We start from the raw sequence: 57,924 nt of genomic DNA on the forward strand, positions 1-57,924 counted from the left end.
GTATGTTAATGGAGAGGTTAATTCATTTATTGAATGGCTCAACTTAGTATTCCAACAGCATCAAAATGAGGACATTATTTCTATTGTTTTGGTCTGATGGATGGTATGGAAGAGTAAAAATGATTTAATCTGGAATCAAAGAAGCTTAGATCCTTCCGAGGTGGTGAAATCAGCATATTCGGTCCTTAATCAGTGAAAAAGTGTTCAAGACAAAACCTTTGATCGTTTTATGGGTTACATGACCCATGATGACGGTGATGAACACTGGCACCCTCCCATTTTTAATAGTATTAAGGTTAATGTTGATGCGGCCATTTTTGAGGAGTCTGATCAGTATAGCTATGCAACTGTGATTAAAAATCATGCTGGCGAATTGATCGAGGCAAGGTCTAGGTGTCTAAGAGGTCATCCTAATCCAGACATAGCCGAAGCAATAGGCATCAGAGAGGCATTGAGTTGGGTCAAGGAAGCAAACCATTGTGGGTGTTTGGCGGATACGCTTACGGGCTTAAAAGCAGTGGAAGCCAACTTGTGCTTTTATGCTGTCTGTTTGGCTAATTTTTGGAAGCGCTTAATTGGACCTTCAGAAGCCCGGAAAAAAAGCTATAGAAGCTAGCCTTTTGTGTTTTCAAACTTATTACAAACACATATCGAAATCAAGTTGATGTAGTTTGACTGTATAATTATCACACTCACCTACAAGTTGCATCCTTTTTATTCATAACTATATTTCCTGCATTTTTATTGATTTATTCATAATTAATATTAAATAAATGATATATCTTTTTACTTGTATTATCTGGTTTTATTAATTTTTTCCTCTAGTTTTAATTTGTACAATATTTCATGTATTAATAATAAAAGATCTTGTATTATATTAATTTATATTACAAAATTACAAAACTATACTAACTTATAAGTTAAGTTATCCAAACACTTAAATAACTTATAAATCACGGTATCCAAACACTTATAACAGCTTATAAGTCCAAAGCAACTTTTCACTTTTAATCCACTTCTTTACTTTAAGCAATAAGTCACTTCTTTTAATCCCAGCCAAACGGCCCCATTACAATGCCATTGTAGAATCTGATTGTTTGCACGTAGTTCAAACTATCCGCAGCTCCTTTGTTTGCTTTTCCTACCTGGGGCAAGTGATAAAGAAATGTTGTAATCTGCTTGCAAACTTAAGACATAAAAACGTGGTGTTTAGATTTGTTAAGCGGTCCGCGAATAGAGTAGCTCACTATTTAGCGAGATACAGCTATTCCCTTGCCGATCGCACGTGGAAAATTGGAGATACTCATCCCGATTTTATACTATAATGTTGGATGATTTGAGATTTTAATGAAATTCAATTTTCTTGTGGCAAAAAAATAATAAAAAAATATATGAAATAAAAAATAAATTAAGTACTAGTTATTTCACCCTTAATTAACATTATTCAGAAGGTTTGACTAACCGAAAAGACACACAACCACAAACATGGCAAGAAATAAAATATTTAAACACCATATTAGCTTGAATAGAAATTTTAATCACAAACATGCAAAAAGGTTAAACTTCAAGTACTGCGACCGTAATATAACTTTAGCACATAAAAGGAAATACATGGATTTTATAGTATACAAGCTACACATGTGTATATGTGGAGCCAACAGCACCAAGTTGTGGTATTCATTTCTCTTTGGATCTAAACTCTGTATAAGCTCTTCTTCCTCTTTCTCTCTCTAATCATCTATTTACTGTTTCATAAATACACACATCTATACATACATACATATATACATATTGTACATATCGTCAATCATCATCGTCATCATCTTCGTATCTCCGCTAATTTTCATTTCTTCGAAATTCCAAGCTTCCTTAATTATTTTATAAATAAATCATTTAACAATCCTTATTTCGTAATTTCAAGCTTTACTTGTGAAATTATATATTATATTGATTCTAGATTTGAAAATCTGGCAGTTTGGATTGTGAAATTAGGGTTTGATTGTGAAAAGATTTGGGGAATTAGGGTTTGAATGGGAAGAAGGTGGAAGAACAAGTGAAAGAATGCTATATTTGAAGCAACCTAGCTTCGTGTTTTGTTGAATGCCGTTCTAGTCATTCCCGGGCTCGGGGCTCGGGATCTCCAATCCAAATTGTATAAGTAGAAGAAGCTCTACTTTGTTTTTTCTGTAAAGACTTCAGGATCAATCGGAAATGGCGTCCCAAAATGGAGATGAGTCACACTCGCAATCTCAAGACATTCCTTCTTCTCATGTTGCTGCTTCCCGTTCCATCGTTATGCACAAGTTTCGCCTTTATCAAACTTATTCGGTACATAATTTTCACTTGCTCATCATTCTTCTTTACGCATTTATTAGTAACTTGTGACTATGCTTATCTTAGCTCATGTTTTAAGATCACACTGTTTAATGTAATTTTTTCGATAAGTTATTGTTGTATGATTTTTAGCATCAGAATATTGAACATAAGTTAGACAGCCTGTTTGAACTTTTGTATGTGTGGTAGAGTTTGACTTGGCATTGTTCATTTGAAATTAGCCAAAGACCTCTGCGTATTGGTTACTTGTAACGGTTGTTTAGAATGTGGCGGAAGCAGATTATCATAGTGCCGTAAACATGATTATATAGTTGACGGATGCTACACTTTATGTTTGGAGTTATTTGCTTTATTATAAATGAACAGGCTTCACTTTAAAGGAAAAATGGGTGACCTTTACAGTTGACTTATTTGTAAGTCTAAATGTAAAGACAACCCTATATGTTACATAGGGATGATAACTCAACAATAGAACAGGACAAGTAAATAACACTACGCCTGCACCGGAATCGGAAGATACGAAGACAAAGGTTGAAGAAGCCATCTACAGTCTTGAAGGAATAAGTTCACTGGAAGAAGTTCATTAATATGTTCATGCCTCAGTGAAAAATAAAGATTGAAGTATTCAAGATTGTGGAAGCAATGAAGATGTTGTCTAAGTACTCGAAAGATTTCAGTGCAACCCCTGAAGCAAGATATTTCTATATATCTTGGTTGGTTATTTATAATCAACAAATCGAAGCAACATCTAACCCGGAATGACTGATCAAGTACATTATCAAGCAAAGGATTCAAAGGATTATTTCAGTTCGAGTCGTTCGTGAACCAGACCAGTGCACAGGACGTCAGGACGTACGAAAGTATTCAGTGAATTCGATCAACGAATTAATTGATCAAGTCAATCGAGCTGCTCCAGAATATATTGTCAAAGAATTCATTGTTATATATATATATATATATAAATATATATTAATTGTGAATTACATGAATTCAAGTAATTCAAGTAATTAAATAAACACAATTAATATTATAAATATGTATATATATATATATAATGGTGCAATGGGAGTACAAGGGAAAACAACTAAGTACACATACAATGAAGAGAACGCGACTGAAGCGCAAACTTTGACTTGGTCAAAGTTTGCGCCTCATCACCTAAGGTGTACTTAGATTTTTCTAAGTCATATTACAGTGCACAAGGGACTTGGAGCGCAACATTTGACCCGGTCAAATGTTGCGCCTCCTCTTTATCATCCATGGCACAAGTTGTCTCCAAAATTGGCTAAGTCAGGATAGTACACTGAGATGGAGCGCAACCTTTGACCAAGTCAAAGGTTGCGACCCCAACTGTGATCAAGCAACATCTCCTGGAATTTGTCTAAGGCAACAACTGTGGTACAGTGTGCTCCGTTGAGGCGCAACCTTTGACTCTGGTCAAAGTTTGCGCCACAACTCTCCAACCATGTCCAAAGGCGCAAGTTCAGTAAAAATCTTCTAAGGCATCACAGTGGAGTACCATAGGGCGCAAGTTTTGACTGGCGCCATGTTTGACCTTCTCATTCAAACATATATATACATATGTGTATCCAAGCGCAAGTTTGTGATATATATATATGTATATATATAACTGGCGCCACTTCAATCATTCTGGGGAGTTAGTTTTATTTTTATAAAACGAACTCGTCCAGGACGAACTCAAGTCGTCCAGGACGAACTCGTTAACCATGGTTAGATTTTGTAAAGCCTATAAATAGAGCTTTGTATTTTCATTTGAAGATAACTACACACTTTGTAAAGTGCACACACTACACACATACGAGAGCTTAGATAGAAGATCTGTTTTGATAGGCGTTTGTGTGTAGAGTGTATTGTAGTCTCTGTAGCCAACCTTCGGGTTTGGATTTATAGCACCTTCGAGGTATTTATCAATATACAGATATACCTTGGAAAATATTGTGTGTTGGTTTAATATTTTCATATCCTCAGAAACCGACCCAATAAATATCCGGAACACGAAACACATTACAGGACTGCAATTTATTTATCCGCAAGATTCGAAAGAATTTTAAATTGTAGTGAGTATCGTATTCAACCCCCCCCTTCTACGATACTTTGGACCTAACAATTGGCATCAGAGCCAGGCTGATTGATATACAAATCAAGATCCTAATCGTACGGAAAATCAAGAACCTAGCTTTCGATATTTGATTAGGGGAAATGTTCTTCCGGTTTGTGTTGCTGAATTTGTCCGTAGGCCTAAGCAAGGATTATCTGTTGGATACTGAACTTTGGACCAGGACTTATAAATTTATATTTTAAATTTTAATAAGTTTATTTTATAAATTTGATTTAATTTATTTTAAACTTATTAATTGAGTTTATTATGAATTAATTAAATTTATTTTATGAACTTAATTAAATTTATTTTATAAACCTTATGAAATTCATTTAATAAATTTGTTCAGATTTATTTTAGACTTGTAAAGTTTACTCTTAGACTTTATTAAGTTTATCATAAATTTTATAAATTTATTATTTAAATTTTTATAGTTTATGATTTAAATTTAAGTTAAAATATAAAATATAAATTTAAGAGGATTTAACTGATTATGGATATAAGTTCAAATTCAAGAGTTCAATTTAATTTGTTCTGGAAGCTATGATTTAATTGGAGACGAGACACTTGAATATTTTCAAAAATTAAATTTATTTAATAAATTTTAATATATTTACTAAATAAATTTGAAATAAATTTATTCTAAACTTATTCAGTTTATTATGAATTTATTTGAATTTATTTTTTAAATATAATTAAATTTACTTTATAGATTTAACTAAGTTTATTTTATACTTTATTTTCTTTCATCTTTTAAAACTTATTTTTAAATTTATTGTCTTTATAATTTAAACTTAGTTTAAATAATCAAGTGTCCCGTAACCTTTTTAATTATTCTACTCCAAGACAAATCAGATTGACATTTAGTTGAGACAGATCAGGCTGACAGATTACAAGACAAACATCGGACTTTCAAAATACCAGATTCTCAGAACCGGTAATGGAAGTACATTGATGACCCAATCCAATTGATTACTCAAAGGATTATTAGAAGCAGTTTTTCTATGTTCGACAAAGATGATTGTGATTCGAAGAAGATTCCATTGAAGACTAATTTGGTACTACTAAAAGTGGATTTTGAAGAAGGTACTTCAGGCCTTGATCTGAGTAATTACTCCGACTTGATTATCAGATCACCAGATCAGGATGGGAATTTGCTACATCTACAATGAAGCATCTTTCCAGGGCTCGGAATGTCAACTTTGAATGGCACCACTAGTAGTAGGAAAAGAGAAGTTTTTACGGACGAATCTTCAAGGGATTTCAATCTAACTCAGTGATTCGGGGATATACAATTACACAGTGAATTGTAGCAATGCTAAATCCATCCAGAATCAACTGAATCAAAGACAAAGAACTGTGGAGGTTTAAGGATATAATTATCGAGTTACTACCGTACCAAATCAGTTTCGTGCATTAATGTCAGAACCTTGGGATTGAACAGGAGAGTTTGTAACTACTGAATTTGAGGAAGCTCAAGTCGACGAAAGTTAACACTTTTGAAGAATGTGAGGACAGAACTTCAAGGATTAGCATAACACTGTCTGAGATTTTTAGTCATGTCAGATTCAGATGGAATCCATTGGTTTCAAGTGGTGACTCTTCAGGGTTCAGTTCAAGGAGGTTGTTTCAAAACTGAGTTGGTCAGTACACATAATATTGATTGGTATCTTTAGCAAAGAAGGGTTGCTATATATATTGAAGCCTCGACAAACAAGGATGATAGGGCTTGTCTGAAATTCAAGTGGATGTTTTGAAAGAAACATCACAACAAGTTCTTATGCTATTTTAGGAAAGGTGTGAGCTGGATCAGTTGCTGATGAGAAGGATGATTATGGTTATCTGGCTATCCTAGCATTCTCTGAAGATGACTCAACTCGCACATCTCAGGTACGAATTCTTTCTAACTATGCAATACTTATTTCTTTATATTTAAAGCATGTTATAAATCTTCGAGTAGAATTGTTTAACACACAAGCACAAGCATGATATCATCACAATAGATAATGTTGAACTAGTATGCTAGATCACTGTTCTGGTAACTAGGATTGATGATAATCTTGTGCATGTGTCTTTAGCAGATTCTTAACATGTGTATGAATATATAGGATTTGATTATTTGCAATGGTGAGATTAGAAGCTTTCCTTTGGAACACGACTCTTAGTTTTAGGGGTTATGATCCTAGCATATATAACTTTGTTAAAACACTTACTTTCAGATTCCCTAGTACAACTAGATTTGCTTATTTATCTGAATTGTTTGTTAAGGATTTTATTTTGTTCTATGATGGACTGTCTACCTTGTGTCAGTAGAACTTTTCGAACTTCATGTTAGATCTAAAACTGACTTAGGTAATAGAGATAGTATAATGCCATATAACAATAGAGTGAGATTAGTATGAATTGATAATGTGATTATTAATTTGTCTATGATCATTATGCTTTTAGGAGATTATTGAATATCTGTAATTCTGCTTTATACCTGTTACACTTGTGTTAATTGGTTTAAGTAGAGAGTACTGAATCTTCTGAATTGCATAACTGCCTATCTTGCTCTTGTCTTATCTTTGATTATTTGTCATGTGTATTCAACATCATGTCTGCTTATTTTCATATCATGAATGCATGTCTTTGTACTTGCATTGATTTTAGAAAAGCATGTTTGAGAATCACATTAGGGCAATGTCTAGATAAGAATTAGCATGTTAAGGTTGCTTCTGTTGTTACCACTGTTAAAGAAAAATCTCTAATCCATCCGGACCCAGTTATGATTGGGGACCATAGAACTCTTTCCATTTGTGATTGCAGGTTACATATGTTCCATATGATTTTTGGTTCACTCTGTTTGCTGAGTAGCTGAAATCATATATTTACCAAAAGTACCCTGTTAGCAAATGTGATCGTGTGAGCAGTTCCGTCAATAATCTTTGAAAGATGACAACAAAGATTCTCTTGCGGGACATGCATGTTTTCCTGGAATGTCATCATGGAAACATATCTTTCTTGAAAGAGTCAAAGCACACAAATTCCTAGTATCAGACTGTTCTCTAACAAAGGACATTATGTCAGTTAATGGAATTGTGTTTTATCTCAAATCAGGAAGGATGTGAATTTGCTCGTAGCTAATATGTTACTTTAACTAAAGATGGAGTAAGCTGTTTCGATAGTAAAGCTTCATCAGATAAGTATTAGCTATGGCACTTGAAGCTCTCACACTTGTATGTCAAAACAAGGAGCTCTTTCTATTCGTAAGAAGAGAATTGGTGAGAGGACTACCTCATCTGGAATTCAATATGGATGAAGATTATGAGGTATGTCAATAGGGAAGTCGAAGGAGCATCACAAAGAAGCAAAGATATGATCAACATTACTGAGCCGCTTCAGATGATACATATGGATTTCTACGGATCAGTTAATGGTATGTCTGCAAACAAATGCAGATTTCTTTTTGCGATGATCATTGACTACTCTAGATTCTTTCGTGTTGTTCGTATGTGTTCAAAAGATAATACGTCACAGATGAAGGTTGATCAAGATGAACCCTGATCATTGATAAATCCAGAAAGACACCATTCTTGTCAGTGGCCAATCAGAAGCAAACACTAACTCTTGGTATGTGTTTGGAGGAAAATGCCTCTTTGCAAATCTTGCATTTGAAGCTCAAAGAATATTTTCCTCGGCTACTCAATGGAGTCTACAGTCTACAGGGTGATTATGATTAATCAACAGAAGGTGATTGTAAGTCTGGATAGGACATTGAACGACACTTTGCTCCAAGCTGTTAAAGGTGATATCGTTGGTATTATAATTATTCAGATCCAAGCAGAATCTCTTTGCAAGGATAAGGATTATTAAGGAGATCCCAGCAACAGCTTAGGGGGAGCATTTGGTGGATCCACTAGTCAAACTCAACACCACATTGAAGATGAACAGGACATATCAAGAACGTATCTGCTTAGACAAAGGGTTTGGAGTCAATATCATTCCCGGGTTCTAGTTCTTAAGTGTTCCGAATGGTGAAGTGAAGACTAGGAGAGCTATTGTAAAAAGATGTTGTTTCTTTGGGTTTCAATCTGAAGTGAAACTAGAGGAAGATTCAGAAGCTCTTAAAGGGATCCAGATTGAGTGATTGCACAACAATATGATCTCAATCAAGTTGTAAAGCAGATTGTGCGGATTCTGATACCCTGACCTAAAGACAATTCAGTACCTAGTACTTGTCGGGTATTCAGATTCCAACTGGATGTTTTTGGCTCTGTTACGAGGGACAAGCCAATTTGGTTGCTTAGGGTTATTACAAAGGAGAAGGTTATGAAGATGATGGAAACAGAATCTTCAAGTTCAGGACTCTACATCTTAGGGGACTCAACGACCTTCATGATTGAACTAAAGCACCATTGACGAGACTCGGGTTCAGGATAATGCAGTGAGCTAGAAGATGAAGCTTCATGCAACATTTCAAGGACTTTGCAGTTGCAGATCCAACGGAATTTGTATTCTCTTTCTTCACCAGCTCTCTATGAGTTGCTGTCCAACACCTGATGATCGTCACGGACGTGGTATGACTTCTGACTAGCATATTATTTTAATATCTGTTTGCTAGAGTCATATTTGGTATCCAAATTATTACCTCTCATGATACAAGACACACACAATACAAATATAAGTGCTGTGATACCATGATTATATTATATGTGGACTAACGTCACTTGTGCAAGATAAATGCTAAGTGAATGCAGATTAGTGATATGATGAGTTTGTTGGAAAGTTGCAATTCTTTATGGCCTACTAGTTAGCCTAAAGAATGATGGCAATAAAAGGAAGTCAAGGATCTTTTGAATATGCGCATTTTGGAAGATTCTAGACCTGCCAAGACTTATGCCAACAACCACTTGACTTGATCAGTACAAGAAAGGTACATCAACTGAAATGTCAAGTCTCAGAGGTATTCAACTTATCACTTTACTTAACTGCAAATTGATCACATGTTATATTTTCTTTATGTCAATGTTCATGGTTCTGAGTGGATTTTAGAGAGCCTTTCCATCTAGTTGTTAAGAGGTTTATAGTTATTTTTGGGGATTGCCTAATCTATTGGAATGGTACCCTAAAGATACTGTGCTTAACCTGTACAACTATATAGATATTGTTTTACAGATTGTAAGAAAGACAGGGGATTTATTCTCTCATGAAGCTGTCATTTGTGGAAGGAGGTTGATTTCTTGTTATAATAAGAAGATGTCAAGAACAAGGAAATAACTCTATTTCCAGCAACTCTGTGAAGCACTCTCTACTCCCTGGAACCTAAGGATCTTGCTATTAGAACCTAAGGACCTACTGCTCGATCTAGTGCTCGTTGACATAAGGTATTACTTCTTTCATGAGCATGTCTATCGTATTTCTTGAATGAATTCATGAGTATTAAATTGTCTATACATAGGACTTGTGAATTTATTTAAAATCCAGTACCTCGTGCTTTTTGCTATTCTATGTGATTGCCATGTTTATTGCTTTGCATGCTTAGATGGTGATTATATGTTTTAGCATGAGCGTTTGTTATTTCAATTATTTAAATTATGTTGCATGACAATTAAGTGACTTATTTGTTCATGATTTAAATGATTAGAGATGACATGAAGCATGACTTAATTATGTTATTTTTCTTGATCTATACCTCTTTAACAATTGGTATCTAGTAGAGAAACTTTGTCATAATCTAGTCGTGATATATCTGTATTTGTGAACATACTTAGGATTATTTTCTAGGTTGAATTCATTTTTATAGGTATAAAATCTGAAGCATGACTTATTTGTTTCTAGACTTGTGACTTGTATCAGTAATTGGTATGTGGTTAGAATCTAGTTAGAATTTAGTCATGATATACTAGTATTTGTGGAGTTACTTAGATTCTCACTAGGCTGAATCCATTTATATTAGTGTATATACTTGAAGCATAACTTTTTGTGTTGGATATTTGATGAAATATTAATTGGTATTTTATTTCATGTCCAACTACATATAGTTGTGATACTTTTAGTGTTAGTGATATTTTTGCATGCTTATATGTAGATCACTAATATTAATTGTTAATATTTTTCTGCGAGGAGTTGTGTGAGTTCACTTATGTTTAATGATTATCTATATAAGACTCGTGAACTTTTCCTCAACATTCCCTCGGGCTTGCGAATATCTTTGTATGATTGTCATGATTTTAGTTGTTATATGCTCATCTGATAATCATATGATATTGCGTAAGTAATTATTATTTTATCTTAGTTAAATTGTGATCCATGACAATTATATGCCTATTTGTTTCATGATTGACTTTGATAGAATAATAGAAGCATGATTAATTCATTTTTGAAATATTTAATTGGTATCTATTTTTGATGCTTTATTGATGTTTTATTTGTGAATTGATTGTGATGTATTGGCACTGGTGAAATATTGTTGCATATTTCTTAAAACCACTGGTGCTAATATATTTTAGGTGTTTAATATTCTGAGTACAAGGGAGACAACATAATCTTTATTCTGTCTCATATTTATGTTCTGGAGTGGTGAGTTTCTTCAAAGAAATTTTCTTATCATTTGATTTCAACAATTGGTATCCTCTACTCTATTTCATAAATATTTCTTAGAATACTTTGCATCTATACATGTAGCGTCATAGGACGAGACATTGATTATCTTGTATTTGTGTACTTGGTGATCTTTGTCACTTGCAGCGTCTATTTTGACGATGTGCTAGTATGAGGCCTTTTCACTAATTAGTGTGGCGAGTGCTTTATACACTGTAGCGCATAAATTTTTCTTTTTCCCTTTTTAAAATTGTAGTGAGAAACAGGAGTCTGTGTCTTCTTCAAAGACAAGTTCATTTAAACTTTTTATGCATAGATTCAGACTCTCGTACTCAAACCAGTTTTTAAAGGAAATCTTTAATTCTTTCATCGGTTGTGATTGTCATTCTTTATGAAAATCATTTTACACTCACAACTGGTTCATTTTTTCTCAAAAGATAAAATGCAATGCTTTCATTCAAAATCATAGACTTTCCAAAGTGCATTTATATATCTTTCTGTTCTTCGGAACTTAATCAGCTTCTTGGCTTTCCTAGATAGTCATAAGGTTGAAAACCAACAATCTTTATCCCAGACTATAAAACCAAATTCAGAACACATCCCGACTTTTCCCCTGGAGTAATAAGGAACTTATTAGACTAGAGGTCAATGAGGGAGAAACTGTACTCGTTACAGCAAATAAGGATGTGAGGGATAGTGTACCCACAGCTCTACCTCTCAAGGAGAAAAGGTGTTTTCAAACTTGAGGTAACTGTTGCTCATCTGTATTCTCCCAAAAGAATATAGAGCTGAAAAGGCAATTAAACAGTCTCTGGAATCATTCTCTCAAAAGGATGAGTCCATTGAAATTCGCTCGTCAGCCAGAGCATCTTGTATTGAGTCAAGCACATCATCAGTAATCACTCTGATGAAGAGCCTAAACAAAAAATCTTATGGACACAATACAAGAGAGTGCACAGTGAGGTTAAAGGTTTTGTTCCAGAAGCAACTTCTTCATTTACCATTTTACGGTAGATAAGATGGTTGATGCCTTTACAGGTGTAAGGAGGAAACGAGGATCTCAATTGCCAAACTCTTCAGGATTCTCGTCTCCCTCCCCAGATAAGAACAGATCTGGATCCAATCGGAATGGATTTCCTATTTATAGGAGATCGGCAACTATCTGACTATGAGTCAATTTATTGATGAGTCAGTTGAGGATCGGGGATTTACGAAACCCCATTGCACCGCCAGTGACCTCTCTTGAAGGGGCTATGGTGATTTTCTCATGCAGGTACAGAAGACCATACTTTGAGTGCTGAGAGAAACACTGTGAGCCAAACACTGAGAGTTAAACACTTGGTGAGATTCTGAGAAGAACCAGTGAGATATCAGAATGAGAAATATGTGAGCATGAGTGAGTGCAAACACATAGGATTTTGAGAAGAGTGAAACACTTGTGAGGTACATATAATAATAATTGGTATTGAAAGCTCACAAGTTGTTGAAAGAATTGACGGAAGCAACTACGGTTCATTCCATTTCACGGTGTGAACTTATGGTTGATGATTCTCTTGAATCAAGTGTCTTCACAGACATTGAGGAGGACTTAGGCCTTTGCCATAATTAAGCCTTTTTCTAACCTCCCAGAGCAAACAACTCTGGATCCTTAATTGGATAAGCCACTTAGTGGTTGGCAACTTGTGGACCATGATTCGGATTTATCTGATGAGTCTGCAAGGACTGGGAATTACGAACTCCCATTGCACCACCGGTGACCCCCCCTTAAGGGTGGCTAAGGTGATTTTCTTGCAGGTACTCAGCATTTTGGAAGCTCAGTATTTGTGTGGAGGGATACACTTACAGAACTCGTGAGTGACACCCTTACCCAAAAACCGAGAGAAATTTGAGTGTTGAGTGATACACCTGCAGAACATTTTTGTGAGACACCCACTGAATACCAAATTCATACCTAAACGCAAAGTGGATACTTTCACTGGAATGTTCGACTGACTGCCGTTGGAGCCATGTTAAAGATGTTATCGAAACCTTATCAGGGATCTAACAATTGGTATTGCAACCTAAAAATATCGGGAAGCTTTATCATTTGGTAACAACAAAGGGACACGGTTGTCAGATTTTACTCATTAATTTTCCGTTTGGAACCTATTCTTTCAGCATAGGGACCAACCCAAACAAAGTAAACCCTTCTTCTGAACTCTTTCTTCGACCCCAGCTTTAGCGTTGTTTAGTTCTCTATGGGGAGATTATCTTTTGGTACAGGAAGTATTGTACACGTTCCTTGACCTATTTGATACCACATATCCTCGGAGGATTCCACAACTAAGGGGGAGAATATATTTAGGGGGAGAATATATGAAAGGGGGAAGAAAAAGTAAGTTAGCTTTCTTCTGCTGTCTACAACTAAGGGGGATTAAACTACTCTTTAGCTGTGTACTACTGAGGGGGAGATTCTTCTTTCAACTAAGGAGGAGGATTGACCTTTCATCTAAGGGGAGATAGCTACTTATCACCAAGGGGTACTTGATCAAGGTAATGGGAGGAGAAGTAATAACAACTCATGTACATCTCACCACTGTGTTGTATCTTTATTCAGGTGGTACGTGGTATGATTCCTAAGAAACAGTGGTATTGGTTCACCACTATCTCTGACAGAGGGAGAAGCATAAGCAAAGACTTGTTCTTTACTTGTGAGGAATCATGGTGATACATCTATTCTTCAGTAAGTGGTAGATAGGAACTTATTCATTACCACTGGAGAATTCAATGAAGCTGCTGATTGTTCTTTGCATAATGGAATGTTTTGAATTCTCTTCAAGACAGACTATGAGGATTATCTGGCAGGTAAGCAAGAACCAGAGAAATAAAGGTGATATGCACATTTGTTATTTCTATTCATGAAATCTGGAAATGTATTATATGATCCAGAAACTTTGTAGCATTATTTACTAGTCCAGGACTTTACTTTTTCTAGTGTTAGTTGAGTTATCCTCCAGAGGATTTGCTTGTTATGTTTAACAAACAAATAGGGGGAGATTGTAAGTCTAAATGTAAAGACAACCCTATATGTTACATAGGGATGATAACTCAACAATAGAACAGGACAAGTAAATAACACTACGCCTGCACCGGAATCGGAAGATACGAAGACAAAGGTTGAAGAAGCCATCTACAGTCTTGAAGGAATAAGTTCACTGGAAGAAGTTCATTAATATGTTCATGCCTCAGTGAAAAATAAAGATTGAAGTATTCAAGATTGTGGAAGCAATGAAGATGTTGTCTAAGTACTCGAAAGATTTCAGTGCAACCCCTGAAGCAAGATATTTCTATATATCTTGGTTGGTTATTTATAATCAACAAATCGAAGCAACATCTAACCCGGAATGACTGATCAAGTACATTATCAAGCAAAGGATTCAAAGGATTATTTCAGTTCGAGTCGTTCGTGAACCAGACCAGTGCACAGGACGTCAGGACGTACGAAAGTATTCAGTGAATTCGATCAACGAATTAATTGATCAAGTCAATCGAGCTGCTCCAGAATATATTGTCAAAGAATTCATTGTTATATATATATATATATATAAATATATATTAATTGTGAATTACATGAATTCAAGTAATTCAAGTAATTAAATAAACACAATTAATATTATAAATATGTATATATATATATATAATGGTGCAATGGGAGTACAAGGGAAAACAACTAAGTACACATACAATGAAGAGAACGCGACTGAAGCGCAAACTTTGACTTGGTCAAAGTTTGCGCCTCATCACCTAAGGTGTACTTAGATTTTTCTAAGTCATATTACAGTGCACAAGGGACTTGGAGCGCAACATTTGACCCGGTCAAATGTTGCGCCTCCTCTTTATCATCCATGGCACAAGTTGTCTCCAAAATTGGCTAAGTCAGGATAGTACACTGAGATGGAGCGCAACCTTTGACCAAGTCAAAGGTTGCGACCCCAACTGTGATCAAGCAACATCTCCTGGAATTTGTCTAAGGCAACAACTGTGGTACAGTGTGCTCCGTTGAGGCGCAACCTTTGACTCTGGTCAAAGTTTGCGCCACAACTCTCCAACCATGTCCAAAGGCGCAAGTTCAGTAAAAATCTTCTAAGGCATCACAGTGGAGTACCATAGGGCGCAAGTTTTGACTGGCGCCATGTTTGACCTTCTCATTCAAACATATATATACATATGTGTATCCAAGCGCAAGTTTGTGATATATATATATGTATATATATAACTGGCGCCACTTCAATCATTCTGGGGAGTTAGTTTTATTTTTATAAAACGAACTCGTCCAGGACGAACTCAAGTCGTCCAGGACGAACTCGTTAACCATGGTTAGATTTTGTAAAGCCTATAAATAGAGCTTTGTATTTTCATTTGAAGATAACTACACACTTTGTAAAGTGCACACACTACACACATACGAGAGCTTAGATAGAAGATCTGTTTTGATAGGCGTTTGTGTGTAGAGTGTATTGTAGTCTCTGTAGCCAACCTTCGGGTTTGGATTTATAGCACCTTCGAGGTATTTATCAATATACAGATATACCTTGGAAAATATTGTGTGTTGGTTTAATATTTTCATATCCTCAGAAACCGACCCAATAAATATCCGGAACACGAAACACATTACAGGACTGCAATTTATTTATCCGCAAGATTCGAAAGAATTTTAAATTGTAGTGAGTATCGTATTCAACCCCCCCCTTCTACGATACTTTGGACCTAACATTATTATTTTTATGTCATGTTCTGCAGCATATATTTGAGTTAAAGAATTTTACTTAAGAAGGCAAAGGATCGTCTATGCCCCTGGAAATTCTGAAAATGCTTCCTCAAACTTTATTTTCTTGTCAACACAACGTAACCTAATAAGACATTATTAGGTACATATAGAGCAACTCTATTAGTTGTTTACTTGTCGCCTTCTTGTAACAAGATAAGGCTGATCCGTCTAAACAACCTCCACAACTTTTAAGTCTGGGTTGGCGCATTGATCTATTACGTCACCCCTTCAACAAATCTTGCTGATGGATACAAATACAATAAGTACTGTTTGAAATATAAAATTTTAATTGTTTGCTCATGAATATTATGGAATGTTTAATATGAAAATAATGTTTAAAGTGGTTGTGGCAACTCTTTAAAACTCAAGAATAGTATTAATCTTGATTTGGTTATATTATGAAGTATGAACCAATCCATAATGTTGCACACCTATCTATCAATGTAAGTTTGGAGCCCAATGCAATTTCTAAAAGATAAAATAATCATAGATGTTAGCCATGTCGGACAAAGGGGACGCTCTAAAAGCCAACAGTGTTGCGCCTATTGTTTTATGTTTTTTCCATCATCCTATACTCTTATGTACTCTCTTTTTTTTTTTTTTTTTTTTAAATATGAGATTGGTTTGACTTTCACAAGCAGAGTAAGAATAAAATGATTTCTTTTCTTCAATTTACAAAATTTTAGATGTTCTATATCGATGCATTTAATTCTGTACCCCTCCTGTTATGTATTGTTACCATAAGTTGTAGTATGACATGTCTAAATCACTTTATTTGTCAAATATTTCAATGCAGAACTTTTATATGGTAGGAAGGAATAAGAGTAGAACATACTGGAGAGTGTTAAAGATAGACAGGTTGGAGCCTTTTGAGCTCAACATTCTTGAAGATTCTACTGTATATACACAACGAGAATGCGCTGACCTGTTGAGGCGTATAAATGAGGGAAACAAATCCACAGGAGGGCTCAAGTTTGTTACAAATTGCTATGGTATTGTTGGTATGTAGGTTGTCAACTGCGTTTTCTTTTCATTATAGTAGGTAATTATGACCCAGTACATGGAGCAAAAGCTACCTGTGAGATAAAAACTATTTATATGATGGATTTCTTTGCTGCTTTCTAGGTTTCATCAAGTTTCTGGGACCATACTACATGTTGCTTATAACAAAGCGGAAGCCAATTGGTGCTATTTGTGGTCACACTATTTATGCAATTTCCAAGAGTGAGATACTTCCACTTCCAAACCCTGCAGTTCTAGCAGAAATGGTTATTTCCAAAAATGAAAACAGGTGATCTTCAATCTCCATGCAGAACGTAATATTTTTGCAAAAGGTCTTACTTTTTAAAGTCAGTTGTCACTGTGGTTTACTAGGGTTGCATGCACAGTTCATGTTATACTCTTGGGCTGTTGCTTGATAGTATATGCCCAAGTTTGAGGGCATGCAGTAAATAATGGAGGGTAGATTCTCCCATCCTATCACCTCTGCACTGTTGCAATATTACTGTCTAAATTTTTTAGATTCTTTTGTTTTCCATGAGTCATCACTTAATAAAAGACAGAAGGGGCCAATCTTGTTTAAATACGATTCACTCATTGTTACATCACATGCATGATTTTTCCCAGGTACATTGACATGTCTACCACGTACCAACTACTAGATACTTTTCTACAGAAAGTATGAAGACAGCGACTACATGTTTTGGAAATTGCATTACCAGATATATTGTCTTAACATCCATTTTGTTACTGCTTTTAACAAACTGAGTTTAGTTTACCAAGTTGACTTCACTATATCAGTTCATTACATCAATATACTTTGGCAAGGTTTTATGCATTGAGTTGGCATTAAGAGAACCTTACTTTTAGCCATCATAATTCATAAGAAAGGCTTTGTATGCTTTTCCTTTTCACCCTCACTGTTTATGTAATGTTTCTTGTAGTGCCAGCATTAATTTCTTAAAAATTATGATGATACAGATACAAGAAGCTCTTGTGCACTGTGGATCTTACGAAGGACTTCTTCTTTAGCTATTCATACAATGTCATGTGCAGTTTTCAAAAGAACATGTGCGATGATGTGGCAGAGACGGTCCTCTATGAAACTATGTTTGTTTGGAATGAGTTTTTAAGTCGTGGCATCCGGAATCTTGTGAAGAACACTCTTTGGACTGTAGCCTTGGTCTACGGTTTTTTTAAACAGGTGCTTGTTGGTTGTCATATATTTTTATTTATTTATGTGTATGTGTGTGTGTGTATTGTGTATGATTTCTGTTGTTTCCTTCATCAGAATACAATACTAGTAGCTTATGCTCTTTCAATCTCTTAAACAACTTTTTCTTTTATAAGAATGGAAGTCTACTTAATGGCGTTGTCTTCAAGGAAAATCTAGTTGTTTGAGCACTGGAATGATTTGTTTATGGAAGACCTAGTACATCCTATATCTTGTTGTCAAAAACAGTTTGTTGATTATTAAGTTTGCACTCTATAATTCCTCAATCAGTTTAGTGTATGCAGAAGTTGATAATTTGTTGATAGATGATAGATGTATGTTGTTGAATTCCAGACTACACACTCATTCTCTGGGAGGGACATCAAATTGACTCTTATTGCAAGACGTTCACGACATTATGCTGGGACAAGGTTAGCATGTACATCTTGTTAAGAACTTCTAAATTTGAGTTGTGTCACTTAATGGGGGGGCATAGTGAAAATTGCATTACAAAAGCATGTCCTGTAGTTCGATGGAATGTTAACTGTTAACCTTGGATCCAACCTAGTGATGTATAAATTCTATAAATATATTCTGCTTGTTGAATACTTTTCCCCCCAAAGACTCTGAAGTGACATACTTTAGTGGTTCATTGGCTTCTGAACATGAGCATCTCAATGCCTAAAGATGTTTAAGTTATAATTGTTAGGCATATATTAAGGACGAAACTCTGAAGGTGGACCAATTGATGCACGAAGTGTTTACTGAATTTTGTTCAGAATTCAGATTCTTGGTTGCTTGAACTGATACGATGAAGTTCTTCGCTGCAGGAATAGATGAACAATGTTCATGATGTATCTATTGGTTAGAAATTAAATATGGGGATATCATAATACTTTTTTCTCTGTTGTGTTAAAATCTGCTGATTTTGTAGTTAATGTCTAGTTACACAGTTTACTGTACTTCATAATATTCTATTTTCTGTTGACTCATTGGTTTTCTAGTGATGCCAGAGCTACATTTGAATGGATGTGTTTTGGTATTATTTTGGCCAAGCCTATAATGAATTCATAGTTTATGAATGCCATATCACATTCATCGACATGGCTAAGGTCTGACAACAAAATGCTTTGGGAAAAGAGATAATTATATCCTAAAATCTCTATATAGGTGGAATGAATTCAACCTTGTTTATGTCAGAACTCTAGATGCTTATAGTCCTTCTCTCATGTAATCTGTTACATGTGCTTTCTCCGTTTTGGAATATCTTTCACTCTTTCTTCTTATCTTGACTGGGGCCTTGATTTTTTAAGAAGACAGTTCTTGTACATCTTATCTGTTGGTTGTCTATTTTTCCCTTTTGAATCCAGGTATTTAAAGCGTGGTGTAAATGAGCACGGTAGAGTTGCTAATGATGTAGAGACGGAACAAATTGTGTTCGAGGATGCTTCTGAAGGGTTTTCTATTCAAATTAGTTCGGTTGTTCAAATTCGTGGGTCAATTCCACTTTTTTGGTCACAGGAAACATCACGCCTTAATATCAAGCCTGATATTATATGTATGTTAGTACATTTACATGGGTTCTCAGTAATTTAATCTGAAAGTCTTGGACTGATAGTGACTTTTTCCAGTGTCAAAGAGAGATCAAACTTATCAGGCCACCAGACTTCACTTCGAAAATCTTGTGGAGAGATATGGGAATCCTATTATAATCCTAAATTTAATCAAGGTAAGGAACTTAAAGTTTCAAGGAATCTGTTGCTAAATATTTCAATCCAGTATCCGGAGGTTTCTTTATTGTACTATGATTCAAAAATGCTAGACACTTAAAGTTGTTTGTGATTAATTTATGAGTGATACTTGCTAAAAAAAAATGTGTGCATCTTGGAACAGAGAAAAGTTAGTTTCCTGTTTTTAGCATTTTGCTGATAGTTATATGATTTTGATTCATAGACAAATGAAAAAAGGCCTCGAGAGTCTATTCTTCGAACAGAGTTTGCCAATGCTATTGAAATCATCAATAAAGACATGTCAGAGGAGAATAATCTTAAGTTCATTCACTGGGATTTGAACAAACATTCTCGGAGGTTTTCCTCTTCTCTATTCAGAATCCTAATGTATATGATTATCCTTTTGAATAATGATCTGATTTCGCTTATTTATCTTTGTCATCAAACCTTCTAATCTACAGGCAAGCTACAACTGTGTTGCTAAGTTTGGGCAAAGTGGCTGCTTATGCATTGACACTTACAGGCTTTTTCTATTGCCAAGTAGCACCAGACTCAATATCTGAGGGGCCAGTAAATTGGCCTGAATTCAAGTGCGTTTTCTCCATCCTGTTGACTTGTTCTGAAGTTATCTGTGAAATCTTTGGGTAAAATGACTCAGATGTGCATAAAATATTTATGTATACTTTCTATATTCATCCACTAACATAACTACATGAATTTTTTATTACTTTATTCTATTATATTCTGGATGTACTCTTAGGAAAGTTCTGCCACATGCCTTAATTTATTCTATCCTTTTGGGCTTACTTGGTAAACCTTTCTTTTTGTTGATGAGTTAATAGTCAACCAAATACTAGACTTGACATGCCACTATGTTTCTTGTGAACTTGTGCCATCCATTGAACCGAACATGTTCTGAAAACCCAAATGGATCTTATACATCTAATACTGCCCATCACATAGAAGGCCATAGAGGTAAAGAGCGGTTCACCAAAACAAATTTACTAAGGAGCAGCAATAAAGGTGTAAATTCTGAATCGTGAGATATTGGAGACTAAAACTCTTCTTAGCCTGAACCTGATACTATGTTTGATCCTAAGGGATCTTGTATTCAATATGCCATTCGTGTTGCTTGAGTTTGTAATAAATGTTTTAGTTCTTATGCAGTTGGATTATTGTACTGAAATAGTTATTCTCTCAGAAATATAAAGAATCTATTAGCTAGTAGGTTGATTATCTGATATCCGCTAAATTATGATGTTACGTATTACCCATATTAATTATCTTGTACGTGGTAACCTATTACCCATATTACTGCTAATGCCAAACCACACTAGTTTCAAACATATAATGGATATTAAATGCCCCATTAAATATTCTTAGATCTTTTACTTCGATTGTACTGGTGTGTAGTGACTGTTTCAATTTATGTATCACCACAGGAATGTTGTTTATGCCAACTTGTATCCACCAGCACGTCGTGATATCAGCAAGGAGAGTCACAATGACCCCGAAGATGCCAAAAATGTCGAGACAATATCAAATGGAGATAGTAATGTTGCTAATGAGGATTATTATGGCAAGTCACCCTTGTTCCAGAAGGGTGTTCTTAGGACTAATTGTATAGATTGTTTAGATCGCACAAATGTTGCTCAGTATGCATACGGATTGATTGCTTTGGGACGACAATTTCATGCATTAGGAGTCAAAGATTCCTCCAAGATAGACCTTGATGATCCTTTGGCAGACGACTTAATGAGGTTTTATGAGAGAATGGGCGACACTCTGGCACATCAGTATAGTGGTTCAGCTGCACATAACAAGGTATTCTTTTTTCCTGTAAAGATAAAGTTATGTGCCTTGATTGATTAGGCAAATTGATTTTACAAATTAATAGAAACAATGATTGAAAACAAAGAATTTTATATGTAAGTGCTAGTTATGCTGTAATTTATGGGCCAAGTATGTAAAAGTTGCTGAAATGATGTAATTTTAGTATCATATGTTAATACAAATAGTAAAAGACATGTTTTCCATTTTTCATTTTCATTCAACCATTTGGAACAAGAAGTGACCATTGCAGAGGTACTCGAATTTTTTCTGTTATATTTTTCTTTCTCACCGAAGCCCCTTACTCTTAAAACATATAACTAGAATATGATGCAAATGTCATAATGAACTGAAGAGTCCATCTTGAGAAGAGTTTTTCCAAGTTCATCCAGCAAATTGGAACCTCATATGATGTATGATGTTTTGCAGAGAAAGTCGAAAAAACAGAAAAGATATTTATATTAAAACAGAAGTTAAGGTATCCCATGTTAACAATTTCTATGTTTAATCTGCGTAGATATTTTGGTTTCCGGTGTGCTTTGAACTCTGTTGTAATTGGGTTCCTGATTGTCTCTCTTTTGCATCGTTGACTGTCTCTTCTGTTATATTAGCATTTTGTTATTTATTAGGTGGTTTGATCATAAAAGATTCGTAACACCCTGATTATTTTTTCTGCGTAGATTTTCTCTCAGAGAAGGGGGCAGTGGAAGGCCGCAACACAATCCCAAGAATTCTTTCGAACTCTCCAGCGTTACTACAGCAATGCCTACATGGACGCTGAAAAACAAAGTGCCATTAATTTGTAAGTTAGGTTTTACATCAGTCACATAATCATTTCTTTTTACTTGATTTTAATATTAGATGACTATATTTTGGCAGATTCCTGGGGTATTTTCAGCCACAACATGGGAAACCTGAAGTCTTGGAGCTAAACTACAACCAACACTATAATGTATACCGGAATGGCCAAGTTGATGAAAATGGAAAGTATGGACTAGCTATTCATTTATTGTCTATGTTTCTGTATCTATGGCTCTTGTCATTGCCGATTATGGACCAATGGGCTTATCCCAATGGTTAGTGCTAGGTATAGGCATAATTTTCCAAATAACAGCCAGATGAACCAATAAACACCATCTATTAGTTCATATTTGGTTTGCTTTGGTTTTGGTTCACAAATTGGAAAAAAGGAATTGCATTTGGGTTCAGTTTGAACTCCTGAACTGACTAATTTAAATAAATTTCCTCTTTATCCTTTCACCATTTTGTATGATTGTATCATATGACCCATGTATTCTAGACATGTTGCCTATCTATCTGCTTAGCATTATTTAAAGACCTGAGATGTAGTTAGCCTGTATATCTTTAACTATATAATATATTAGGTTTTTTTTAGTCTGTTGTCTTCCAAGTCCTGCTTCACTTCCACAATCCTTCTCTACTTTTCTCCTACTCCGCCATTTACTGACAGAATTTATAGGCGAGTATTCTTCAGTCTAGACGCTACTTTCAGCTGATCTAACTCCTTTGCTTCTAGTCTGGATACCCACATTCTCCTTATATCAATGGTCATCCTTTTCTTCATCAATGTTGATTTGTGATTTTTAATTTTTTTGTTTGCAAGGTGCAGCTGACTACTTTTACTGATTTGGATGTACGATTCTTGTGTATACGGACTTAAACTAGAACTGGGTAGACCAAGCCGTTCTGAACTGTGCGGTTAGGTTCTGTTTTATCCTTAAAACAGCCAGATGCTTACCTCCAGTTAGTGCCTCGGTAGTTATCCCTATAGTCTCGCTTCCCTCATCTCCGTGTATCTCGTGTTTTTTATTTGTAAGGTGTGGACTTTGGTTCTACAGTTCTTGTGTATACGGGTTTAAACCAAAACCAACCCAGACCAAATCGTTATGAACTGGGGCGGTTAGGTTCTGTTTTATCCTTAAAACAACCAGATGCTAATGCCCAGTTAACGCGGTAGTTATCCCTATAACCTCTTTACCTAGATGACATGGGTTTAAATCTGACTAGAGACTTTCTCTGATTATTAACTTTTTGACATATAAATGTGCTTTGCAAGCATGAAGCTCTATAAAGGCTGCTCCATTTAGTTTCAGTTTTTCACTGTTATAGGTCTTATTTAGCCGGGTACTTTTACATATTCCACTTTTTTGCTGACATTAAATGCTCTGCAATACCTGTAAAATCCTCCCGATCCCCCCAAACTGACTTATTTTGACTTTTCAGAGACAAATGTATCAAAGTTTGGCTACAAATTTAGAAAATGTGTTATAATTTACAAATTAAAAAGTAAAATCAAATATTAGCTCAACTCTATTTTGTTAAAAAATTTGTTTTGTAATTTATGTGTTGCAATATTTTTTTAATTGTTGGTCAGAGTTTGATTGATCTGACTTTGAATAGTTAAATAAGCAAGTTTGTGCTGGACTGAGGGAGTAACTGAGATGTAATGTAATATATTAATGTGATCACTACTTTTTATTTATTTGAAGGTCATATTTCAAGAGGTCCGTCTCAGATGGGAACATACTTCGTGAAAGCAGATCACCTGGGTTTGCCTCTAGTGATGACTTTTCTAAGGGTGAAGAGAGAAGCAAAGGGCATAGTGAGTCAACACCAGATGTATCAGCTTGTGATAGTGATGTGAAATTTTCAAGGTCGGATCGTTCTTCCTTGAATTATGTTCAGTAACTGATATCAGTATGGTATATCTTAATGCTTTTTTGTACGAGGAAGTCAGTTCTCATAATTGCTGAATGATATGTGCGTTTAATGTCGAATGAATGTGTCATATCTGTTTATATATTGCTGATCTTTAGGTATTTAAAGGTTATTTAGTGAAGGATCGTCATTGACTTGCAGAAAATAATACTGGATACTATTGTCTCAGTTCCGGGGAGTTGTAAACATTCTTCTTACGTTATTATGTGTAAATAAATTTTGCAAGTGTAATGATGTTCAGGATGTATATTATTTTTCTTCCACCACCGGTGGAACCAGAAATCCTAGGTGCTGTTGTACACATTGTTAGTGAATTTTGTCGTCCTAGAAACATCGAATTATTACTCATTTATACATGTAGGATATTCTATACCCTCCCTCATGACTAGCTGGCTTTGCCGAATCCTTACAAATTATTACTCATTTTTACGTGTAGGATATCTTATACTGTCCTTCATGACTAATCGGCCTCCCCAAGTCTATATCCTCAAATTAATTCGCGTATGTCAAACGGACCGTTTTCATATTAATAGCATGCAGTGTAGAATTCCGGAAGTTACTCCTAACATCTCTTTGGTTCAGCAGGAAGTTCCAACTCTTTTGGATTGGTCCTGGATTTTAAGTCGTCGGTAACTTGTAACTACTCGAACCTAAGTATTATTGACCTAACATTGTACAAGATACTTCTGCAACCGAGCACAGATTTTGGAGGATTGCTCTTTTTTGTAATTCGTATACATCGCAGAATATGAAACTTTAACATGTTTTTTTCCGTACAACCTGTGACGCTCACTGCAGACTTAAAATATTGGTTAGGAATGTCACCAATGTTTCAACATTATTCTTCAATATAGATGCTTAGGGGCACCTAAAGTGCTTAAGCATCTAATCAATAGGTATCGTAAAATCATCTATGTTACTTGCTTTGCACTTCATTACAAGTACTTTTCTTCCCCTATCAGGGAACTTTTTTTTTTTAGTCACTTCTGTCCTTAGATTGGCTTGATTACTTGTAAAGTCGAAATTTACAAACCTTTGATTTTCATCTCTTTAGTATATTCATTCTGATCTATTTAATGGCCTATCCGACTAGAAGGCGCTCACATTATTGACCAACATCGAACCATCCCAATCTGACTTCTTTGTCTTAGTCATTTCCATCTGTAATGAGTTCAGGGCCCCTACTTAAGATTTCATTCATAAGTGTAATTGTATGTTGGCAACTATAATAGGCTACTTCTAGCAAGTAATATATCTATGTTTCTTTTATTCATCTCAAATGGTTTTGTGCTTAGATTATTATCCTTTGACATCCGACTTTACTTAACATGGTTAAAATATTATCACAGATATAACCCTGAGACGCGTCGTAAAGAGCATTATGGAGATGATGACAATAGAGATGCATCTGACTACTCAAACTTTATAGATCTTGGCTGGCTCTCCTCCTCTTCAAGTTCATGCGATGAGTTGTTTGACAGGTAATTCTTTGACAAGTAGAGCTATGCAGTCAGCACCTAGTTGAATAATACATATGGTGGAACGATGCGTCTTTTAGCTGTTGGACGTTTTGGGCACGAGCAACACTATGTTTGTCACTCCTATAGGCTTAAAGAAAATAAAGGGTCTTTGTAAGCTGATATTCATATATTTAAAAAGTGGTCAGACATATTGTGTGATAGTTTTCCCTTTTAATATATATCTTTAACTTTACAAGTAGAGTGAAGGTTTTCATTTCTCTCTTCTTTTTTTTAATTATCAAGGTGTACTATCCTTTTTGTAGAGACCATAGAAAAGGTATCCATGAAGAATATTAGTATAGATGCTTGTTGGAGTCCAGGGTGATATTGGAGTTCTAGTGGTAGATGGAATAGATGACACATATATACAGCTGTCCAGACTCATAATTAAAGTTTGATACATGATATCTTGATAAGGTTTTTCTTTTCTTAACAAATGTAGTACTGTCAGGTAAATGAAATGGATCTACACAGAATACACTAAATTTGGAGGCCTTATATATGGAAAACAATGAAAAAAATATCAAAACTAACTTTGCATACAGAATAGGTGATCAGCATATTACTGTTATACATATCTAGTGCCGGGTGTAGACGATAATGATTAAGATGTGAATTGATTATATCTGTAAAGTTTGTAGACTTGTTCTTGATAAAAAATCCTTGACGTCAAAAGGTCAGAAGGTGGTAGGTCACACTCTCTTCTTCGCAGTCCTGGGTGTGTAAATTATGTTCTAATCTTTTTGCAACAGTCCTGTAAACTAAATGTATTTTAATATATTCTTTATTCGTGGCCAAAGTAGCTCAAGAGAATTACTAAATGATAAACAGCCTAATGAAATAATTGATTACAAGAACTTGTAGGCGCATCAGTTTCTCAGCTTAAATTTTATCTTTCGTATTACTCTTCTTGTTGGTCTTAAACTTAAGCTTGCTTTTTGAGCTGGGATGCTGATGTTATTTTTCTACTGCATATTAACAAAAAAAAACGCATTCTGATGCATTTTAATGACTGCAGGTCAACGGGCATGAACTCTTCAGTTGCTACATTGTCCACTGAAAATCTTGTCAACGAACTGGTTGGAGAGACTACTCCATCCACCAGTGGCTATGGGTCAAGCATGAAGGTGAGTATTAGTTTTGTATGCTTGCGCTTGACACTCTTTCTGACATTACAGTCGATCTTACTAAATCTTGAACAGAAAGAATTGCATTGCGGATGGTAGGGGTAGTTTTAACTTTTAATGTTATGAAGATATTACCATTGTTGTTAAGTGTTAGCATGTTGTTTTATGAACAAAATACAACATGAGAATAGAACCTGAATTAAAATACCTTTTTTTATTCTATATAGAGATTAACTTGGAACTTGAAAGCTATCTAGAATATCTTTTAATCTTTACAAGATTTATGTTCTACGAGCAGGGTAGGGAGATGACGGGGACAGAGCTGTCCAGTGATAGTCTTAATCAAGAGGTTCTTGATGAATTCTCAAATAGTTTTGTTCGCTGGGTAAACCAGGGGGAGACAATTTGCTTCTGATATCATCCAGAGTTACCGCTGGGTTTTAAGCCTGACATCCTCCTTGAGAGGGTTTATGTGCACAGAGAAATGAGTGTAGATGGCAGGGAAAGTTACAAGCTATGAAGAAATGGAGTGCAGCACGCCATTAATTGGATGTCTCATGAAATGACATCTATCCCTTGCAAATGATATGGGCATAAATATTGTGACCGTGAATGCCTTGGTAGTACGCTTACAGCAGAAATTGAAAAGAGTAAATAAATATTGGTTTCAAAAAAATATTCTAGAACTTATAAGCACTCGGTATGTTGCCATTGATGTAAATATTATGTCAACTAAAGGTAGGTTCATTGTCATGTATTCAGTTATTTGATTATTTAAACTAATGTCTGCTCTAATTGCTCAAAATTTCTTCTTTGTCTGGATGCAGTACTTTCTGATCTAGTATATAGTGTAACGTTACAAGTTGTCCTAAATGTGTTGTTGATGACATAATAAATGCCTGTTAAATTTGGGAAATTAAAATGTGAAGCTTGTAGCCATAATTGTTTCGTTTGTTCAAATGTTTTTAACATTATCATTTTCGTTTATTTTAGTCTTTAGAGTTGGTATAGTTGAACACTATTTTATTTTATTTTGCCTGGTAATTTCTGTTAACCTCAACGAGTAGTTTTATAGCCAGGTCCTGGATTTGATATTTTTGTGTGATGTTTGATTAAGGAACACATCTCAACGTCACCTGAGATCAGCTGCCATGACAAACAGCTCATCCTCCAGGCCTTTGCAAAGGCGACAAATACAGCCATATGAGGAAACATCCATACAAATTCACCTCCTTGCCATTTCAACGGCCGATAAAAGTGGCAACCCCTCTACAATATGTGATGCATTCAACTCAGGCAACTTGGGCTACAGAAAAAGAAAAGAGAAAATTAAGTCGAATCAGGCAGAAGAGAAAATTAAGTCGAATCAGGCAGAATCACAAAGAGCGCAGAAATAAAAGGAAAAAATATGCATCTTCGAGTTTATGGAAGAGAGAATTCGTTGATCCCATAAGATAGAGCTCATATAAATGCTAGTCTGTGTCTAAATCATCAAGATTCGGCTTGTGTCCAGCCTCCAGGCTATTCCTTCTTTGTTGCCGAGAGTATGTTCTGAATTAGGAAAAAAGTTGAAGGAAACATACAAAACCTGTTGGCATTACTTGAATTCTTCTATAAATACATATTGTATACACGTTAAGTGCATTAGAAAGTAGTGATAGACAAGAAGCTTCCGTAACTGATACTCCCGCCATATTACTTGTATATAACAGATTATGCATAATGATGTAAATATTTTCCCTTTCTTTCTCAATCTCTCTCTAGTTCTTTCTCTTATTATATCTTGCTTTATTGCTTCACTGATATAGAATAGTGAAGGTTAACATGGTATTAGAGCGGTGATATAAAATAATTTTTCTGGTTAAAACCCCAACCAAACAAAATTAAGGTCTCAGTTGATGTTGCTGCAGTTTTCGAAGACAAAGAAGAGATTGATTTTGACATAGTTGCAAGACACTCGGATGGTGGCCTCATTTGCAAAAGCATTAGCCCACATTCAACTGTCAGATCCTGTTTTAGCAGAAGCCATGGGAGTCAAAGAGGTTTTGAGCTGGATTGAGCACATGAAATGGTCGAGTGTCACTTTGGAGTCGGATTATCTAGTAGTAGTGGTTTAGGCAATCTGAAGTAATGCTCCGATGCGGTCTCGTTTTGGCATTGATCATTTTGAAATGCCGAAATATTATATGTCATCTAAATAATGTGAAATTATTATTTGTGAAACGGTCCGCAAAATATGGTGGCTGATCGGCTTGCTAGGGAATCATATTTATTATCAAGTCGTAGGCTGAATAGGTGGTCTGTGCCTATCAGCGTGAAAGAATGTATTGAAAAGGATTTATTGAATGAATAAAATCGGCAACTTTCTGTAAAAAAAATCATCTCCAACAAGGAATTGCCAAAATAGTTAACAAGCTTACAAAATCATCATATATATTAATATTTAATTTTCGGTCATTTTTTTATATCAATTTGGCAACATTCTACTTTAATAGTTAACAAATTTTGAAAGTTGATCATGTGGTTCTTTAAATTACAAATGACTCGTATATTAAAAAAAAAACCCAATAAATATACACTTTTTGCACTTATATATATGTATGTATTTTGGAGATTTGGTTGGTATTTGTAAAAGTGATCAAGTGTATAATTATATATAAAATTATAAAAATTGAAAATAAAAAAATTTTATGATTTAAAAAAAAGTAGCATTTAAGTATTTTCAATATTCTCATTACATACTAATCTTACTATTTTATTAAAAGAAATAAATAATAAGAGAAGTAAAGAAAATCAGATAAAAGCAAAATATGAATCAATCCCAAACGTAAGGGATTTTTGGTAATTAAATTAAATTTAGTACAACTCCTTCCTTCATCTTCCATCTCCGAACCCTAACCGCCGGAAAACCGGAGCTCAGAAATCCCAGCAATTGAATAGAGTAGAATAATCATGTCGTCTTCTCACAAGAAAAATCACAAAGACAGGATCCCTCGTCGCAAGTACGTACAGTCTCCTGTGATTATGTTGAGATTTGAATAATAAATTTGTGTATAACCGATATTGTTGTGCAGAGAGGAGAAGAAGGTGGAAGAAGGCGCTGAGGCGGGCCCTAAATACAGAGACCGAGCTAAGGAGCGCCGAGAAGATCAGAATCCTGATTACGAGCCCAATGAATTGGGTTCTTTTCACGCCGTGGCTCCTCCTGGAAATGTCGACCTCCTGTCAGTCAATTTTTTTATTTTTTATTTTTTTTATTTATGCTTTTATATCCATGATTTTTTTACTGAATTATCTATCTGTTTACTTAGCTCTGCCGATGCGCAGAAGATATCAATTGAGAAGAGCAAGTATCTTGGAGGTATTTGCGGCTTCATTCTTTACTGTTTTTTGTTTATTATAATTTCGTAATTTAGCCTCAATTGTACTCACTTTCACTTCCTCGATTGAACTCGAACAGGGGATGTTGAGCATACGCATTTGGTCAAAGGTTTGGATTATGCTTTACTTCACAAAGTCAGAAGTGAATTACACAAGCCCGACGATGGAGATGATTATGATCAGAAATCAAGGTATCCGACACTCTACCTATTACTTACTCACGTATCAATCTGTATGCTTGCATATTTGCCAACAGACCAGTATGCCATATCTCTGTTGTACTTGATTTTATTCATGCTCTTTCTTACTGCTGACAGAATATCTAAGGAAGAACATCCTGTTTCATTTCGCACTGCTAATGCAAAGGTGGCCTTACTACCCAAGAATTTGGTGGATTTTTTGTCAACTTCATATTCTGCGCCATGTTTGTGTTGATTTTTATTACATTCATTCATGTTTCAGGCAATTTATCAGTGCATAGTCAAGCCCCAAACTATCATTAAGCCCAGTGAAATGTTCCTACCTGGAAGGATGGCTTTTATATTTAACATGGTAAGTGAAAAAATATATACTTCCTTCTTTCCTTTTTATTATTAGAGTTATCTGATGTTAATAATTTGGAATATGGAATACATAAAGCATAAAGTTAACAAGTGCTGGATGAGATAAGTCTGGTTGTATATTATATGGGCTACTTGTATTGTATATACGAGGACAACTTTGACCAGAGGAAAAGTGTAAATGATTAATTTACCAGAGACTGGGTGTTTTAGGTACTAATGTTAATGATTTTGAGTTGGTGGCCCTTGTTTTTTGTCGATCTCTCCGACACGACTTCCTCATACACCCCACATCAGTAACTAGGGTCATTGCTCATGTGATAAGTAGGCATTAGAACACTGGGAAAAATGAAGTTGAGTTTTGTTTGGAGTTGAGTAGAACTCGTGAATTGCATGTTAAGTTATTGGTTTACTTTCGCCTGCAGACTGCAGTATGTATTTATGTTTAAAAAATCCATTTAGGCATTGCATGGGTCAATATTAACTGACCAAGCTTGCTTTGTGCATGGCAGGAGACTGGTTTTTCCCATGACATTCCAACCACTCTGCAAAGGAGTAAAGCAGACTGTCCTGTGCCTGAGGTTTTATAGTCTTTCACCTTTGTGACAATTCTATATACAGTAAAAACTCCATAAATTAATAATGTCGGGACCGGAGAAATTTATTAATTTAGAGAGTTATTAATTTATCGATAAATTAATAATTATTAATTTAAAGAGTTTTTAACCGATGACACCGTACATACCAAACAAAAAGACAAATTAGTCTATACCTCTTAGAATTAACTTACAGTGACCCTTGAGACTCAATGTAAATTAGTAACTACTCTGTTCATATTTATTAGAAATCAATAATGACAACTTAACTTAGTAACTACTGTGTTCAAATGTATAAGAAATCAATAATGACTTTTGAAGTACTGTATAGTAAATGTAATATATTTTAATAGAGTATAATATATTTTTTTCAGTTTCTGTGAATTATTAATTTATGATTTTATTGGGACCGAAAATTATAAAGGGATCTCCCGAAAAATTATTATCTTATTATTTTATCGAGTTTTTCAATTTTTTACATTGGCCCAAGTCGGGACCGGACAAATTTATTATTTTAGAGAGTTTATTAATTTACGGAGTATTAATTTAAAGAGTTTCTACTGCATTTTAGTATGCCACTTGCCAATCATCTGATTCTTATGACATGCAGGAAATGATTACTGTTAGCGTGGATGGTTCTGTGCTGGATCAAATTGCTAAAATTATGTCATATCTTCGCCTTGGGTCATCTGGAAAGGTTTTGAAGAAAAAGAAGAAAGAAAAGGATGCAAAAGGTGTTCCTTTAACTTTCCTTACCATCATTGATTGTCCTTTTCTTATAAGTCATTATAATATGTGTAAAATTATAAAAAAATTGGATGTTTTAGTTGTAATTGATTAATTTTGTAATTTCTGTGTCTGCGTTTGTCTGTGTTTCTGTAACCTTCCTTCACAATCATTTTCTGTTGTCCTTTTCGTATAGATCATTATACTTATTGCACAGACACTTATGTATCTTTGTTTTATCTGTGTCAGCAAGTTTAAGATATGTTTACTGTGTTTATATGCATCTACTGGATATCATTCATTAGAATATACATATACAGATACATATACATATATATACACACATATATACACATATACATACATATACATATATATATCATGTATGTGATCGTTTAGAGAGATTTGCCTTCCTCTACCTAAATATGCCTCCCATTTGCATTTTGATTTATATTTTTCAAGCCACTTTGTAATGAATTAACTAGGATTTCCTGCTAAAACAGACTAATAGTGCTTATATTACTCCTGAATAATAAGTTCAGTTACAAAACGATAATAGAAATGCTCAGATCTAGACTCAGAAAACACCCCAGTTCGAGGAGAGGCCGCCTCCCTCAAGACACAAAATACTCAACAATATTCAGATGCCCTAATCTCATTCTCCCTTTCCTTTATATATTTTCCTCTCAATATTCTATTTTCCTTATTACTCCACATCTTTTTCATTTCCTGTTTTACCCCTCCTTTTAAAAGTCAGCAGTGGAGGTGTATTTGTTGAATTCCTTGCATTACCCCGGGCCCAAACATTGACCTTGTCCTCAAGGTCAAACTCTGGAAACAACCCATTGATTTGCTCAAAATCTTCCCAAGTGGCTTCCCATGCCGGCAACCCTTCCCAACGAATCAATACCTGCATTCCCACCTGGCCAGGCTGAGTTTGGCGGATAGCTAAAACAGCTGCAGGTTTTACGGATAGTGTTAAATCAGAGTCCAACTGAGGTGGGAGCATTGGAGTACCCCTCTTATCAGGCAATGCCTTCTTCAATTGAGAAACATGAAATACTGCGTGGATCTGTGCTGAAGGTGGCAGTTGCAATCTATATGCCACCTTTCCAATACGCTCCACCACCGGAAACGGGCCATAAAAACGAGCAGACAGCTTCTCAAATGGTCTGGTGGCCAATGACTTTTGGCGATACGGCTGTAACTTCAAATACACCAGTTGTCCCACCTCAAATTCAACATCACGACGACTGGTGTTAGCATACCTACGCATCCTCTGCTGAGCTTGAAATAAGTGAGCTTTCACATCATCCAGAATTGCATCTCGTTCAATTAATTGTTCTTCCAAGGAAGCAACAGTAGTGCTACCCTTTTCAAATCGAATCAATGAGGGAGGATCACGGCCATAAACTACTTTAAATGGGGAGCAATGCAGAGATACATGGTAGGAAGTATTGTACCAGAATTCTACCCATGGCAACCACTTTGACCAAGAACGTGGGTGGCCGTTGATGAAACAGCGCAGAAAATTTTCCATGACCTTATTCACTACCTCCGTTTGACCATCCGACCGAGGGTGGTATGCCGTGCTCCTGTGCAACGAGGATCCTCCTTGTGAAGCGAACAGTTCTTTCCAGAAGTTACTTAGGAAAACACGATATCTGTCTGTAACGATTGTTGCTGGAAACCCATGATGACGGACCACCTCTCGAATAAATAACTGTGCGACTGATTGAGCTGAATATGGATGTTTGAGGCCCACAAAGTGAGCATACTTGGATAGTCTATCCACTACTACCAGCACAGAATCAACCCCATTGGAACGAGGAAGGCCCTCCACAAAATCCATCGAAATATCCTCCCAAATTCTGCTAGGAATAGGCAGTGGCTGCAGCAGGCCTGCTGGGCTAAGGGACGAGGCCTTGTTCGTTTGACATACTTGACAAGTCTGAACATACTTCTGTACGCACTTTCGCATTCCTGGCCAATACCATTCTTGTGCAAGGCGCTGGTAAGTCTTAAAATCCCCGGAGTGGCCCCCTACCGGAGTATCATGGTACTCTTGTAACAAAAGAGTAACCAACTGTGATTTAGGTGGAATGACCAAACGTCCCTTGTATCTGACCATCCCCAAATCCAAACTATAACCTTTAGGAGCTGTACCCTCGTTCAATTCTTGTGTCAACTGCTGAATAAATTGATCTTTACGAATATCCGGCAAAAACGTTTCCCACTGTACACCCCCCACCGACACTAATGCCAACAGTTCAGCATCCTCAACGAATTCACGTGATAGTGCATCTGCAATCTTGTTCGCCGCACCCGGCTTATATTTGATCTCAAAAGAAAACCCCATTAATTTCCCAACCCACTTCTGATACTCCAGACCAATCTCCCTCTGCTCAAACAAAAAACGTAGGCTCTGTTGATCTGTCCTTACAATAAACTTCCGACCCATTAAATAGTGCCTCCACTTTTGCACGGCAAACACAATCGCCATTAATTCTTTTTCGTAAATCGCCTTTAGGCGGTTTCGTGGCCCCAACAACTTGCTAAAGTAGGCAATTGGATGATTATCTTGGAGCAATACCGCTCCGACCCCATAGCCAGAAGCATCCGTTTCAACAATGAAAGATTTCGCAAAATCCGGTAAAGCCAGAATAGGAGCAGCTGTCATGGCCCTCTTCAGTGCACTAAAAGCTGCAGTTGCTGCGTCTGTCCAGGAGTAATTATCCTTCTTTAACTGATCAGTAAGTGGCGCTGCAATCTGGGCATAGCCTTGAATGAACTTACGATAATACCCCGTGAGGCCCAAAAATCCACGGAGGGCTTTCAGTGATTTCGGAATTGGCCACTCTGTCATAGCCTGGACCTTTGATGGATCCATTGCTACCCCTTGCTCTGAAATTACATGGCCCAAGTATGCAACCTCTTTTGTACCAAACTCACAGTTTTTGCGATTAACATATAGTTGATGGTGTGCCAGCACCTCCAACACTGTTGCCACATGCTTAATATGTTCATCCTGGCTTCCACTATAATTCAAAATGTCGTCAAAAAAAACTAACACATATTTTCGTAAATACGGACGAAATACATCATTCATTATTGCCTGAACCGTAGCCGGACCGTTGGTTAAACCAAACGGAAGTACCAGAAACTCATAATGGCCCGCATGAGTGCGGAATGCCGTCTTTTCCACATCTTCTGTTTTCATTCGCACCTGGTGATATCCGGATTTCAAATCCAGTTTTGTAAACATTGCTGCCCCTTTTAACTCATCCAACAGCTCATCGATTACGGGAATAGGATATTTGTTTGGAACTGTCACCTTGTTTAGAGCCCGGTAATCGACGCAGAAACGCCAAGAACCATCCCTTTTTTTAACTAGCAGCACTGGACTAGAGAAGAGACTGGTAGAAGGTTGAATAATCCCCGCTTGTAGCATCTCCTTGATCAGTTTTCCTATTTCTCCCTTCTGAACCTCCGGGTAACGATAGGGCCGTACATTTACAGGATTGGTTCCAGCTTCCAGAACAATGGCATGATCCTGGTTTCGCTTTGGTGGTAGTCCAGCAGGCATGTTAAAAACATGGTTGTATTGTAAGAGAATCGGTTCCACCGTGTCGGGAACCACTGGCTGATCACTTGCACTCACTGGTGGGGATTGTAAGAGGTTCAATTCGATTAAAAATCCATTCCCTTCCTTTCGTAAATGTTTCAGCATTGCTTTTAAAGAAATTCCACTCCGCCCCAACGCTGGTTCACCTCGTAAGGTGACTATCTCCTCTCCTAACTGAAATTTCATCGTCTGAGTTTTCCAATTCGTGGTCATTGTGCCCAATTTCTCCAGCCATTGGATGCCCATTATCACATCAGAATTTTCCAATTCTAATGGCAAGAAATTCTCTACTATCACTATTCCTTGTAGTTCCAACACAACAGATTTGCAGACACCAGATCCTACAACCGATGCCCCAGTGCCCAAAGACACTCCAAAGTCCGTGGAAGGAGTTATTGGAATGCCCAAGCGCTTGACAGCCTCTGATGAGATGAAGTTGTGGGTCGCTCCTGGATCCACCATTACCACAACTTCTTGCCCGCCAATACAACCCCTCATCTTCAACGTACTTGGGCTTGTTAACCCCATAACCGAATTAAGGGAAATTTCTGGAGTAGTGGCAGTAGGGCTTACCTCAGAAGGGGCCTCTGACCTTGGACTATCTAGGAGCAATTCAGGATCCTCTTCTTCCCCATCACAAGTTAACAGGACATTGAGCTCTCGGCGTTTACAACGATGCCCCAAGGACCATTTGTCATCGCATCTATAACAGAGACCCTTCTCCCGCTTACTCTGTAGTTCAGCCTCACTTAACCTGCGTATCTCCCCCACCCCTTTGTTGTTGTTCAAGCCAGAGTAGCTCTTCGGTGATGACACAGAAGACTGAGAGAATTGAGAAGTATGAGGAGAGACTGACCCCGTAGAATATTGAGAGAAATCCCCTTTAGACCCACTATAGGTGTTAGGAGCAGGCTTGTACTCATGCTTTCGCGTTGCTCCCACTCGGAGTTTGTCCTCTACCATCAATGCCAGATCCATAGCACTGTCCAGGTTGTGCGGTCCTAACAAACGCACTTCCACTCGCACCTCAGGAACTGGCCCTTAGCAATCTCTTCCGGAACACGGTCTAGCGGTGCCAATAACTCGATGAATTTCTTGCGATAATCACTCACAGTTCCCAGCTGTTTGTGAGCAAGCCATTGTTCATGTAAAGTACCCAAAGCGGTAGAGCGGAACTGTCGTCTCACCATTGTTGTCATCTCCGCCCAATTCTGAATGGGTCTCCATCGATTTTCCCATTGAAACCATAAGAGAGCATCGCCCTCTAGCGCTACAATAGCCGCTTCAAGCTTATCATCTTCTGTCAATCGGTAAAAATTAAAGTAGCGCTCCGTCCTAATAATCCACCCATCTGGATTAGATCCATCAAATAAGGGCATATCTAACTTTTTGAAACGCCAACTAGGGCTTCCCCCAGAGCCATGGGGCCCCGTATTGGACCCACCCGGACCACCACCAGAACCCCGACCCGTGAAATTACCATCTCCCTGTGTTAGGCCGTTTCCCCGGTGCAAAATCACCCTTGTGTGAGTCTCGAGAAAACATCTCCAGCTGCTTACCCGCAGCCTTTGAAGGACCCTCCACCCCTTGAAGAGCCAAACGGATCTCAGATTTGAATTTCTCCTGCTCATCTTTGAGAGCATAAATCATGTTCTCCTGTTGTTCTCTGGATCTGTGTATGCGCCCCTCAAGACGACTCGTCTTCTCCTCCAATTGACGCTCATGCTGCTTAAATGTCTCTTCAAAACTGGTAACAAAACGATTAGAGAGAGAGAGCTCCATCGCTGCCACCGCTCCCTTAATCGCCGCCGAAACCTCCTCAATCACGGTACTGCGGATGGAAGTCTGGATTACGGCTAGCTGTTCATCGGTTAGTTCAGATCTCGACATGGCTGGTTGAGGTCCCATGGTCGACTGCTCTGATACCACTTTGTAATGAATTAACTAGGATTTCCTGCTAAAACAGACTAATAGTGCTTATATTACTCCTGAATAATAAGTTCAGTTACAAAACGATAATAGAAATGCTCAGATCTAGACTCAGAAAACACCCCAGTTCGAGGAGAGGCCGCCTCCCTCAAGACACAAAATACTCAACAATATTCAGATGCCCTAATCTCATTCTCCCTTTCCTTTATATATTTTCCTCTCAATATTCTATTTTCCTTATTACTCCACATCTTTGTCATTTCCTGTTTTACCCCTCCTTTTAAGTCAGCAGTGGAGGTGTATTTGTTGAATTCCTTGCACACTTGCTGCTAATTGATTTCAGTTCAAATGCCTAAATTGATCCTATTATGTGTGTTGTATTTTCTTTTGTATCTGAATCTTGACGTAAAGAATTGTTCCCATTGATTATTTAATGCGCGTATAAATCATGTACAACTTCCTGGTATCATTTAGAATAGAAAGTGTCTTTTATAATTTTAACACAAAGGTATAACAAATATGGGTTAATGTAATGCATGTTTTTAGTTAATAAGGAACACTTAAGATATTTGTACATATTTGTGTTTGTTATGTATATGATTATGATTTATGATGTAACTGAATGAGTTGGTACTATGATAATGAGATGATTTATGTGGAAAAATTAAAAGACCTTGATTTGTCCATCACACCTATCACATAGTATAGGGATATAATTTGAATTGTGTTGAATGATTTTGATGTCCGTCTCAAATTATGTGACAAATGATGGTCACTGATTGGTTACGGGGGATACAAAACCTTTTTAATGGGCTCAATATACTCGTCTGTTTTGTAGACTATTGTTACTTTAATTCTGAGTTGGAAATTAGATCAGATACATTGTTTTATAATTCTACGTTACGAGTTGAATTTTATTTGAAGTGATTTTGTTGTATGGTTATGCATTTATGTTGGCCTTGTACCTCTCCTGTGAATATGTTGTTCCTAGTTTTTTGCTCGTGTACCTGTTTCTTTTATATTTTGTTTTCCAGAGTTTTATGGATTCTGGATTCTGCCCTCGAAAAATCCTGTAATTAACTGCTTCATTTTTTTTATGTAATTGGCAGCAAAAGTATCACTTCAAACTGAATACGATGACAATGTAAAGGCCATTAAGCCTGGTTTCATCAAGAATCAAATGGATAGAGAAATCATCCCACCACCCCCACCACCCATCAAAAAGAATCCTTCGGACTTCAAAGAGAAAATAGTCCCGACTGTTGCTAGAGCTGAAGAAGAAGATATTTTTGTCGGGGAAGGGACTGATTATGCTATTCCTACCAAAGATATGAGCCAAAGCCCCATTTCTGAAGACATGGAAGAATCACCTCGGAACAAGGAAAAGATGACGTATTTTAATGAACCTGTATATGGTCCAGTGCCGCCCTCTGAGCCAACTTATGGTCCAGTACCACCGACTGAACCTTCTCACGATTGGCAACCACTGGTAAGTCATCTGACATTGTCTAATCTTGTTTTTCTGTAATAATATTTTGTTTGTTCATGTAATATTGTAAGTGGGATGAACTGATCTGATCTCTCTGGACCTGTGTCCATGTCTTATCAATGTTCATTTCATATATTTATTTTATGGTTTTATTTTTTCAGAATGGGTATGATGCTATGCAAGCACAAGCTATGATTGGTGCATATCAGGGAGAATGGCAGGATTATCAATATGCAGAGCAGATCGCTTATCCTGACCAATACCTCCAGCAGGAAATCCAGAACTATGATATCCAAGCAGATATAGATGCTCAGCAGGATCCACGATTAATGACGCAAGAGCAGAAAGATCGAGGTTTAGGGTCAGTATTCAAGCGGGATGATCAGAGGCTGCAACAGTTGCGAGAGAAAGATGCTCGAGAGAAGGATCCAAACTTTATATCAGAGAGTTATTCTGAATGCTATCCAGGATATCAAGAGTATAATCGTGAAGTTGCAAACAGTGAAGATGAAGAAGAAGATTTATCAAAGATGGATATGGGTGGACGGGTAAGTCTTTTCTATCTCAATTTATTATAGACTTGATTGCTCTGTAGGATGTTTGTTACATTGATATGATAGAGCGCCTTTTTTTGGAGGTATTTAACAATATGAATATATGTATGTGTTAATTTGAAAGAAAACAGTTTTAGATAATTGCGTACCTGTAGTGTAGAGGTACAAAATTTACCCTGCAAACAGTTGAAATGGTCCTTCAAAAAAGGCAGGAGTACTAATACAAATACTTATTTTTAATTTATACGTTATTGATCAAAATAAATCTAATGCAACATTATATTGTTAAATGCAAATGATATTTTGAACAGGCAAAGGGCCGCCTTCACCGGTGGGACTTTGAAACAGAAGAAGATTGGGCAACATACAATGAACAAAAGGAAGCAATGCCAAAAGCTGCATATCAGTTTGGTGTGAAGATGCAAGATGGTCGAAAGACAAGAAAGCAAAACAAAGACCAGAAGATCACCAACGAGCTGCATAAGATTAACAAAATCCTTGCCAGAAAGAAGATGGAGAAGGGTGAAACAAATGATGATGGCGGGTATGATGATGATTCACATCCAACAAAGAAGAGTCGAATTTGATGTGCTGAAGCTTTTTAATATCATTGTAATATAAATTAAATTTTACAAGTACCTTAAATTTCAATCAACAGAATAGAGCACATTTGATAGTGAATGTAGCTGCGCATGCTAAGCCAGTAATCTAATACAAACTATTTATGTTGCGTGTTTCTGATGTCAAGCTAGCATTATACAGTAGGTATTTGATTGAACCTCTATGGATAATATATCAGGCTTAAGAACCAATAATGTTGACTAATTGATGTTGGCAGGAATTAGCAATTTGCAACCTGATAGGCTAAATACATGCGAGAAGATGTTTTTTTTTTTTTTTTTTTTTTTTGCATTTGTATTTGTATTAACGTGGGAGAGAAATAAAAGAGTAACTACAGTTTGTCCAGTATTCCACATACAAATTATAACCCCGCTTTTTTTTTTTTTTAGAAACAAGAATCGAACAATCGAGTTGAACAAAACATAAAACAAATCATATTGCTAGTTCCTGTATCGAACAGTTGAGTTGAACAAACATAAAAATTGATACATGTACATGTATCGACTTCATCAAAACCAATTTCAACTATCGATCGTAATTAATATCCATATCATTATATAATATATAATAAAATATACCACTTTTTATGTATCATTAATCCATATCATTACATCGATAGTGAAACCCTACTTTTTCTTATGTATCATCAATATTATATATTTTTAAGAGTCTAATTATTATCATTCTAAAATAATAATCCTCACCCATATCATTATATAGTATATAATAAAATATACTTATTTGTATATATATAAATTTGTTTATAGTTTTAATAATTCGCTTTTCAGCTCAAATCCTGAACTCTCAGCTCAGGTCACGAATAACCAAAATTTCAGTCATCTCGAGACGTGCCTCAATTCGGGAGCGAAGTCCTGAACTTAAGAGTGAGTTTTCTTTCTTCATTCTCAAGTCCTGAACCTAGGCTTAGGTCCTGAGCTTCTCAAGAAAATTCACAACTCACTTGTGAACTAAAACTAAAACAACCCTTACACAAATAGCTATTTTGCTCTAATTTATTCATGAATTTTACTCAGAAAATGTTGTAAATCCTAAAACAAAAGTTCATATCCTTGCGAGAAGGAAGAACCAATAATTGTTAATTTGCAGAAATTACATCAAGAGCCTAACGACAATAGGCCTCGAACTTTTCATTTTCTGACTACCAATTTGGTCAACTGTATGATTTAAGAACAAGTCACTTGTGAGTTGTGATATCATGCATGATGCATCTAACTATAAATTAAATAGCCAATGTGTATATTAAACATTAATCAGATCTAGAGTACTGTATCCAGATTAGCTCCAGTTCACAGAGGGTGAGAAGTCAATGCTTCAATGTCAACAAGTATTGTTGTTATAAATTATCTTCCGTATTCCTGTAGGATTAGTACAATTATCAACTGCAAAACCTTGATTTTCTGATCCTCTCAGTTCTCAGAATATGAACATAGATAATAAGAACCAAGCAGAAACATAGCCCGTTGAATTCGAGAAGCACGAGGACCCCAAGTACCTCTCCTCAGAAGAACGAGCAAGATTTGTTAGAACATTGAAAGGGACGGAGTACATTCAACCAAGGGAGGGATCAGGTACAGTTTCTCAACTGGTGCAAACTTATAAAAATAAAATGAGCACGGGCGACGGCATTGAGTACATTCAAAAGGGAATGAAATCGAATGCACCTCTGCCAACATATGAATATAATGTTTGGCCAATGCATGAACATAAAATTCAGCAAGGGATTAAATACGTTTCTGACGAGGCCTTTGAACTGGCAATACACATGCTGGCAGAGAGATCAATTGTACCTACCGAGGTGCTGCCAACATATGAATATGTATATGAAAATCAGCAAGGGATCGAGTACATTCAAGAGACTGAGAGATCAACTGTACTTACCAAGGTGCTGCCAACATATGAATATGAAAATCAGCAAGGAATCGAGTACATTCAAGGGACAGAGAGATCGAATGTACTTACCAAGGTGCTGCCAACATATGAATATGAAAATCAGCAAGGAATCGAGTACATTCAAGGGACAGAGAGATCAAATGTACTTACCAAGGTGCTGCCAACATATGAATATGAAAATCAGCAAGGAATCGAGTACATTCAAGAGACAGAGAGATCAACTGTACTTACCAAGTTGCTGCCAACATATGAATATGAATATGAAAATCAGCAAGGGATCGAGTACATTCAAAGGAAAGAGAGATCAACTGTACTTACCAAGGTGCTGCCAACATATGAATATGAATATGAAAATCAGCAAGGGATCGAGTACATTCAAAGGAAAGAGAGATCAACTGTACTTACCAAGGTGCTGCCAACATATGAATATGAATATGAAAATCAGCAAGGAATCGAGTACATTCAAGAGACCGAGAGATCAACTGTACCTACCAAGGTGCTGCCAACATATGAATATAAATATGAAAATCAGCAAGGGATCGAGTACATTCGAGAGACAGAGAGATCAACTGTAACTACCGAGGTGCTGCCAACATATGAATATGAAAATCAACAAGGGATCGAGTACATTCAAGAGAGAATGAGATCAACTGTAAGTACTAAGATGTTGTCAACAAATGAATATAAGAATCAACAAAGCATCAGATACATTCGAGAACCAGAGAGAATGGCGAACGAGCCTCTTCATGTGGTGCCAGTGCATGAACATAAAATTCAGCAAGGGATTAAATACATTTCTGATGAGGCCTTTGAACAGGCAATACACATGCTGGCAGAAACAAGGTCAAAAGAGCAGACAAGTGAATCTAGAGATTAACTTTACACGTACAAGAAAATTTAAAATTCACATCACTTGCAACTTAGCAGGGACATTACATATTTACTTTGTAACTCTGTTTTCCTGTCATACCACCACCTCCTTTGAGGACAGAAAGTATACATGTTTTTCATTAATCTTACCAAGTATTTGATTATTGTATCTTGCTGTTACATCAACTCTTGCAAATGTTTTTATTAAATGTGCACAAGTCTAGCTCAGACATAAATATTTATAAGTAAATAAAGTATAACAATAGGTAACTATAATGCGTCAACTACTATCATGTCAATGGGTGTGTTGGAAGATTTCTACAAAGAATTTAGAAGTTACTCGCGTGATCTTTCTTATCTAAATTCTTTCCAATCCCATGCATAGAGACAAAGTATATGTGTTATAGTTATAGATTTGCCCGAGGTCATTATTGATCTTGTCATCGTATATACTTCACATACTTCACCTTCCAACAAAGGGAAAAAAAGAATAAAAAGGTTGATCAAGATCTCAAAGAACAAGATTATCTTCGAAACGAAAAAATTGATCAAAAGCTACTATGTCATGCAATCAACTTCATCTGCAGAGAGTTCATCAGTGAAAGTGTCTGCTGAAATGTTGTATCTTCTAACATTTACTAATTCGAGAAGTAAAATTCCTAAATTTTATGGTGTTACTTTTGTGATACATTTATATTGAATTCTGTCATTACATTTCTGTTAATGTTCTTTCAGAATTCAGGTCTGTGTTTCTTACTAATGCTGAGTTGACTGTGTTGCTTGTAAATGTGTAGCTGATTACCTACTATTAACTTATTTCCTTTATTAAGTCACTACAAAACCATGGCTTAAAGACTTTTAAGTTTCTTGACTAACGAAATTTTACTGCCATTAAAATCCATGAATCTGCATTACTTTACTGGAAATTCCCAATCTATGGATCCTGTGTTATTTACTGGAAATTCTAAAATGATACCTCTTTCAGATGGGTTTTTCATTTTGCCCATCTCCGACAGCTTCCTGTTTTGGTTCCTTATATAGCAACAGAAAATCCAAGGTTGCCAGATACTGCATATGAGGTCGTTTATTATAAACTTGTGTTACTGCCTAATGCCATTTATTTTTTCTTTCATTATCTTTAAACTTATCTGTATCTTACTTTTGTATTTTCAGGTTGCTCTTGTGGCTGTGGCAACCAATCCATCTTTTCATAAAGAAATTCTGTCAACAATTAAATATTGGTCTCCTATAATTTGTTCTGCAGTGCCTGTGATCTCAGCTATAGAACCTCAGCTTAATACTTCGTCCACGACTGATGCCCTTAAAGAGGTACGTTTAAGGATAATCATGTGTCAATTGATCTGCAAACTTGACATAAGAACTTGTTGCTGATGCCTGAGGAGCCTAGATGATGTAGTACTAGTACATGTTTTTGAATGATTCCAGCTGGAAACGAAAGCTTATACTTAATATGAATTTCCGTGATTTTTGGGAATTTTATTAATTTCAAATCATATATTTTTTATTTTTTCTACTAAAATTGGTTAGTAAATAGCCCAAAAATTATAGTTACTTAATAGCCCGAGACCATAATTATTTCAGAAAGATTTATTAGTTCAATTTCAAAGTCAGCAGATAACTGAATAACACAAGAAAAGAGGGTTGGCTTACTTCAGAGGGTTTGGTAATAATATTTGGCCAATAGTTGTTCCAGGCTTTAGGCTCGCTCGAAAATGTATGAGATATTAATCAAGATACTCCATCTTCATTTTCCTGCACAATGCATTCCATCACATTCATCATCAAAATTAGATAAGATACTAATTACTATAAAGTCTAGTCCGATATATTACTGAAGAGTCATTGGTCGGGCACGGAGGACACGATCGCCATAATTATCACAGCACTGGATCTTAGAAGTGACAAAGACATCATTACGAGACTTGATTAGACCAAGACTAAGAGCTTGCAATATGGTTTCACCAAGAGCCTCCTTTGTTTGGTAAAAAGCAGTATCGAACATCCTGTAACCGAGCTCAATCGCTTCAAGCACTGCTTTTACGACAGTCTATGGTCTTGTAAATGGATCAGCTGATATCCCCAGTCCCAAAACAGGCATAGTTTTCGCAATTTTTTATACTTAGAGTAACTTGTGGAATGCTCATTTCTCAGTGGTGTTATTTGCCAGCCAGGCTCCTCGAGGCTCTGGCCAAGTATATATAAAATTTGCAGGCGGATTCTCTTGTATTAATTGACCAGGCTAGAAGTCCAGACATTGGGATAGAAGGCAGATGGTGAGCATCCTCGAGGTGTCAGTAAGAAGTGCCTAGGTCCAGCTGTCAATTAATATTATAAAGTTCCTTTCTTGCACTGTGATGCAGCAGCAAGCTGAATGAGAATGCTTCTAAGAATTGAGAGGATAAGAATATGTGATCTTGGTGTAGGACTGCATGATACATCTGCCTGCATAATGGAAAATAAGCACCAAGTGACCGAGATAAATCAAAGTAAGAATATTTCACCTCATGGGAAAAGGAGTACCAGGGAAATCTACGCTTAAAATGGAGTATAAGAAGCAGAGTGCGGAGAGCTAAAATTTTATTTTAAAAATGACAATGTAAATCTTAACGATTTGCTAAAATATCACAGGTTATAATAGTCATGCTTGAAATTTTTAAGCCACAAAAAAAGTTCGAGAACACTGATTTTGGAATAAAGCTTAGGTATTGGAAAATTTTAGTAATTTACGGGCCATTCTGTTCATGTTTTTCAATTGTATGCATGTTCTTAGAAAGGTATTCCATTTGTCCCATTCAATTGTATACAGTTTTTTTTAATGACAGACGCGTAGTATACTCTCATAATTTATTTTTAACTTTTTCTTTTTTGTATTGAAGTTTAAACATTGAATTTTTACTCAGAAGAAAAAATTTTAAAAATAATTTATGAAACTATAATTTCACGAAGCGCTAAACTACGTGTTGATGTCCTATTCTTCAATTGTGTGCAAGTTTATATGATTCTTGCAAGTGTTAATTTTCTTGACAACTTTAATCTTCCATTTTCTCCATAAATTTTTAATCTCCTTATTCCAATGCAGTCTCTTTTGTATGTTTTAGGGTTAAGACCTACCCCGACACAGGCAACAACTGTTAGTTGGGTAAGATAATAATTGCTAGAATGACAATATGATAAACTTTTCAAGCACTATTGTGTAGCAACTTCTCTGACTTGCTAATAAACCTATCTTGAAATAATATATTGCTATGGCTTAATATATTTTCTCTTGTTGCAAAACTTCGATTGCTGTGCTGAATTGGTAGAAATTTAATCATAGCAAATATTATGTATATAAAATAAGATGTGAGAATGGCATTACCTGATGCATGGCCAACACTTCCGGGCTTATTGTACTGAAGATCAGATGGTGTACTAACCGCAAGCTTTGTCCTGGAAATTGTATTAGGATTTACGTTTTCACGTGAAGCAGACATCTCATTATCACCAACATGACCATCGACAGTAGAAGAAGAATTATGCGAGGAACTCATCCTATTGTCTCCGGCAACACATAAGGAGTGAATAACGGAATGTTGCTATCAAAGTCATAAACAGTAAGAAACAGTCAGACTCACTGGTCCTCGCGGAATAAGAAGATAGAGCTCCCAAAAGCTTGCGCTTGTGACCTGTTTGTGAATAAAACAAACCTACCACTTAAAATACTGCACCCATAAATTCATGGGACAACGCTGAGATTACGAAAACTCACCATTCTCCAGTCCAGATAGCTGCAACTTTGGATGACAACAATGCAGGTGTAGACGTAAATATATGGCAGCGTTTGAAACAGAGAAAATAATGTGCGTAAACTCCTGTCCAAATGATATGGAAACTACATATGATGGCTGAAATCGAAGAAACTGAAACTTCCTCAAATATTCAAATTTTGGATCAGGTCGAAGGCATCTGAGACCAGCCTGACCAGGAAGAAAATGGATCATCCTGTTAGCAGTTTATTTGATTTACATGACCTTGGTAATAGTTGAGATATTAAAAATTTAAAAGGTTTGGTCTTTTCCCAAATCCTCTGTATTTAGGATTAGGATTAGGAAAATGCTTGGTGCACATAATTGTATACAAAAACATGTACATAACGACATGTGGTGGATTTTAATTGGGGGGCGATATGTGGTGGATTTTAATTGGATGGCCCCCCTGCATTTACACCAATCACCCCAATTAAAACCCACCACATCACTTGTCACATCATTATGTACAAACTACTCTTAGGATTATATAGGTGAGTAACTCTACATATGATATCGCTTGAATAAATAAATTATTTAAAGATATTTTTGTTGGTAAATGATTGATAGAAGATGGCGAGTGTTTGCAGGATGTAATCGCGAGCAATGTGGATTAGTTGAGCTGGTGTGTTGGAGTTTATGGAATAGGGGAAATAAATGGGTTTAGGACAAGATAAACAGATCTGTTTTTGGAATAAAGGCAGCTGCTTCAAACCTGCTAACGACATGGAACAAAGTTCAGGACCAACGCTCACATACCTGTACTATAGTCAGATTGCAGTCAGAAAATGGGAGAAGCCATCACGCCGGACAAAAATAAATGTGGATGCAACAATTTTTGAAGAGGAAAACTGTTTGGAGATCAATAGTGTAGCTCGCGATGCAAGTGGGGAATTTGTAATGGCTAGGAATGGGAAATACGAAGGATTGTTGCGTTTAGCATCTCCAACGGCGTTCTATGATCGTTGGCTAAATTTAACTTGTAAGACATTATGTAAAAAACATTTTGTTTCGATGGTATTGCGTATATTGGTTGGCTATAATTTTTTTTTTTTTGACAAAGGTTGGCTATAATTTAAAATTAGTATATTATTAATATTTTGGATTGTTATAAATAGAATATATCATTTTAGTATGGCAATAAGTGATGTGTAATCTTCCTACAGATTTTTTACAAACCTGTAGTGGATCAACAAATATAGCCATTCATAAGAGGTTGACTATAATTATAGATAACAGGTGGGGATGATTGGAGCGTGAATTCTTAAAGCCATTAGCTATAATATTTATTTTTTAATAACAACTATGATTTTAGCTAAGAGGTCTTTATGGTTGGAGATGATCTAAAGAAGCAAAGGCTTTTAGTCTGAAAGAAGCTTTGGTCTGGGCGAAAGGGATGAATTTAAAAAGGTGTATCTTGTAGATACACCTTGTAGATGATAAAACTCTGTAGATGCTTTCAATGGAGTTCGAGAAATATCTTATCTTGATATTATTGTTATGGATTGTGTTGAGTTATCTAACCACTTTATGACGTGCTAGTTGTTTTTATTCATAAGTTTGTGAATGGTGCGGCTCAATTGCTAACAAGAGCGTTTCATTCTTAGCCAGGCGTCCGAGACTGAGAAGACATGCCTACCCGTATCCATGATGTAATTATATCTGAATCAATTTAATCTATGCAAAGTACGTTTTCGTGTCAAAAAAAATGAAATAGTTATAGTTAATATTTGAAGTGTAATAAATAAATTAATTAAGAATATTTTTATAATAATATTTTAAATATGAATATGTTTGATATCCTCAGTATATTTAATATTTTAAGCGTAACACATATATAAATTCATTTTTATAAAGTGATTTTCATAGTAATATTTTGAATAAAAATGTAATTAGTATTTCACCGATAATTTTTGAATCTTTTTATCTAAATATTAGATATTTTTGGTTTATTTAATAAAAAGAAGGCTGCGGATAATATATAAAAGAAATTTTAACCTTATCCTGCACGATACATTACCTAGCTACACAATACATGTAACGAAGTCATCGACATTGTTATTATTCTCAACTTGATATCCTCGTCCAAGTCTCAACGACGCCGTAATCGAATAAGGTAGTTTTTCTTCCGGCCAAGTCTATACATAATCTTCATCGTTGTTGTTTTACTTGTTTGAATTATTGGTTTTCTTGTGAAGCTTTTAAACCCTAATTAGGAAAGGGACCAATAATTTATACTCTAATTAAGAGAGAATCAAACGATTATCTGTGCTTGATTACGATGATTTATATGAGTTTCGTTCAATATCACCATAAATTACCCACCTTTAATACAAGCGTGCCAATTTGATTTACTATTACTCGGTTTTTGACCGCATATATCCAGGGGAGAGAGAGAGAGACGGAGAGAGGGAGGGAGAGGAAGTGAGAGAGGAAGAGAGATGGGGAGAGGGAGAGGGAGGGAGAGAGAGAGACTTATGGGGTTTCCTTTCTATTTACCTTTTGTTTGATGGTAAGTATGAATATATGTGTTGGTAATTTGTACAGTAGTTTATTATTGAGAAGGTAGTATCATGTGTTCGCATATGTTGAGTACTAGGGAAAATGTTTCTTGACACTTGGGATATGAGTACATTTAATTGTTGTTTTCTTAGCACGTATCTCTGACTAGTACAATCTCATTGCTTCCTCTTACTCGAGTAATGTTTCTTTCATTTAAACTGCAGTGTGGTACCTCCAATTCATTTTCTTGGTTTATTGGTATAACTAATGGCAGCACCTGAAGGAAGAGGTTTTTATCCTCCTCTTTCCAAATTCGAAGACGAAAACAACAAATTTCACTTGAATGATGTCTATGATGATCCCATGTGGGATGCGCCAGAAGGCCAAAATCTGTACTCGACAGGGTTCAGATCATTTAGACAAGAGTCCAACTACCCTCTTCCCGGTGATTCTGAAGAATTTTTTGATGAAGAGTGTGATTCAGGTGAAGATTATTCTAATTATATGCAGCAAAAAACTCCCGAGGTGAACTTGAAAAATGTGTTGAGTGGGATTGTTGCAATTGTGACTGGATCAAATAAGGATCCTAGTGCCAGTGCAGAACAGCAACAACCCACTACGAATGTTTCATTTCTTGGATCTAAAAAGAATGGAGAGACTTTTTTGCACTCTTCAGTATACATTCCTAGTGCGCCACCACTCCTCGAGCCTAATGGCTCTAATTATATTGCTTACAAAGAAGTACTAGAAGCTGATCCGCCAGAGTGGCTGCCTGATAGTTCTTCTTCAGTTTGCATGCAGTGCAGTTCTCCATTCACAGCCTTCACCAGAGGTAGGCATCATTGCCGTTTCTGTGGAGGCATTTTCTGCAGGATTTGCTCAAAAGGAAGGTGCTTGTTACCTGTTAAGTTCAGAGAGAAGAATCCACAGAGGGTGTGTGATAGCTGCTATGATCGCCTGGATCCATTACAAGGTGTTCTGATCAACACTATCAGCAATGCTGCGCAGACTGCTAAGCATGATGTTGTTGATTGGACTTGCACAAGAGGATGGTTAAACCTTCCAGTTGGTTTGTCCATGGAGCATGAAATATACAAGTCTACAAGCACTTTGAGGAGTTACAGCGAGGTGCTTGCCTGTTTTAATTGAAACATTGCCTTTATATCACTGAAATAAGATAGGTTAGATCATATGAATATGTATTTCTCTATATGACTATAACTGAACTTGCAAAGTTTAAGTTCCTTATTTATACTTTGTTTCTCTTTGACTCTCCCTCAAACTCACTATTGAGATGCATACATAAACTTGAGAGTTACTGTGTTTCACATGATTAGCTATACTGTTGCTGGTCATTCCTTACAACTAGTGATAAGTGTACATAACTCCTGATGTGTTTGTGTTCCCTAATTGTTTTTAATTTATTTTGCCCTGACATAGGTTGCTAGGTTGAACCCTGAGAAGTCTATTCCCGCTGCAGTTCTTAGAGGAGCGAAAGGGTTGGCAATTTTGACCGTTGCTAAAGCTGGAGTTCTACTTGCTTATAAACTTGGTACTGGCTTGGTCATTGCTCGAAGGTCTGATGGATCATGGTCAGCTCCATCTGCTATAGTATCTGCTGGTTTAGGATGGGGTGCTCAGGTAATGTATGCTATCCTGCTGAATTTATTCTTTCAAATTATTGTTACTTAAAAATATGGTTGAGTTTCTGCTGTAGAGTTCTGTACTGCACGAGAGTGGAAAAATGAGCTCGTGGACTTTATCTTTGTCTGAGTTTGACAACTGTTATTGTGAATGTCTCTGTTGAGAACTTGTTAATTTCATGGTCGTCCAGTTGTGTATTGTGTATATATGAATTTACTAGATGAAAATCATAACGATTAATTTTGAAGTTTAAATGATTTGCTTAATATCTTCGTATTTATGTAATGTTTTTTTATCTTGCATCTTGTTTTAGGTTGGTGGTGAGCTTATGGACTTCATAATTGTTCTTCATGATTCCAAAGCTGTGAAAACATTTTGTAGCCGCGTGCATTTTTCTCTTGGAGCTGGCTGCAGTGTTGCGGCAGGCCCTGTTGGGAGAGTGCTGGAAGCTGATCTTCGAGCTGGTGATAGGGGGTCTGGCATGTGCTATACTTATAGTTGCAGCAAAGGTAATGTATCCCAAACATTATTCGTGCTTGTCTAGCATTTGTTAATGGGTTATCACTTATTGCTTCTAATTTTTATTGTTTTAGACAAGTAACATCTAGTCACATAATCTGCATTTTTTACTCGAAACTATCTAGAAGCTATTTTAAGATTCACCGAATGTCAGGATAGCTATCCTGTGTTAGAGGAGTATTACTTGTATTAGCATGTTGGTTAATTAAGTCTGTATAGGGCATTACTAATTAAGGGTACTATAGTCCTTCCATAGGGCATTAATAATTAAGGGTACTAATTTACAGGACTAGTAGTATAAAGAGATGCTGAGTTTGTATTTCTCATTATGTTTGAATAACTATCAGATAAATGGATAATGGAATTCATTTTCCACCAACACTTTCTGTCTAGATTTTTTATCTTGTTTCTCGCCTTGTAACTGAATTTTGTGCACTTCCCTCTCAAGCTAATCCCACTTTTGTTCTTATCTCTAAGCTGAGAGATTTTTAATCTCTGTTTCTCTTCTATCTACCATTTATCTTTTACAATATACCCTAAAACACCAAAACCACTTGTTCTTACTCTATTAGAAACTGAATTAGCCTAAATATATATGCGCGCGTGCATATATATTTGAGACAGTTCTTGATAATTATTGGAATTGTACAATATGAGACCAGGCCGCAAAAACAATAGAAAATCAGTTACCAATTTTAGTATCAAGTGTTTTGTGAACTTCATTGGCATATTGTTTTTCCTATCCTTTTTGTCCAATGGTCCTGTGTTTAGGTATTGCATTAACCTGATGCTCGAGCACGTGAGATATATAATAATGTGAGGGTTATTGTTAATTATAATAAAATTTGAATGATTCATGATTATTATATCGTTTGATTAAAATATTGTTATGATATAGACATTTACCGTTACCATCATAGCTTTTTGTGATATCTGATTTTTTAAAAATATTTTTGTATGTTTTCGGTCCATTCTTGTCACATTTGTATTTTATTTGTTTCTTTGTTTATGTAATGACTGTTCTTGTGATAAACTCCCTCTGTCCCCCTCAATTCTTTACGTTGGGGACAGAAGGTTTGACACACATTTTAATGCTCCTTTTAAAGCATAGTTTCATAGATTATTTTAAACTTTTTCTTTATTTTGGATAAAAGTTTAATATTTAATTTTTTATACAAATTTTTTTTAAATTTTTTTTTTTTTGAAACTATACTGTATATACACCTTCAAATGCGTGTCAAGCAGTGAGAAAAACTGTAAAGAAATGAGACGGAGGGAGTAGATCATATCTTTGCAAATTTTTATGTTTTTTAATTGGCTTAATAGTTTGTTCTGATCCTTAAAAAGAAATAAAAATCTATAGTGATTAACCCACCTTTAACTATAGTGGTTAGGGATTGCATTTACTTGATGCTAGAAAATTTGAGTGACATATGGTGGCTTTATACTGTTTCCTATAGGATGAACATCTCTAATTTGAGAGTGTGATGGAAATGTTTGAACTTGTGTTTCTTCTATTATGTCTTCAGTTGGAAATTTCTTGATTTTGTTTAACATATCTGTTCTCACTCTAATTTACAAAAGTAAAGCACATGATGTTTGTAACCTTACACGCATGTGCCTAAAAGCTGGGCCAAGTTCACTCAAAAATTCACTTCATAAGTTACACTTTTTACATAGGTACTCTTGTTGTAATCATGTTTGAGTGTATCATTTGTTCCTGATCCTGTTCTCTGATATTCTGACTAAATTTTATCACCAAGAACAACTGGTCACTCATGTTAGCTTAAATGGCTTAGGTGCATTTGTGGGAGTCTCACTGGAGGGTAATGCTGTTGCCACAAGGCTAGACACAAATCTCCAGTTTTATGGCGATCCTTATCTCACCACAACTGACATCCTTTTGGGCACAGTGGAGAGGCCAAAAGCTGCTGAGCCTTTGTATGCTGCACTTGATGGTCTTTATGCCAAGCTTCGATGTTTCCCGAAACTCCGCTCTTAATCATGGTTTACATCTGTGGCTCAAGAACAGTTTTCATTGGTTTTCAGCACTGTATATATCCTTTGTTTTCCATGGCAAATTGGCAATAACTGATATTCCTCGCTCAATTACCATGACTGAGCGAAATGCTTGTGAACGCCCTGGAGATGATGCACATATTGTAGATTATAGGCTTATACTTCAGGTATGATTATGAACCCGCTGAACCAGTGAATTGGGATGTTTATAATTGCTGTATGTGTATATTTGGCATCAGTTGGATTGTCAAGTACTATTTATACAGTGCACAAGTTCTCACTTCTCTCCAAGTTGGTATATATTTTTTTGATTGATTACCTTTTTTGTGGTATTATTTTTTTCCAATTTTATTAGGTTTGGTGTCATGTAATAACCCAAAACTGTACCTATTAAATTTTGTGTCGAAAGTATTGAAACCGAAACAAACCAATGACTAATGGTGCAATTTTTATAGGTGTGGTATGTGATTCTCCACTTTGTTCATACCTAAATGTTGAGGAATATGTTTAAAGCAAAATACGAAAGTTGACAACATAAATGGAATCATGGAAAGAACAAGCGTAATCAAAAATAACAAAAGATGATTTTATGGTTTTAACTTTTGACGGGCTATGGTTCAAGTTTTCTACAGTTTTAACAGGCTATGTTTCAACTTCAGATTTTTCTGAGATATTTTCCAAAGTCGTCAGATTTTGATGTAATCGAGTGTTGTAACCTTACTGTACTGAAATAAAAACAAACAGGGCAGCATGAGTTAACAAAACGTTAATGTAAACATCACATTTGTCCTAAAAAAGTGGCCTAGCCATTCATCTCCTTCACACATACAGCTCATTTATATTATAGCTATAGATCAGCAGCTTATGCTTATCCCATGTTCAACACGAAGCAAAGCCGCGTGTAAAGGTGGCCAAATGTGCGGGCCAGTGCATTTCCAGGACCGAGTTACAAAATAAAGACACCGAAAACGAATTAGATTGTGTCAAATTGGAAAATTTTGAGCAGTAAATCAATCGATGGGCAACATTGGGTTTGACTGAGTTGGATTGACGGATTAGCCTAATGAATTAGGCTATAATTTTTTTGTGATAGATCGGGTGTAATATGTAATGAAGCATCCTGAAAATATAAAAATAAAATTGGTTTGAATTAATTTCGTGCTAGGCGCTCACGTTTTTTTTTCCGAATGGAAGCAGGCAGCAGAGCTTGCTCAACCGGATACATGAAATTGGGTCGGTTGTCGCATGCAAATTTTTCTATCGGGAAAGCCTCGCTTATTCACTTATTCAAAGAGCTAATTTTTATATTAAAAAAAGAGACAAAATTACAAAAGAAGAAATAAATGACAAGATCCGTTGAGATCGATTCAAATTGGGCATACAGAATCTTTTTCATTTTATAGGTGTATCCGGGCAATATAATATAGATAAAATTTTCACACCGTACATAGTTTGGCTCTTACAGTCATGTTTTACATTTAATGATCTCATGTAGTTATGTTTTTTTTTGTCACGTAGATGAATTATATCAAATACAATAGCTGCATCAAGGGAATTCTTTCATTCTAGAAAGTTTATTTCCTAACTGAAAGTCATGCAAGATGTCCCCAGAAATTTAGAAAATAAGACTTTAATGATTGACAAGATAAACTGTAGTTATGTTTATATATTGCAAAATGAGACTAGATAATTTTTTTAATGGTTAGTTTTTGTGATCCAGAAGAAATGGGAACTATACGTTGTTTAGTTACTAAATAATAGCTACTAGATTGTGGAAGAAATGAGAACTATACTTTCTGAAAAGTTATCAGAATCCCTAACAATATTTCACACTACTCTCTCGTATGTTCTACTTTCAGACATCAAGACATCTACTGAACAAATCACTAAATTATTTACTAGATAAATTTAGAACTGAATTCTCAAAGTAATAACGACCTCCAAGTTATCTTGATCCCATAACTAGTCCATTGGTATCCGGGCATAACACTATGCCAAAACAAATCAAGTCATCTTTTTCGTAATTTCATACTCTTCAGGTTTCAATAAATTAAACTTTGAAAGATACCTATATTATCACTCTAATCTACCTCCATACTTAGGGGGCGTTTGGTTGAGGGTAATAAACAAAGGGAAAGAGAATCAATCTGATCAATTACCTTTGTTGTTTGTTTGTTTTACAAAAACAATCATTCTCTTTCCCCATTTTTGGTTTTGGGTTTACCCCCAAAACCCTCTAATCCCATTACCCACCTCCCCCTAGGTATTTGAATTCCCTTTCTTTTTTTTTCTCTCTTTTTTTCAATTTTTCAATTTATATATTTCAAGACATATTTAGTTTTAAATATTTTTGGTGGTAAAAATATTTTTATTAAAGGAATATCTTTATGTAATTTTTTTGAAACATATTTTAAATGATCTGAATTTTGATTTTTTTTCAAAATAATATTTTTTTTTATTTTGTTGTATCTTTTATAAAAAAGTATTGACAAGATAAATACTTGCAATTTATATGAAATAATAAAATTTCACAAAATAACTTTTTACTAATAGATATAAAAAAATACGAATAATTGTTCATTCCGTTTCCTGATCTGAACCAAACAAGGAAAACAATTCAGTCTCATTCTTTTCCTTTCTCCGCATTTCTCTTTCTTCATTCCATTCCGTTTCCTTCTGATGAACCAAACGCCCGTTAGAGATTTTCTTCAATCCCATTCTATGTATTCTCATTCTATTTCTAACCAAATGAGCTAGTACCAAAATATTTATTTCTATATTAAAAAATTCTTTCAACTTTAACATAAGGTATTTTAATATCTACATTAATGAGCACGCTATTATTTTGGTAAAATCCATGTAGCCAAATATTTCTCATTTAGTTTTGTGATATATGCTACAAGTAATCATTTTTGCTATTTTTCTAAGTCACAAATCCTTTCATTGCTAATTTTTCTTTGTTTAGCCAAAGTTTCTCTCACTTAATTCCTTAAACTTAACTTCCTTTAAAGTGATTATAAAACTCTTCCCTTTAACTAAAACTTGAAACTCCTCTTCTATAATATTATTTTTATAGTTGTTATTTTTACTACGGATTGTGAATGCTTAAGTTTTTATTATTTCAATTTTTCCAAACCGACCATTATCTTATAGAATTAGTATAGACTTTAAAACTATCCTATATCCATGTTATTGGTAATCGAGAACACTCAACATATGCTATTCGAGGAATAATTAAGTCATCTTCTTTGTAATTTCTAACCCAATAACAAATTTCTGAGAATTTTCAACTATCGATCCATCTGGTCTTATTGTCTTACTAATTGTCTTACTCAGAAGAACTTACCTTTGTTGGCTTGCAATATTTATGATAGCTGATAAACTTTCATAAGATAAGGTATCTTCAATTACCCTAACATCCTTTCCATCAACTACAAAATTCTTCCTAACTTTTTCATTCACTTCTGACTCCAAAATTTATGAATTTCTTACTTAACGCTCTTCTTTCTTATTTTTTTATCCACGAATTTTCACAACTCCCTCCTCCCCTTTACTGAGCAAGTTCAATTTACCCTCAATTGATGTCCCAAATCAAAATTCAACGCATTTGTAGTAAATAAATATTCCATATCCTACTAGTACCTTGAAATACTAAAACATCTAATAAGTGACTTATTTCCATTTCAACACATCTCTCTCCTCTCTCCTTTTCATTTACCTGAAAAGATATGTTGTTGGAGCAAATACTAAAATTAATGTCCAAATTCAGTAAGCCATGAATTTTTATTATATTTACAAAAACATTTATTATGTTATTGTTGGACTTGCTCTTGACCTTATATCTAAACACTTTAATTATTTGATAAGGAATCTATCGGTATCCCTAAATTATTTACCATTTGAGATAATTAAACCAATTTTGTCTTCCAATTTTTTTTATGACATTTCGCTACGATCTTCTAATTAGTTTTTACAAAAAGCTTAGTTTAGAACTCATACATTAAATTACGGGGTTCTATAATATGAATATAAAAAAAATATTTTTTCCCTACTTACGTTAATATTATATATAATATTTAATATAAAAATAAATTAATCACTTATAGTTATATAAAACTATTAATGACACTAATATATTAATTTAAAAAAAATGATATAAAATATTTTAGATT

General features: G+C 35.7%; 3 protein-coding genes across 3 annotated transcripts; all 3 read left to right on the forward strand.

The window, feature by feature from the left end:
* The first annotated feature begins 1,667 nt into the window (after positions 1-1,667).
* On the forward strand, positions 1,668-27,820 carry LOC108194762 (phosphoinositide phosphatase SAC2). Its single transcript, XM_017361699.2, has 16 exons — positions 1,668-2,328; positions 16,639-16,843; positions 16,968-17,133; positions 17,823-18,045; positions 18,409-18,485; positions 19,425-19,612; positions 19,686-19,783; positions 20,008-20,141; positions 20,246-20,374; positions 21,227-21,608; positions 22,295-22,416; positions 22,494-22,601; positions 24,125-24,289; positions 25,703-25,834; positions 26,892-27,000; positions 27,299-27,820. Exons 1-16 carry the CDS (start codon positions 2,212-2,214, stop codon positions 27,413-27,415), a joined length of 2,472 nt encoding a protein of 823 aa, XP_017217188.1. The 5' UTR covers positions 1,668-2,211; the 3' UTR covers positions 27,416-27,820.
* A 1,998-nt stretch (positions 27,821-29,818) lies between these two features.
* On the forward strand, positions 29,819-40,596 carry LOC108196483 (suppressor of mec-8 and unc-52 protein homolog 2). The gene is made up of 11 exons (XM_017363784.2): positions 29,819-30,002; positions 30,075-30,224; positions 30,312-30,361; positions 30,461-30,572; positions 30,699-30,747; positions 30,844-30,933; positions 31,454-31,522; positions 32,148-32,271; positions 38,927-39,306; positions 39,468-39,854; positions 40,172-40,596. Exons 1-11 carry the CDS (start codon positions 29,953-29,955, stop codon positions 40,445-40,447), a joined length of 1,737 nt encoding a protein of 578 aa, XP_017219273.1. The 5' UTR covers positions 29,819-29,952; the 3' UTR covers positions 40,448-40,596.
* An 8,469-nt stretch (positions 40,597-49,065) lies between these two features.
* Positions 49,066-54,036, forward strand: LOC108196657 (uncharacterized). Its single transcript, XM_017364050.2, has 5 exons — positions 49,066-49,184; positions 49,795-50,698; positions 51,011-51,211; positions 51,528-51,723; positions 53,533-54,036. The coding sequence occupies exons 2-5, from the start codon at positions 49,838-49,840 to the stop codon at positions 53,733-53,735; spliced, it is 1,461 nt and encodes a 486-aa protein (XP_017219539.1). The 5' UTR covers positions 49,066-49,184; positions 49,795-49,837; the 3' UTR covers positions 53,736-54,036.
* The last annotated feature ends 3,888 nt before the right edge of the window (positions 54,037-57,924 follow it).

The sequence above is a fragment of the Daucus carota genome, chromosome 7 (genome assembly GCF_001625215.2).
Source record: "Daucus carota subsp. sativus chromosome 7, DH1 v3.0, whole genome shotgun sequence".
NCBI lineage: Eukaryota > Viridiplantae > Streptophyta > Magnoliopsida > Apiales > Apiaceae > Daucus > Daucus carota.

Coding starts and splice junctions, on each gene's coding strand:
- LOC108194762 (XM_017361699.2), top strand. CDS start 2,212: ATGGCGTCCCAAAATGGAGATGAGTCACACTCGCAATCTCAAGACATT. Junction 19,613..19,685: donor TATCAAGCCTGATATTATAT/GTATGTTAGTAC, acceptor GACTTTTTCCAG/TGTCAAAGAGAGATCAAACT. Junction 19,784..20,007: donor TAATCCTAAATTTAATCAAG/GTAAGGAACTTA, acceptor TTTGATTCATAG/ACAAATGAAAAAAGGCCTCG.
- LOC108196483 (XM_017363784.2), top strand. CDS start 29,953: ATGTCGTCTTCTCACAAGAAAAATCACAAAGACAGGATCCCTCGTCGC. Junction 30,934..31,453: donor TGGCTTTTATATTTAACATG/GTAAGTGAAAAA, acceptor TGTGCATGGCAG/GAGACTGGTTTTTCCCATGA. Junction 39,307..39,467: donor CTCACGATTGGCAACCACTG/GTAAGTCATCTG, acceptor TTATTTTTTCAG/AATGGGTATGATGCTATGCA.
- LOC108196657 (XM_017364050.2), top strand. CDS start 49,838: ATGGCAGCACCTGAAGGAAGAGGTTTTTATCCTCCTCTTTCCAAATTC. Junction 50,699..51,010: donor CTTTGAGGAGTTACAGCGAG/GTGCTTGCCTGT, acceptor GCCCTGACATAG/GTTGCTAGGTTGAACCCTGA. Junction 51,724..53,532: donor TACTTATAGTTGCAGCAAAG/GTAATGTATCCC, acceptor TAAATGGCTTAG/GTGCATTTGTGGGAGTCTCA.